This window comes from Balaenoptera borealis (genome assembly GCF_965194805.1).
Source record: "Balaenoptera borealis genome assembly, chromosome: 5".
NCBI classification, from domain to species: Eukaryota; Metazoa; Chordata; class Mammalia; order Artiodactyla; family Balaenopteridae; genus Balaenoptera; species Balaenoptera borealis.
The window spans coordinates 108,490,441-108,562,529 of record NC_138862.1 but is presented as its reverse complement, the minus strand read 5'-3'; the positions used below and the strand labels follow the sequence as shown (position 1 = coordinate 108,562,529).

General features: G+C 40.9%; 1 protein-coding gene and 1 pseudogene across 3 annotated transcripts; one reads left to right on the top strand and one right to left on the bottom strand.

Annotated features, from left to right (window-relative positions):
* Positions 1–27,292: 27,292 nt before the first annotated feature.
* MFSD1 (major facilitator superfamily domain containing 1) lies at positions 27,293–50,190 on the top strand (the record flags this gene model as incomplete). Of its 2 annotated transcripts, XM_082394395.1 has the most annotated exons (16): positions 27,293–27,576; positions 29,728–29,780; positions 30,723–30,835; positions 32,621–32,663; positions 32,976–33,043; positions 34,525–34,633; positions 38,674–38,776; positions 40,921–41,019; positions 41,540–41,651; positions 42,574–42,630; positions 42,979–43,135; positions 44,423–44,520; positions 45,145–45,257; positions 46,952–46,999; positions 48,274–48,331; positions 49,484–50,190. In XM_082394395.1, the coding sequence occupies exons 1-16, from the start codon at positions 27,300–27,302 to the stop codon at positions 49,485–49,487; spliced, it is 1,512 nt and encodes a 503-aa protein (XP_082250521.1). In that variant the 5' UTR covers positions 27,293–27,299. The 2 variants fall into 2 exon arrangements, with proteins under 2 accessions (XP_082250521.1, XP_082250522.1); XM_082394396.1 differs by lacking the exon at positions 49,484–50,190 and having other exon boundaries at positions 48,274–48,335.
* Positions 50,191–59,860: 9,670 nt separating this feature from the next.
* Positions 59,861–61,048, bottom strand: LOC309629525 (P2Y purinoceptor 3 pseudogene; annotated as a pseudogene). Its single transcript has one exon. The product of its transcript is annotated as a P2Y purinoceptor 3 pseudogene (transcript).
* Between the last annotated feature and the right edge of the window lie 11,041 nt (positions 61,049–72,089).

Here is a 72,089-nt window from a genome sequence, read left to right as displayed (position 1 = left end):
AAAAAAAGATTCTATTCCCAAATATAGTCACACTCTGAAGTACTGGGGGTTAAGACTTCCACATATGAATTTGGAATGGGGGACACAATTCAACTCAAAGCATCTGCTCTGCTGCTAAATCCAACATACACTTTTCCGCCCTTGTTTTGCTTAATCCTTCAGCATCACTGGACAAAGATATCCACCTCCCCCTACAACTCTCTCCTCTCTTGCTTCCCTGACTCCATACTCCTGGTTTTCCTCCCATCTCTCTGGCTGCTTCCCCTCAGTCTCCGCCACAGACTCCTCTTCGTTTGTCTTGCCTTTAAATGTTGGGGCTCCTCGAGGTTTTGTCCTTGTTTTCTCTTCTTCTCTGACACACTCTCATCCACTTCCACGGCTTTCCTTACCATCTTTGTGCTGATGCTATCCAAGTCCCTGTTTTCAGCCCAGCTTCTCTGCTGAGCTCTAGACCCAAATACACAGTGTCCATCTAATGGACATTTATCTATGCTTGGATTTCCTACAGGTAACTCAAATTCAACAGGTTAAAACTGAATCAGTTGTCTTCCCACCTTCTCCAAACCTGCTCTTCCTCTGTGAGCTCTAGCTCAGGGAATGGCACCTCATTCACCCGCTTGCTTGTTTTAGAACCCTGCAGCTTCATCTTGACTTCTCCTCCTCTGTCATCCCCCATATCCTTTTCCCTCCCACATATAAATTCTCTCTCCTAAAAGGTTCTTAAAATTCTGCTGCTTCTCTTCATCTCCATTGTCACTCTGCTTGTTCAAATCACCATCTGATATTTCTAAAATGCAAATGTGATTATGCCCCCCTCGCCCTGCACTTAAGATACTTCAGTGACTTCCCATTTCTCTCAGGGTAAAGCCCAAACCTCCTAATATGATGCCTCTGTGATCTTCCCCCTGCTTCCCTCACCCTCCCTCATCTGCAGCTTCTTGCACTCTGTGCATTCTCTGTTCCAGGTTTAGCCCAAACACATCACAGCATCTCTCACCTATGGGCTGTTCCCCTGCTGGGAACTCTCCTTGCCCACCTGCTCTGGCCTGGTTTCAGCTCTTAGAGATCACTCTCTGGGTGTCTGGGCCATGCGTCCCTTTATGTAGCCCTATAAGACTCTACAACTTCCAGCTCCTCCACTAGACTTCGAGTTCCCTGAAAGCAGAAATGTGTCTGTCTTGTTTACCACTGACACATAGTAGGTGCTCAGCACCCACAAGAGAATCATTAAATGGAGCATGGCCTGGACACAGCTTATGCGGACCTTCTTCCTATGACTTCTAAGGGGAGACCTGCTTTCTGTCCACACAGATTTTCCTATACCATAAACCACTCTAGATAGCCTGTGTAATTCATGGAAAATGGCAGCTTGAGCCCCAGCCTCCAGGAGCTGGATTCACAAAGGAGATTATTTGAAAAGAGCCAGGAGAGAGGCCTTTTCCTCTACATTTGAGCCATAGAACCACTAGATTAATCAGCATACATGGGCTTCCAGGCCAGCCTCAAACAAAATAGGTAGAGTCTATGTAAGCTCACAGGATGGACAAGTGGATTTGAAAAGAACACAAAATAGAACTCTCTGACACTCTCTTGTGTGGTAGAAAAAGCTTACGGCTATCAGATGCAATGTTTTTATTTTTCATTCACCTAAAAATCTTTATGGAGGGACTTCTCTAAGCAAGGCTCTGCTCTGGACACACAGGGCTAGAACTGAGCACTCCAACACACACATACAAGGAACCAGGTCCCTAGAAGTGAACAACCTATAGAGATCAAGAGCCTTTTAAGATTGTACGCCTGTTGTAGTTATCTTATTTCCCAAAGTCAGGGATGTTTAAATGTCAAGGGCATGCCTTTTGCTAAAAAGGAATATTTACAAAACTGAGAGTATTGCTCCTCCAGATATTTTTACAGGAGTAAATAAAAGCAAAGTAACTGGAGCTAAAGAAATAAAGACACTATACTTGGAAGTCTGAACAAGTGGAATGTGAAACCAAGAATTCTCCACTGGGACATTCCTCCTAGAATGTGGAAGGGGCTGTTCTGATGTGAACTGGTGTGTCTGGCATTGTACCCAGTAAATTCCTGAGGACACAGAAGTGGAGACATAGAATTGCAGAATTAGAAAACACCAAAAGTAGGGGCCTAGACCAGTGAAAGTTCTCTTAGCTACTCCTGGATAATGGTTTAATGCTTGTTCCAGTGGGAAGAAATACACAAACGGAGGAAATCAATTGATATCTGGAGCCAAGGAGTGAGCAGAGCAGGCAGCTGGCTAGCACTCCTCCCACTGCCCTCCTGGCAGGAAGGAAAGACTGGTGAGATTTCATCACCAGAGAAACTTATTTCTCTGACTTAGAGTGAAAGCCTTAAGGTAAACATGAGAATGCTTGCGGGAAGCCAACCAAATTTGCACTTTGTTGACTTTAGTCTTCCCTTCTTTCCATCCTCAGTGTGAACAAAATACTTGGGAAATAATAGAGGGACTCTGCAGCCAGTGTCGGGAAAGTCAGTCCTCCCTGCGCCACGCCCTCACTCAGCTTATGGGTTCAAGTCCCATGGTAACTTCTTCCTTTGCACCCACCGCTCAACTGCCCACGGCCATAAGCTTAAATTTTCCTTTGTTCACATTTTGCCTCCCCAAACAGATAGTAATATATTTGAAGGCAGGAGTGTCCCTTGCACATTAGAGATGCACACTTCATATACATCAAAACACACAATAGGCCAGTAAATCTCTGAGCGAGTCAGAAAGAAGCGCTAGAGGCAAACAGTGTTGGTCCTAAAATTTGTTAAGCGTTCACGATGTATGAAAAATAGTGGGGTTTTCTTTTGCTTTCATTCATTCATTCTTTCATTCATTCAAACCTGTACTGAGTGCCTGTAAGTTGGGTGAAGACACTCATGGGTCTCATGTTGACAAGAGGCTCAGGGAATAGAGCCTCTGCACAGACACTCCCAGCTATCCGTGTGGCTCTGGCGCCTTCCCTATTTGTTATGACGCTTTTGGCTTAGAAAAAAAAGGATGAAAACAAAGTTCAAATGAAGTTCATTGTGTGTGTTTGTATGTTTCCTTAGAGCTTACACTTGGCCATCCTCAAGGGAGAACTTTGGCTGAACCCAGTGAACTAGGGGGAAAGAATTACAAAAGTCTGGAACTAGTTGACCAGAAAATTCCCTGTGGTCTGACAGATTACCATTTCCCACATGTTCCTCTTCATCAGAGAAATGAAAGTCTCACTTTCAACTGGCTCTGCTGCTTCTTCTGGATATTTCGTCCATGTGTCTAAATCATATGCTTCTGTATTGATTTTTCAGATTTAGATATAAACTCTTGACTTCCTGCTGTGAAAGATGAGGATGTGGCACTCTTGTTCTGCCCATTCTTCCAATGTAACTGTCTCATAATTGTTTTATTAAATCCATAGTCAAGGTTAACACTGTGGTGATTATTGTAAATATTTTCCCCAGCTAAGGCGAACTGATAATGTTTCCTTTGTAATGCAACATTTTTTTTTCTCCCTGGAGTTCAAAATTATCTTGTGATTTATAACTATTCCGGATGTTCTTTCAACTCTTTGCCAGAATTGTTAATCTCCTCTTAATAGTCAAAGGTGTCAGGTAATCTGTTGATGTTTTACTTTTAACACAGCCCCTCTGGAGCCCACTGGCCTCCTGCTCTGATGTGTCATCCAACTCTCCTGTGTTGAATCCCTGTTTCTTGAATCCTATGTCTTCTCTTTCCCTGGTTTACTCCCTCGTTTGGGTGGAACACAGCCTCCAGTAGCTTCCCAATAAAGCCTGCTTCGATTCTATTGAATTTTTTTTCTGTCTTTATATTTTTTAAAACTGAGAACTCATTTTTATTCTATAAGTAGTATTTTTTCATTGGTGCAATTATCTTCCATTACCTCTCCGAAGATATTAATTAAGATTTTCCTGAAAGTTTATGCTGTTCTTTAGGCTGCCTTAATTTCCTCTGAATTTCTATGTTTGATTAGGATTCCCAATAATCATGGTCTATAAATCTTTTCTTTGAGCTCAGTTACCCTAAAGAAGAACATTCCAACCTGCTGCCTCAGATGTCCAAGCTGGGCCACCAGAATTCTCAGATGCAATGGAAAAAAAGTTGCTGGTGGTTCTCACCATTCATTCAGCATGCCAACTTGCCTTTAAGCTCCTTCTCCAGTATGTTTTCTGTTGGATGAAGTAGATGCCTCACTGGTGGGGTGGAGAAGTGATCTAGGGGTCCCCCTGCATTTAGTGCAGCCTCTTAACCCACACCGCACCTCCTGAGAGGTTCCTGGTGCCTCCAATCCCGTGCCTTTCAGGGTCTCTATGGGGCCAATCTGTTAGCTTCCTGCCCCCTATCTGCAACTCATGCCTGGTCTCTAAGTCACTTCTTACTTGCTATCTGCTTTCCAGTTTCCAACATTTTGTTCACATCTCTCTCTCCATTCTTATTGCCTTTTCTTTTAGCTTTGTCCTTGAGGATTTTGTTGCCTTTAACAAAATCTTTATATCGTAATGAGGTTTTGAGACAGAATGGAGGCAAAAGAGGGTGTTTAATCCATCATGTTTACTTGGAAGTTTACCCTATCTTTCAATGGAAAAAAAAGTACTTAAAATAGATTCTATGACAAGTTCACCTAGTTTGAGAAAGTTGTTAAATCATCACATCTATAGGTCTAGTTCATGACCCACACTGAGCTGTCTGCCATGTAAAAGGTGAGCAGTTACTGCTGGTTGACTATTTGAATGAATAAATGAATCAGGTGTTTACTGGTAGTGCTGTTGGCTCCTTTGGAAGCTAAAGGACTCTGGAAACTCAGAAGGGGGGAGAGCACAGTAGGTTCAGTGAGCTCAGGAACAGTGGCTCCACATCTGGTTGGATCACTTGGGAAGCTTCTAGAATTACAGATCCCCACATAATTACAGGTTATTCCAGAACTAATTGAATCTGGTTGTCAGGAACTGGGTCCTGAAATGCAGTTGCATTTCAGTGAAGCAACTGCCCACCTCTAGCCTTCTTGTTACATTAGAAAAAGAGGGGCTTCCCTGGTGGCGCAGTGGTTGAGAATCTGCCTGCCAATGCAGGGGACACGGGTTCGAGCCCTGGTCTGGGAGGATCCCACATGCCACGGAGCGACTAGGCCCGTGAGCCACAACTACTGAGCCTGGGCGTCTGGAGCCTGTGCTCCGCAACAAGAGAGGCCGAGATAGTGAGAGGCCCACGCACCGCGATGAAGAGTGGCCCTCACTTGCCGCAACTAGAGAAAGCCCTCGCACAGAAATGAAGACCCAACACAGCCATAAATAAATAAATAAAATTAAAAAAAAAAAGAAAAAGAAAAAGAAACCTCTGGTGCCTAAGGCACTGCAAATCATATACTTTTTTTGTTGTTTGCAACTGAAAGCATTCCTAACAGATACATGGGGCTTGTGAGAGTCCTGAAACGTGGAAGTGGGGAGGGTGTCCAATCAGAGGAGTGTGGAAAGGGCTTAGCAAACATCTCCAGGGGTGTGCAGCCACCAAAAGCCTCCCAGGAGGAAGGGTGCTGATGGGGAGCCCTCTCAGGGGCTCTCCAGGTTCCCGATGCTGACCTGTTCCTCTCCATGTGCTCTTCCCTGCTCCTCCCCTTGCCCAGCCCAGCAGACCTACTCTGGCCTCCCTGGGAGGCACTGGGGTGCAGTTGTCTGGCAATTCCTCTAGTCTCTCTCCTTGTTCTATGTTTCTCTACACGCTTCATGCCCTAAGCCTCACTTTTTGCTTTTCTAAAGCTGTTTTGGAGTCACAGATCTCAACATTAACTATTTCTGGCTCTTTTCAATCACTTTCTATCAACTTTACTCTTCCATGAGGTCACTTGGTCACTGTATAAGGAAGCAGGGAAAGAAAAATCCACAGACTAATATCTCAAGGTAACATCTCGCCACGCTTGTTAATAATAACCTACTCATTGTTGAATTCACCCCTCCAGCCATACCCTCAGCAAGAGAGGCTGGGTTTACTTCCTGAACTGCTGGAGGTGGATTATGTGGGATCCTGCAGAGATGGCAGAAATACAGGGAGTTCTGGGGAGAAGGCAGTGGCTGGAATCTCAGGGAGTTCTCCCAGCACTAAAGAAGAGTAAGGGGGTCTTTTTTCCTGGAGGAAGAGGAAGTGGGTGAACTCTAGGGCCAAAGCCCTATGTCAGGGAGAGGGGACACCTCAAAAGAATGGTGCAAGTTCTTTGATGGTTAAATGTGGTAGAGTAATATCCTGTTCCTAGAGAAAGGGATTCTAATGCAGAGATTGTGACCTCTGACCTGAGACTGTGCCCTGAGTAGGCAGTGTGTGTTACGGTGGCAAGCACCAGGGGACTCTGCAGACTCGATGGAGAGAGTTAAATGATCCTCATGTAACAATAGCTCTTGGGGCAGAAATTAGTGATGACATAGGGAACCGAACGATGAGCTCCTTGCTGGGGAGGAAACCAGCATTTTAAAATCCTCTACATATTTACCATCCTTTGGACCGTATTCCTGGAGCGCTTCACTGTTCTAAGTGTCTGAGGAGGACTCCTGAGGGACCAGGTACCTGGTCCTTTGACAACAAGACTAGGAGCTAGAGGATCCCAAGGCAGGACAGGGCCCTGGTGATCTGCTGACATTGATTAGAATTCATTTAGAAAAATGCAGATGGAATGCAACAGTCTCACTTAATGATGTAATAAACACATAGTGTTTTACTTGAAGTGCCCGGAGATGTTTCCTAGGGGTCTCACGCAGCAAGAGATCTAGTGGGATGGATGCAGCTCACTGTCCAGCCACTGCCCCTTCCTGACTGTCCCTGAGGCAACTTCAAGGCCAGTGGTGCTCAAGAAAGTCAGGTGGTTTGCAATAATGAGTTCAGAGTTAGAAGTGACTCACTCTTCACATCAGTTTTGAACTTGATCGTTGACTTCCCTCAGTGGATGTCAGATCTGTCAATTTTTTACTTTTTGTACTTTTAAGTTAAAGCTAAGTTATTGTGTGTGTAAGCATTTGAGATTATGCTATTTTTCTGGTGGATTGACCTCTGGTCATTATGAAGTGTCCCGCTTCCTGTTGGGTGATGCTTCTTGCCTCACAATTTACTGTCTGATGTTAGGACAGCTACCCCAGCTCCTTGTGGTAAACATTTGCACGATAACTCATCCTCTCAATTTCAATCTTTCTGTGTTCCTATATTTCAAATGTGTCTATTTTTTTAATACAGTATTACAGTTTTAGCTTTTTACTTGGATTAGTTAATTTATATTAGTTCTTGATATAGTTGGGTTTATAGTGACTATCTTACTATTTGTTTTCTAATTAACCCGCCTGCTTTATGCTCCATTTAAATTTTTTCCCTTCCTTCTTTTGAATGACTGAAACATTTTTTTATCATTCCATATTACCCCTTCATTAACATGTCATAGATTTCTTTACTTAGTGTTTTCATGTCTTCAGTGCTGATCTCTGGCTACATACTAAGGCGTTACTTTCAGTTCCAGGTTTCATAGGTTGAAGAGGAAAAGTAGCAAACTTTCTGAGTGCTAAGAGGTGAGCAATAGATGGTTTAAGCTTAGAAATTAATGGCTGGATGGATAAATAAAAATGGAAGGCTGAACTAGGTAATTCTTTGAAGGAATCCATGAGATACATGGTTTTACATGGAAGGGACTACATTTGCAACAAAGGAAAACACCATCAGTGGTGTTTACAACAGTTAACTCCTTTTAATTTGCCTTCTGGTTTTGATCCAATCACCAATTGCTATTGGAAATTTATACTGGATTACCCATGAGTATCTCAAATTCAGTGTATCCTCCCCCTCTGCCCTGGCTCACTTCTCTGTACTCTATCTCAGCAATAGCACCACCATCCACCAGGTTGCCAAGCCTAGAACCTGGGCATCATCTTTGACTTCCCCCTCTTTCTCATCTCTTTTTAATCACCAAATCTGACTGCCTCTATATTTTAAAGGTCCCTCACATCCATCCACATCCTCCAAACTCTTTCTTACTGCCTCTACCCAGTATTTTCTATTGCTAAACCACAGAACAGTGCTTAATGCCTCAATTTGCTAAATGAATGCTCACAGAAACAAACATTTTAAGCCAAACAAGACTACCCTCTTGCCATATCAATTAGCCTCTTTTCAGATACTAAAGGCCCGCAAGGGGTTGGGGGTAGGGGAGACCTGATACAACAGGAAGGACTAGTAACAAATAGCATTACAAAGGATACAATGATTTAACACTCAGTGGGTCCTACACTAGCCTCTGCTTCTCTCCTCATGTTAGGAAACATAAAATGCTCTCCTTGGAGGTCATAATAACCGAAGTGAGTAAAACTCTGAAAGCCAATTTTCAGTTCCCAAGTGTACTGGCTATCTGGAATTTTCAGTGGACCTGATGGATCAAAGTAATGCAAAAAAGCGGGACCTCCAGCCCCAGGGTTTTATAGCATCTATAAAACGTGTTTTACAGTTTCTGCTCAATTTTATGCTGTTAAGCTAAACATTTGATATCATATGGCACTTTAAGCACATTAATTTATGGTAAGTCAGCAATTGCATCTGTAATAAAAAGCCCAAAGTACGGGTATTTAAAGTAATCTACTGTATTTATTATTGACATAAACGGTTACCTGCAGTCCATTTGAACATCATCTTAGATTTAACTCATGTATTAAAGATATTATGTTTCCCAATCAGCAAGGTCATCACCAAGGTGAAAACTATATATGGTTGGAAATGAAAAAGATTAAATGTGTAATGATAAATATTTTTCAAATAAATGATATATAGGATTTCATCTTTCTACATTTCTGATTAATAATCATATTCTGTTTATTTTTTACACCCGCCTACTTCGCCCAGTCCCCAACTCCGGCAGCCACTAATCTGTTCTTCATTTCTATAATTTTTTTATTTCAAGAATGCTGTATAAATGAAATCAGTTTGTAAACTTTTGAGATTGGTTTTTATTTTTTCCATTCAAATATAATTCCCTTGAGGTCTGTTTAGTTTTATGTGGATTGTCTCATGCTTATTTTGCCAGCATGGATACAACTACGCTGGCATAATTAAATTAATTTAAGAACTACTTCAATACAAACCAAAGTAAAGAGAGTCTAAATTCAAAGTAATTTCATAACAGGGAAACATTATTTATAATTGAGTCCATTTTAATGAGAGAAAAATGTTTATTTTTAGACAGTGTTAAAACAAGTTTAGACAAAAATGCATTTAGTTCATCTAAGAGGTGGTTGGCAGAATAATTAAAAAAACACCCAATATCCCTAATGCTAATTTAAGAGATGTTTTAAACATTTGAAAGAAATTATGAAAAATTTGGAGAAGATTCCATTTTCATTTGCAGAATGCATATTTTTAGTATGTAAGCATTTATTGAGTTCAGGCTATGTGTATACAGTAAGGCTAAAAGTAAGGGAAAAAGAAAATTTGCATGGGCCGAAGGCACAGATTTGTATTGCTTTCCTTTGACTAGCTTGTGTGTTCCTTGCTATTGTTCTTAAGATATTGAATGTGGGCTTATTTTTGTTTTCATAAATAAATTGAAAGTTTGATAAAGGCTCTTTCTTTTCAAATGCTTCAACAAAGGGAGGTGTACAATTTCATTTCAGGGAGTGTTAGCAGGCCATGTCATGAGGTCCCCAGGTTTAATGATTTTCTAGGAGGACTCACAGGACACAAGATAAGTTGTAGTCGTGATTTATTATAGAGAAAAGACACAAAGCAAAATCAGCAAAAGGAAAAGGTGGATGAGGTGAAGTCTGGCATAAGCTTCTAAGAGTTCTCTCCCAGAGGAGTCACAGAGGACACTCTGAATTCCCCCAGCAGCAAGTTGTGACAATACATATGGAATGCTGCCAACCAGGGAAGTCCATTAGAGATGCAGTGCCTAGAGGTTTCCTTGGAGACTGATCACACAGCACTCTATCTAGCACATATCCCAATTCCAGGCTCCCGAAAGGAAAGGACATGTTTACCATAAACTACACTATTTGTACAAACGGTTTGGCACAGTGAGCCTCATTTATCAGTTAATGGGTGGGAACCCTCCTGAAATCTAAGTTCCCAGATGCCAGCCAACGGCCAACCTTGCAAGCGTTTTCAAGTTAAGCAGCGTAGGCATGCTATGTTAACTCTTCTCTGTACATAAGGCCATTTAGTGTAACACCTATCAATTTGATCTCCATCTCTCTGACTACTGTGTCTTGGAACACACATGGGTAACAGATAAGGGTTATTTGTTGACTCTCAGCTACATAACAAGGCAGGAACAAATGAAGAAGAAAGTGACTAGCAGACATGCCTCTTTCTCCTAGCAGGAGAAAAAAGAAAACAGAGCTACAACAAACTTAACAATAAAAATCAACACATAAAACTTTAAGATTAAAAATACTATAAAAAATGGATTCACATTCACTATCCTTATTGACAAAGTCTATATTGTGGCTTGAGATAGTGATAATGATATATAGAGCATCCCAGTTAACAAAATATCTAAAATATTATTTCATTTTAAAATCTCATCTTTTAAAAGTTGTGTGTGTGTGTGTTCATTACTATAAGGTACTAGTACTGTGATACATGCATACATTTTGAAACTAAATAAATATGCATATGTGAGGGTTGTGCACTCAAACTGTTTTACTAACAGGCGGTTAGCAACTACAGTCGTCCCTCAGTATCCATAGGGGATTGGTTCCAGGACTGGCCATGAATACCAAAATCCATGGATGCTCAAGACCTGCAGTTGGCCCTTCATACCTGTGGATGTGGAACCCGCAGATATGCAGGGCTGACTGTACTGCCTTTGGGTCATAAAATTTTAAAACTGGAAAAAATCACATAGACTCAGCTAAATTTCCTCATTTTATATTGCAGCATTATTCACAGTAGGAAGATATGGAAACAACACAAGTGTTGACAGATGAATGGACAAGAAAATGTGAGGTATATAAAATGGAATATTATTCAGCCATAAAAAGAAGGAAATCCTGCCATTTGCAACAACATGGATAAGGCTGGAAGACGTTATGTTAAGTGAAATAGCCAGACACAGAAAGACAAATGTCACATGATCTCACTTATATGTGGAATTTTTTAAAAAGTGGAACTTATAGTAGCAGAGAATAGAAAGGTGGTTGGGTACCAGAGGCAGGGGTGGGAGTGGAAGAAAATGGATATTGACCAAAGGGGATAAACTTTCAGTTACAAGATGAATAATTTCTGAAGACCTAATGTACAGCATAGTGACTACAGTTAATAACAAAGTACTAACAGAAATCTGCTAGAAAGGTAGATCTCAAGTGCTTTAACAACACACACACAAAATGATAACTATGTGAGTTGATGGATATAATAATTAGCTTGATTGTAGTAATAATTTCACAGTGGATACATATATCAAAACATCACATTGTATACCTTAAATAAATACAATTTAAATTTGTCAATCATATCACTATTAAGCTGGGGCGGGGGGAATAGGAAAATTGAAGCCCAGGGAGGTGAAGTGGACTTGTCCAAGGTGATAGAGAAGTTAGTGGTAGGGCCAGGCTAGAACCTGGATCATCCTTGAGCCAAGCAGGAATGTTTGACAAGATCCAGGATCTTTCGGAGGAAGGAATGAACGAGCTACCTTTCTCCTTGTCCCTGTTTCCCCTGTGTCATCTTGCCTTGGCATCTTCTTTTCCATATTATTCTTTCTCAGGGGGACTGGGCTGCCACAGCTTGCCTCATCTGGAGAGAGGGGAGGGGGATTTATGCCCAGTTCCTTCTCTGATAGGTGACTTCACCTTAGAGTATACATGAGACATTGCTGGTTAGACATTGGCCAGGATTACAATTGCTCAGAACTGTGCCATTAGTACATTATTAGACATTATTTTACTCCTTTCCCAGTTAGTTGGCTGGAATTGGTGAGAACTTAAGTTAGCCTTGGACCATCAGTAGTAATAATCCCTTATGTTTTCACAAGGCTTCCCCAGCTATAAAGTATTTTCCTCCACGTATTATCAATTGGTTATTGCTTAAACCACTAAATTTTGGGTAGGCTATATAACCAGAAAAGAATGTATAGAACTATTCATTCTGTCCAATAATAAAAAGACAATCCAATTAAAAATGGGCAAAGGATCTGAATAGATACTTCTCTAGAGAAGATCTATGAAGTCTAATCAGCACATGAGAAGATTCCCAATATCATTAGCCATCAGGAAATGCAAAGCAAAGAAATATGACTTCACAACCACTAGGATGGCTATAATAAAAAAGACAAGACAATAACATGCATTGACAAGGATGTGGAGAAGCTGAAACCCTTATACATTACTAGTGAGAATTGAAACATATATCCACAAAAACTTGTGTAAGAATGTTCATAGCAGCTTCATTCAATATAGCCAAAAAGTGGAAACAATTCAAATGTCCGTCAAGTGGTGAACGGATAAAGAAAATGTTGTATAGTCACACAATGGACTAATATTTGGCAGTTACAAGGAATGAAGTACTGATATATGCTACAACACAGGTGAAACTTGAAAACATTTTATAAAATGAAAGGAGCTAATCATAATATACCACATGTATGACTCCATTTGTATGAAATGTTCCAAATAGACAGATCTATAGAGACAGAAAACAGATTAGTGGTTCCTGAGGCCTGGGTGTGTAGGGGACAGTAAGGGGAAATGGAGAGTGAATGCTAATGGGTAAAGGGTTTCCTTCTGGAGTGTGGAAATGTTATAAAATTAGATTGTGGTGATGGCTGCACAACTCTGTAGGGATACTAAAATCGATTGAATTGCACACATTAAATGGTTGAATTGTATGGTATGTTAGTGGTATCTCAATAAAGTTATTTTAAAAGACCTCATTAAGAAAATAAAAATGCAAGCCACAGACTGGGAAACATTATTCACAAAATATAATCTGATTAGAGAACTTACATCCCAAATATATAAAAAAACTTTTACAACTAAATATTGGGAACACAACTGAATTTTTAAAAAATGGGGGAGAGATTTGAATAGACAATTCACCAAAGAAGATCTATAAATGCTAAATAAACACATGAAAAGTTGTTCAATCAACATCATTAGTCATCAGGGAAATATAAAGTAAAACTACCAAGAGCTATTACTACATATCCTTTAGAATGGCTAAAATCAAAGAAAAAACCTTACAATACATAGTGTGCAGGAGCATGTGGTGTTACTGGATCTCTCATACATTTCCGTTGGGGATGCTAAAAGGCACACCCAGTTTGCACAGTAGTTTGGCAGTTTCTTAAAAACTTAAGTATACGCTTACCATTCAACTGACCAATCCTACTCACAGATATTCACTCAAGAGAAATAAAAACCTACGTTTTTACAAAGACTTATGCATGAGTGTCCTTAGCAATTTTATTCATAATAGCTTAAACTGGAAGGAACTCAAGATTTCATCAAAGGTGGTTGGATAGACAAACCATTCTATATCCCTTCAAAGGAATAAAAGGAATAAACTACTGGTGCACACAACAATATGGATGAGTCGCAAACAGCTTATGTTAAGTGAAAGAAGACAGACAATGACGACTACATATTCTGTGATTCTGCTTATATAAAAATCTAGAAAAGGCAAACTGTAATGAAGGGAACCAGATCAGTGGATGTATAGGGACAGGTGTAGAGGAAAGAATCAACTGTAATGGGCCATGAAGGACTTTTGGGGGGTGATGTTTTGATGTGGGTGGTGGTTACATAATGGAATACATTTGTCATGAGTCATTGACTTGTACAGTGACAAGGTATACATTTTACTGAATGTAAATTATACCTTAATAAAAGTGATTAAAAATTTTAGACAAAAATCAAAGAAATGTGGGGTTTATGGAGGTAGTGAATTACTACAGACTGAAGGTTTGTTTTCCCTCTAAAATTCAATGTTAAAATCTAATCCCCAACGTGATGGTATTAGAAGGCGGTGCCTTTGGGAGGTGGGATTAGTGCTTTTATAACAAAGAAGACAGAGAGCTTCCTTGCCCCTTCTGCCATGTAAGCATGCAGTGAAAAGAACCAGGAAGCAGACTCTCACCAGATACTGTCCCTGCCGGCACCCTGATCCTGAACTTGCCAGCCTCCAGTACTGTGAGAAATAAATTTCTGCCATTTATAAGCTACTCAGTCTATGGCATTCTGTTTTATTCAATAGTAGCCTGAATGGACTAAAACAGGAATTAACAAGGGATTATTGGTGGTAACAAACTGCAGTTCACCAATGTGAGCCAGTCCTTATGTGAGGTGCATAAGGATGACAAAGTAAGAGCCCTAACTCCCAGAGCAGGGGTCTGGCCACTATACCACATATTCAGTTCTTTTTGGTTTGTATAGTATCACTTAATACAAATCCAAAGCATTGTGAAAACGAGTGAAACATGAAGGAGTTTTAAAAGCAAATATGTTATGACACAGTTACTGGACAGTACCCTCAGAGGCGGGGCATGCTCCAGGATTAGCCTGGGTTAAGTGAACCCTGAGACAGGGACCTGAGAGGTGGAGAAAAGCATTAACATGCAGGCCTGAGACTGCTATCCTGAGGCCCTTGGAGGTCATCTGAGAACTTGGATTTGGGGAATGATCCCAAAACGCTTGTAAGAATGGTTCACCGTGCCTAAACTGTGCAAATAATGTGGTTTGTGCTAAACACACGCTTTCCTTTTGGGAGCCTGGGATTTGGGCACAGGCCAGGCAGAGGGTGTCTATGTGACCACCTCTCATGAAAGACATTGGACAGTGAGCTTCTCAAGAGCTTCCCTGGCAGACAGCATTTCACACATGCTGTCACAACTTGTTGCCGGGGGAATGAAGCACATCCTGTGTGATTTACTGGGAGAGAAGTCTTGGAAGCTTGTTCCTGGTCCTCTGGACTTCACCCCATGCACCTTTTCCCTTTGCTGAGTTTGCTGTGTGTCCTCTAGCTGTAATCTATCAAAACCACGAGTACGAACATATTCTGAGTTGTGTGAGTCCTTCTACAGAATCATTGAACCTAGGGGTGATCTTGGAGACCTCAACACAGGAGGTGATCCCAGGAGACACTAAGAAGGGAAGGGATGATGGCCTTAAAGGGATATATTGTCAAATAAGTTACCAGAGTGGGCGAATGGGACAAAATTCTTCTGGGGAATTTGGAACGATTGTAGAACATGCACTTATGTGGCAAGGGGGGATGTAATATTTATCCACCAACTCCTGAGTTGGTATTAATTATCTGGAACTTCCAGCCTACCCTGTGCATGGGCCCAGTGGGCTCTGGTGGCCACAGCCAGCCCTGAAGCCAAGAGCTGCAGCTGGAAGCTGGGCTTGCACGCGTAGAAATGCTATGTGCCTGTGGAGGATATGGTGGGGCACTTCTGCTACAGCCCCTAAAAGGCATGAAATCAAACATGAAGTAGGACCATTGCCCAGGCTTTCCCAAGGTGCTCATCACTCTGCCTTAGCAACACAGGGAGGATGGATTACTTGTGCTTCATTCCCACCAGCGAGCCCCTGCTTCCCAGGAGAGGACGCTATAAGCTGCAGCCTCGCCCGGGGCACCATGAGCACAAGGGAGAGGTTGCCTTATCTATTCGAGACAGAGATGTGGTCCTTCTTCTTCCCTCTCTACCCTCAAGTCCTGGGCACAGGAAGCCCTGCTTTGGTTTACTGTTTCTTGTTTCACCTCTTTACTAGCTCAGTCTAATGAGTAGGTCAATGGGATGCTTCCTCTCCCACAGAAGGGGCACCTAGGCGGACGGAGCCCCCTGCATCAGGCTACACACTGAGGGATAGTCTCCCTGTCTGGGTGTTGTGCGGGTCCACTGGGGCTGATCTACCTTGTCTGCTCTTGGTAGAGTTCCCACACCCCCCAGAGCTCTCTGGCTTACTTACAGTTTCCTCATTCTGCCTTTTCCTACTTACGTAGCTAGAAATTCATCATCCATCACATGGGAATATTAAGAGTATCTACCTCAGAGAGTTGCCACGAGGATTATGTCAGATAATACAAGTCAAGTGCCTAAAACAGTGCTTGGTACACAGTAAGCACTCAGTAGAGTTAATTATTATTATTAGATATTTATAACTAGTTGGCAGATGTGTATTTATTAGAAGAAATAGAATGCCCAGATTGCTTCAACTTGCTCCTTGCAATGCATCAGCAGACTAGCGTGGCAATGGATTCTTCAAGAACTCTCAGTCAATTTCCAATTTCAGCTTTTTCAAAATTGTCAGAAGTTCTAGGTAAAATACTATTCCTCTCAAACAGCTGTGAGTGATTTACATGTTCAACTCCTAAAATCAAGGTTGCTAGGCAGACTTAGTGAAATTCTTGCTCAAGGAATGGAAGGTAATAAAGTGGTAACTCTGCTAAGTTCACTGTCACCCTCTACTATCCATACAGTTTAATCTTCTCTTTTTTAAAAAAATGTCCAATATTTACAGAACAGATTTGAAAACTCCTCCCCCTCCATAACCACCTGTGGGGAGAACAGAGAGGCCACGGCCAAAAAATTCAGAATGCTCAAATGAGAAACACACAGAAGCCACAGGGCCTCATGGGCACAGTGAGACAGCCAGTCCTGTGGTCACACGTGATGAACAACGAACGCTCAGCGAGCACAGCCGAAGGAAGAGGATGCTCCTGAGAACTCCCTTGTGAAGATTGCGCTTCAGGTGATCTTGGAACAAGAGCACAAGCAAGAACCTCAGGCGGCCTGGCAACTGCAACAAATGTCCAAACAGGACTGAGCCAGCAGGTGACAATGTGTGGCAGGACTTCCCCAGTGTGGAGGGAGAGATTCAGAATGGAGATGACCTCTCGGCCACACCTGGCTGAGGGCTGTCATCCGGAGGGATTTACCTGTTGATATCAGAACTCAGTGTGTATCACTGTTGTCGGTTTTACTAATCATGGTTATGTTTACTGAATATTGAGCTTATACCAGAATGGGGAGTTGGGCTATCCCAACTAATGTTTTGTGGTCTTTAAGATCCTTAGAACCTTTTTTGATGTATCCTAATTTGAATATGCCATCATCTTTCTGCTGGGAGTCTCCTGATAAAATATCTATTTAAAAATAACAACTATATTTAATTAATGTTGATAACAAATATGCCGGATTGATGACAAATAACACAGCTCTAATCCCTGAATTTAACCTTTTCTTTCTCTCGGATTTGAAAATGACCTGCTTTTTGAAGTAAACAATAATGAATCCTAAAGAGCAACAATAATGAATATTTAACTGCCCTAGACTGGCTAAGATTTCTCTTTCCCTTTAATGCACAAAGTAACTAACTCAAGGATTTCCCAGCTTTTAAGATCGACTTTGCCAGTTTTTAAAAAATGTATAAGTGCTTCAGGAATTCATTTAAAGATCAATTTTACGAAGGTAGTGTTAGGAGAGGGACTGCAAGAGCTAAGCTAAAAGATGTGCATTTCGTGTTTGTATACTGTCCTAAGTGAAAAAGCCATTGCCCTCGGCTGGAGAGGGGTCTGCAGAAGTGCAGGTAAACCCTCTTCATCTAGTTCTCTGAACCTGTACAGGACATTTCATCAAGGACAAAAATGCCAAGCTCTTAATATTTACATACATCAAAGAGCCACATGATCATGGTTTAGTTCTCACTGCTCATGAAGTTTGTTCTTAATTTAGCTGATTTTAGGTATCAGCTCAAACCTACTACACAGCTTAAATCAGAACACGCTGAATTTAGCCCTTCAAAAAGCTCCCTCCTGTTAAGCATAATAGTCTTGGGCTTTTCAAAAAAAAAAAAAAAGAAACTCTTGCCTAGTTTATCTAATGAACACATGGGGTGGATTTTAAAAGAGAGTTATTGTCCTAAAATATATGAACTGAGAGAGTTGTACCAGAATCTATCCCTTAAAGTAGCACAAGAGTGACATCCACTGGCCAAACAGCTTTCGTGACTATGGGGGAGAAAGCTTACCTCTGAGGAGTGACAAAGAAAGAGAACATTCGAAGACAGATGCTCTACACAGCTGAATACATCTATCCAAAAGCAAATGATTTCTACCTTTAAAAATTTATATCCACTATTGCATACACTTCTTCACATTATTTTTACAAATCTATGCGGCATATGCCAATCCATATTGGCAAAAATTCAAAGGCTTGACAATATACTCTCTTGGTCAGGCTGTGGGAAAACAGGTATTTTCACAACACAAAATGTTACAACCCCTCTAAAGGGAAATTTTGTAATATCCAGCAAAACCACATATGCATTTATTCTTTGACCCAGCAATTGCACTTTAGCCTGAGAAAATTCCGACAATATAAAAATACATATGCACAAAATTATTTTTTGTAACTTGATTTATAATTGCAAAATATTGAAAACTTAATAAATGCCTCAGTATAGGAAAGTGGTTGAATAAACTATGGTACATACATACAATACAGTACTATGCAGGTAAGAGAAAGAAAAGAAAGAGTAAGATCTATATGAACTGATATGGAGGGCTTTTCAGGATAGATCATTAGGCAGAGAGAAACCACTTTTAATGACTGACATTGGTAACAATACTTTTTTTTTTTTTTTTTTTTTACCTAATCCAGGAGATAATTTAAATTTTTAGTGCTAGAAATTTGTGGTGAATCAGGCATGGTAAAGATGGATGAGAAAAGCATTTCAAGCCAGGTATGATACCTGTGATACCTGTCTTTGTCTTTCATGGGCCAGCCCTCTTGATACACTCACTAATGCAATCTATCAGGGGTAGTCATTCTATAGATAGATAGATAGATAGATAGATAGATACATACATACATAAATAGGTAGATAGATACATACATACCTACATACGTAGATATATCTGCTTCAGATAGATATCTGAAGATATCTGAAGCAGATAATAAAAATGTCTGGGTTTAGGTATATGAATTGAATCACACATTGACTCTGCCATTTGCAGTATTTACAGACAAATCACACTTGAACAGATGACAGCAGGTGGACCAGAGTCTAGTAAGATTGTTTACTTCAAGATTTTACACTGATCTGTTTGACATGGGTGTGTGTTGACTCAAATTTCAAGCTTAGAGTAGGGAAGACATTACTGCTTCCCAGACTGTAAAATCTGCCATGCTTCTGTAGAGGTATGCTCATATTTCCCTTTCTATCATTGTTCTTCCAGCAGGCTGGCCATTTAAATTAAATTATATTTAATTTAATCTAATTTAATGTAATTTTTTTCTCATCCTTTTTTCTCACTTAGAATTTCAGAGGTATCTTTATTGTATAGTTTTGTAACAGTACTAATTTTATAGTACTATATTTCTTTCTTCTATTAAGCTGTGGTTTTCTTAATATTTTCCCTTAAAAAAAAAAAAAAACACCTGTGCTGCAGGAACTGGGTGCTGGTGAGCCTGTGCCCTCAGAAGCCCAAGAACGAGCACAGGAGAGCTGGGGGCAAAACCCTTTCCGTCTGAGATGTCTCTCCTGCGCCATCTACTGACAAATCTCAACTGGTGCCAGTTGGCAAAGGAAGCATATTTAAATTATCGCAGAATAGGTGAAAAGGATAAACTGGAGCTCAGACAGTAAAACCATAACCTTCATAAGCAGTGTCCATATATACTTCCTATGGCGGTTCCTCTAACAGCTTAATTCTTTCTTAAAATATTTGCTCATCCTTTGTCTTTCTCTTCCTCAATATGTAATTCATAAGCATGTACACATTTTTTTATTGCTTATATTCATATATACACATACATATGTATATGTGCATATATTTTTTTATTTTACCAAGAGGGAGAGTTCCTTTAGATTTTTCCCATTAGAAAGTGTAACATTACCTATTCTTTCCTGACTCCCTTCACCTGTTATGAAGGAGGAAAAATATGGTGAGTTTATTTTTGCAATTAGACTGTAAAACAGACTTCCACAACTATAGTAGACAAATAGGCAGATAAATGTATAGGCATATGAATGAATGCATAGCTGGACACATACAGAAAGAAGAAAACAGAAATAGTTTGAAAGAAGAATGCATATATAGATAACGCTAATAGTAAGAGAGATATAACTTTATTAAAAATTGAAGTCTGTAGGACATAAATTTAATCATTGGTGTTAGAAATTTGGGGCAATTTTGGATGGCATTTTATCCTAGGCATTGTACCTATCTTTGTGCCCCATAAGCCAGACTTTTCTCCTCTTCATCCTGACATATTCACCAACTTAGTATCTTTGGGAGCAGGTCCCGTAGTTTTTAATTAGTTTTCAAAACAGATAATAATGTGCCCGTCTGTATGAATGGAAACACATGTATGTATTTACTCTTAGACTCCACACTGATGTACTTACAGCTCTAACAGTTATGCTGGCATCTGAGGGTCAGAGGCTCTGAGCCCTGAGGTGTAAGAATTTTCCCCTTCCCAATTTTTATTCTTCCCAGTGGGAACCCTCATATGCTGCTGTACCAGCATACTCATATTTACTTTCTAAGGCTGCTTTTACAAGGGGCTGGTTTTGGTGTTAATTTTTTCTTATCTTTTCTTCTTCATTTTGTAATTCTGTATTACGTATCTCTTTATTATTGTTTGGTCATATTTCTTCACATATTTCCAATACTTCCATAGATTTTTGCATTTTTAATGAATTTTTTCATTCAGTGGAATAGTCATATATATATAAATAAATAATGTAATATCTTTTGCAATCCCTTTCCTTCTTTTAACCAGTGGTTTGAAGTAAGTTATACAGTACTTTACTTTTAATCTTCATTCACTCACTAATTTGAATTGCAACAAATTCTATTCCTTCAGGACTCGAGTTTGCCATAAACAAATGAGGAAAACAGAATTATTCCATGGGAAGTGTATAAAATAGATCTAAATGATTCTTATGTATTTTGCTATATAATAAAAAGCATTATTTACTGAGCATGCAAACATTCTTTCAGACCTTTAAAAAAAAAGTTTCGCTGCAGAGGGTGTGATCCATAAAGACTGCTCTTTGGCTTTAATTATTTTAGATTCAAGACTTTGTACCCAAAAGATATTAAGATTAGTATTTATTGTTCATATTTTTCCATATGAGGACATGGACATGCTTAAAAATTCCACTATCACTTTGGCATCCCAGTGAATTATGCAGGTCATAAATATGATTTTACTGATAGGAAAATTAAAATCTGAAATGAGCCCAAATCATATAGTGAATATCTTTTTTTATTGAAAAAAGCACTTCTATTTCAAGCAACTTTTAAAATTATGCTTTATGAGGACATCATTTCAATTTTATGTTATGCTATTGTTCCTTATAAAGACTGAATTATCTATTCTGGACAAAGGAAGTAGATATTCAGAGTGGACTTCCTTGCAAATGTATTGCTGAGAGAAATGTTAATGAATGAACAGGAACATTACCTGAGTCCCAGAGCTGAGAGGTGAAGGAAGAGCTTTCTCCATACCAGGGACAGTCAAAGGCAAGTTAACAGGCAAAATGTGTGAAAGACACAGGTTCTCAGGTCACGGATGGTAATGCCAAAAAAGAAAAGAAAAGAAAACGAAGGCAGTTAAAGAATGATTAGTAGGTGAATTAGCTAAGGCTCCCCAGACCTCCTAGTGGATACCTTTTCATGATCTGGTCCATGAGTTTTGCCAATTAAACTCTAAAATATAAAGGCAATCTTATACTACTAAAGCACATATTTTTCTTTTAAAAATTGGTACCTCATTCAAATAAGAATCTACAAAATTTTCATTCTGATTGTATAAACTTGACCAGAGACCTATAAAATATTTGTTATGAGTTGATAAATAGAAAAACCAGACTTAAATTCTAGTTCCAGGACTTAAATCAACCTAAAAATTATTTATATTATATCCAAAGCTTTCCTTGGCACATATTCCACATAGAACTGAATAAAGCTGATATGTCAGTTGATGTGCTTTTTTTTTTTTTTTTTAAAGTATTTGTTTTATTTATTTATTTTATTTATGGCTGTGTTGGGTCTTCGTTTCTGTACGAGGGCTTTCTCTAGTTGTGGCAAGCGGGGGCCACTCTTCATCGCGGTGCGCGGGCCTCTCACTATCGCGGCCTCTCTTGTTGCGGAGCACAGGCTCCAGACGCACAGGCTCAGTAATTGTGGCTCACGGGCCTAGTCGCTCCGCGGCATGTGGGACCTTCCCAGACCAGGGCTCGAACCCGTGTCCCCTGCATTGGCAGGCAGATTCTCAACCACTGCGCCGCCAGGGAAGCCCAGTTGATGTGCTTTTGAATCTCTTTCTAAGCCTTTGCATACGATGTCGCTTTTGCCTGAAATACCTTCAATCTCCTCCTCCTCCTCCCTCAATCTTCTCTGTTCTTTGAGATCAAGCTCACTTATTACTGCTTCTGGGCTCCCAAGCAGAGCTCGACACTCCTCTCTCTTGTCCCGTGTTAGAAACTCACACTGCTGGTGGGGAGAGGTGGGTTTGGGGCAGACCCAGGAGGGAAAGAAGACACTGACGAGGACTATGTGGTTTCCAGCTTGGCTTCCGAATAGGATGGGTTTAGGGGAATGTTTTGACCCACACAGCCCTCAGGATTAGTGGTAGGAAGCAAAGGCAGGTGAAGGCTGAATCTAGAACTTAGATTTTTGAGAGAACCCTACCTTCTTCTCTGCCTGTGGGGCTAACTTTGCTCCAGAGGCTACAGCCATCCCCACACCAATGAAACCAGCTGGTCAATCTAATGGGCTTGTGTCCTGGCCAGATGATAAAATCTACCCCTACACCCTCATTCCTATTTTTCCATCACTCGGTAATTTTAAGTGTGATTTGCTTGACTCATAAAAGGTCGATGCAGGTAGAATAAGCATGCTTATTGTATAGGCAGGAATGGGCTTTTCCATGGCAGTATGCTTTCCTTATTACACCATGAGCTGGTGCAACTCTCCCTGGATTTAAGGGCCTCATCCATCCACTTCAGCATTTTTTCAAGCTGGGTCCTGTGCAAGGTGTTTGAGATACAAAGATGCACAAGGCTCTCATGAGGTTAAAGTCTGGTGGACATAATTTCAGACCTACATAAAAGTTGTAAGACTAGTACAAAGAATTCCCATATATCCTGAACCCAGATCCTTAAATGTTAACATTTTACCACATTTGATTTCTTTCCCTCCCTCTGCATACATATAAACATATACATACATGTATGCATACACACACATTTTTTGGAACTGTTTGAAAGTAAGCTTCAGGTAAGTTGGTACTAAATATCTCAGTGGGCGTTTTCTATAAGGAAGTATTCTCTCTTTCATAACCACAGTGTGATAGTCAAAATAAGGAAATGACATTGATAGAGTATAAATTATCTAATCATAGGCCTTATTCGGAATTTGTCAACTGACCCAATAATGCTTCTTACAACTAAAGAAATTCTGGATCACGTGTTGTGGTCAGTGGTCATGACCCTTTAGCCTGCTTTAATCAGGAACAGTTCCTTAGTCTTTTATGACATTGACTTTTTTAAGGAGTACAGGGCAGTTATTTTGCAGAATGACCCTCAATTTGGGTTTGTCTGATGTTTCCTCATGAGTAGATTTAGGCATGAACTTTTGGTAGGTCTACTACAGAGTGCTGTATCCATTTCAGTGCATAATATCAGGAGGCACATGATGTCAGTTTATCCCAGTACTGGTCATATTAACTTTGATCACCTGGTTCAGGTGGTGTGTGCCAGGTTTTTCCATTATTTTTTTCTTTTTATAATTAATAAGTGTCTTGTGAAGAGATATTTTGAGACTATATATGTATCTTACCCCTCCTCAAAATTTCACTTACTAATTTCAGCAAACATTGATGATTCTTGCCTGAATCAGTACTATGATGGTTGCTAAATTGTGATGTTTTACCTCCATTGTTCCTTCTACATTTGTTAGTTGGGTCTCCACTGTAAGGAAGAGCTTTCCCTTCTCCCCCTTTTTTGTTTGTTTGTTTAGTATTGACCCAGGTTCAAGGTAAGAATGTGCACTAGTTCCACTGCTATCTAATGCTGAACTGAAGGTATTAGCCAGTGCAGTTAGACTAATGATGCCCAACCCTTTGCCTCCTAAATGTACCTGTCTCTGAACTCTGTACTTCCCGTAAGTCCTATACAGGATCCACAGCCTGCTCTGCTTGGTGAGACTGTGCATACCCACACAGCTCTCCCTTACAAGAGTATGCAGTAACTCCAGTTTTGCCTTTTTTAGTTCACATATTGGATGGTTGTCTCATTATCCTTTGACAAACCAAACCCCAAAACTAACCGAAAAGATCATTCTGATTTGCTGTGTGGGCAACATATCATAGAAATGCAACAGTGGAAGTAGGAAACCCAATTAAGGCTGCTGAAAATCTTGTGTGGGAAGCAAATCCCTGGAGTTCTGAAAAAAAACCCCCAACATTTACACTAAAAAACTATATGGAAAAATATACCATAAACATAGTCAAAAGAAATTATCTCACATCACTGACAAAGCCAATTTCATCAGTAAGAGAAAGCAAACGACTCATCTGAAAACAGAAGCAAAGGATATGAAGAGAATTCCTAGAAAATAAAAGTGGCTATTAATCATATAAAGAGGTTCAACCTGCACTCTAACAGAAATGCAAATTGAGACAATACTACAATAGTCATTTTTCACTTATTAGATTTGCAAAGACCAAAAATCTGATAACAAGCTTGATTAGGGATGGTGTGGGAAATAGGCTCTTCCCAGCATTGCTGGTGGGAGTGTAAACTGGTATGACTTTTAATGAGAACAATTTGACACTATGTAACAACATTTTAAAAGTATACCTATTTGACCTGGCAATTCTACTTTTAAGAATTTATCCTACAGGTAAATGTGAAATGAGTATTGTCCAGGCAATTCACTGCAGGACTGTGTACAGTAGTTTGGAAACAACTTCAATGTCCATCAACACGGGACTTGCTACGTAAAGTATAACACATCCATACAACAGAATCCTTTGTGTCTGTTACAAAAAATGAAGCCAATCTCTGTTACATTGTTGGGTTGAGAGAAGAAAAAAAAACTGTGTGGGATATCTCTGGTAAGATACAAAGGAATCTAATAAAGGTGACTGCTTCCCAAGAGAACTGGCAGAAAAGACTTGCCTTGAGCTCTGCTCTCTTTGGTACTGTTTGAATGTCATACTAAGTGTTTGCATTTCTCCTTAAAAATAGGCAAAATAAAAAAATTTAAATGTCTGTTGCAGTTGTGCAGGTGATATCAGTCTTTTAAGAACAGTAGTGGTGGAGATCATGCACGGATTCAGGATATGTTTTGGAGGAAAGCTGACAACTCCAAAGGTGGAGTAGTTGTGGGTGATGAGGTAAGTAAGCCGTCAAGGATGACCGCTAGGCTCATGGCTGGCAACTGGTGGAGAGACGTGCCATTTACTTTCCTGGGGAGCAATTAGGGAGGAACAGGTATAACATGTGAGAGAGCTCAAGGATTCTGTTTTGGATATGTAAGCCTTGAGGTGCCTATTAGTCATCCATGTATTGCTGTTAAATAGGCAGTTGGAATAGGAGTGTTACTGCTTAAGAAAGGAGTCTGGAATGGAGGTATTTAGGAGCCATCAGCATATAAATCTACACCAATAAATATAAATATAATGTAAGCCACACACGTAATTTAAAGTTTTCTAGCAGCCACATTAAAAAGTAAAAGCAGGTGAAATTAATTTTAATATATTCTATTTGCCCCAATATGTGTAAATATTATCATTTTAACACTTAATCAATATAAAAATTAATGAGATTTTTTCTCTTTTGGGCCGCGCTGAGCGGCATGCGAGATCTTAGTTCCCCAACCAGGGATCGAACCCGTGTCCCCTGCAGTGGAAGCTGGGGGTCCTAACGGTTGGACCGCCAGGGAATTCCCAATGAGAAATTCTATACACTTTTTCATACTAAGTCTTTGAAATCTGGTGTGCATTTTACACTTACAGCACACCTCAAATAGGACTAGCCACATTTCAAGTGTCAACTTGTCACATGTGGTGATGGCTACCTATTGGACAGTACAGAACAGTGATGATATTGAAAGCTATGGGGCTGGATGGGTGGAAGAGAGCCCAGGACTGGATTTTGGAGCACTTGAACATTTAGAGTTCAGGTAGAAGAGGAGGAGCTGACAAATGAGACAGCAAATGAGAGCCCAGTAAACTAGGAATAAAACAAGGCAAGTGTAGTGTCAAGGAGGCCATGAGAAGGGGGCTGTGAACTGCATCAACTGACGCTGAGAAGTGGAGTAAGATGAGGACAGAGAAGTGACCACTGTGATTGGGAAGATGGAGTTGTTAGTCATCGAACAAAAGTCAGCTTTATTAGACCGAGGGCTCCTCCTTTGGAGCTGAAGAGACCATGGGAGGTGGAAAGTGGAGTCCTCTTGTGCAGACATCTCAAAGGCAACACATTCCAAACTGATCTATCTTCTCTGGCATCCTCCTCCACTCTCTTCTCTTCCTATATTCTGATCTCCATTGGGGAGCCCACGCTAGAAATCTGGGAGACGTTCTCAAAACCTGCCTTTCTCTCAGACCTCATAAGCTATTACTCACAACGTCATCCATTTCACCTGCGAAATACTTAATCTGTTTCCACTCCTCACCCCCTCCGCCGCCACGTTACCCCCAAAGCTAAACTGTACACTTACTCTCCCTTTCCCAAACGCCTTTCCCAGGCATTCCTATAGAATTCAGTGCTCATTTCAGCCGCTGTTCTCACTACATTCATCTATTCACCAAACTGGTCTTTAAAGTATCAGTTTCTGTCGATCTCTCCAACTAAACCGTGAACTCTTTGAGGTCCAAGAGCTTGTCACACTCCATTTTGTATTCCCAGTACCTGGCACGTAACTTGATACATCATAAGGTGCTCAGTCAACTGTGTGTTATTAAGAGTAGCCAAACAGGCTGCGGAGAGCAATGCTGCGAGAAGGGCGGCGCGCGTTTTCGCCTTTTTCGCGCAGGTGGGATCACGCCTGGCGTCGGGCCCGAGGGGAGGTCCTCACTTACTCCGAAGGAGCGGCGCGAGGGCTGCAACGAGAGCAGGGCAAGAAATGAGAGGACACCGCGGTCGACGGTGGAAGGCTGGGGTTCCACGCCTACACAGCTTGTGATGAAAATGAACATCGCCGCCTCCCCTGTTTCCCTGCCGGCCCTGCCCACCACGTGATCACGCCCACTCACGTGAGCGTAACCCTGCTAGACCTGCCGCGGCGTCACATGAGCAACTGCGGTCACGTGAGCACTGTTTTCGCTGGGCTCGGGCGGCTGCTTCTTCCCGGAGTTGAAGTCGCAGTCGTCTCTCGGTCTCCCGTCGGCCCGATGGAGGAGGAGGAGGAGGAGGAAGCGAGGGCGCTGCTGCCTGGCGGCCCCAACGAGGCCGGCAGAGGCGCTCCCGTTACACCCCATGCCCCCGGGGCGCTGCCGGCCCTCTGCGACCCCAGTCGCCTGGCGCACCGGCTTTTGGTGCTGTTTCTGATGTGCTTCCTTGGTTTCGGTGAGCCGGCCGGCCTGGTGGGGTGGGGTTGATAATAAGGAATTCCCGATTTTCTCTCGGAGCTGCGCTGAGCTCCTAGGTGCCACGCGGCCTCAGGGAAGCTACTTGCTTCAGCTCCTGGGCTTCCCTTCTTTTCCTTTCGCGACCGCATCCAAGCCTGTGGACGTTGCTAGCTATTCAGCGTCCCGAAGGTGGGGCTCAGGGGACTGAGCTGGGCGAGTTTTGTCCCACTCCTTTGCTCTCCAAGAAGTCCCAAAGGCTAGCAACTTGGCCCCTGGGGCCACAGATACGAAGGAATTCCTAGATCGTCAAGGTTACTCTCATGACACTTTTCTTTTAATCCTTTTTAAAAAATTTTTTTATTGGAGTGTAGCTGCTTTACAATGTTGTATTAGTTTCTGCCGTACAGAGAAGTGAATGTTATACGTATGCATATATCCACTCTTTTTAAGATTTCCTTCCCATTTAGGTCACGACAGATCATTGAGTAGAGTTCCCTGTGCTATACAGTACGTTCTCATCTTTTTTATTCATAGTAGTGTATATGTGTCAGTCCTAATCTCCCAGTTCGTCCCACTCCCCCCTTCCACCCTTGGTAACCCTCTCATGACACTTTGTTCAGAAGGAATTCAGAAAGATTTAACTGGCCCCCTCCCCCCAAAGAAACCCCACACATACTTTAAAATTTTTGATTGAATAATTCGTTGGCAGTTATTTATATGTTTCTCGCCCTCTTTGGTAAAACGTATGAGTGTGTCTTGATAGCTTCAGTGAGTAGATGTGTTCTTGTACTCTTCCGCTCTGCCAATGTGAAGCAGTCATAACTGGATTGGACTGGTGTTTGGTTTCAGTCATGAAATTTGGTGACTCTGACAGCAGTTAGTTTCTGGAGATAATTTTTAAAATATCTGCCTATTATATTCCAGCAACTAATTTATTCAGCAACATTCTAATGTCGATATCAGTTTGGTATGAAAGTAGTAATGTGTTTTTCATGGGCTGGCTGGAATCGGTGGAATCAACAGATTTAGGAACATGATGGTGGATTACTTTATGCTACTGCTGGAATATATAACTAGGCATGGAGGATGCTTTGCGCTTTAGTTTCTTTGCATCTCTTTTTGTTCCCCCTCTTCTCACTTTGTGGAAAGATGGTGCCCATTCATTTGCTTTAAAACCTGAGATTGGTATCCCTGACAGTGATTAAAGCAGGAATCATAAATTGCTGAGTTTAGGAACAAAAAACAAGAACAACACGAAACACTTAAAATACCACGTACTTAAGCAATTTATTTTTAGTAAATTATGGTTACCTGGGTGGGTTTCAGAAGCCAGAGTCATACCTTTCTAATGACAGTTTTATTTCTTTTGAACTGGTGGCTTCTAATGTATACTTCTAGACAGAGTTCGTGGAGAAATGGAGGCGGCATTATCCTGTGCCTATAAAAAAAATCTGTCGATTTTATTACTGTAAAAATAAATCTGAGTGCATGAATGTCCAGTCTCTCTCCAGTTCTCTTTCTTACCCTCCAAAAGACGTTATTAGTATGTTTTAATTTAACCCTTTAGAACTCTGTTTTATTTTTCTTCATTCCTGGCACTATATTTGCTAAATTATTTGATCTTGGGCATGCTGTTTGTAGAATTAGAGTTCTTGTTTTAAAAACAGGTTTAGTCAGAGTAGTTAAACTCCATTCCTCTGCTCTCAAGGTAAGTGGTGGCTTTAGGTAACATTACTAGGAAACTGCTGAGGATGTTTCTGAAATTTTTAGTGTATGTGTGTTTTGGTAGCTTTAAGGAAAATACAGCTGTTTCATGAAGGTGCTAATAAAACAATACACGTACAAAACATGATGAAAGTAAGGTGGAAGAACAATTAGTTGTTGATTAACTTCTTAATCCAGGTTCCCAGTATTTGCTGTGTATGCAGGCTCATAATTTGTAAATAACTTGGCATGTTTTCTGTGGATTATTTGGCTGCAATTTAGAGAATATTGGTGGACAAGGAAGTGGTCCAAAAAAGGTTCCAGTGTCAGTCTTCGAGCCCCTAGTATAGACATTTAGAATCAGCACTTGAGTAGTAATTGCAGCTTGAAACTTTTATTTGGAGAGTATTATTACTTAAAAGAAAATTGCTTTTCCTTTTTCTAGGCAGCTACTTTTGCTATGATAATCCTGCTGCCCTTCAGACTCAGGTTAAACGGGTAAGTTGACTTTTCACCTTTGTTTCTTTTGTTGGCTCTGGAACAGGTATACTGTTGAGGCATCATCAGCTCTCAGGTTGCCGGGTCGGAAACATTGTCTAATGGATCCATTTTAACATCCATTGTCACCAAATTTGTGTGGGCAAGGAGTATTCTTGAGTTGGAATGAATGGCCACAAAAAATTCATTCATAGCACTTGTGACTTGATATCGTTTCACATCTTAGATAAGTAATTGCTATTTCTACAGTATTGCCAAAAAGTATTTTGGCAGATTTTTGTTTGCATTTCTCTCATTGTGTAATCATTGGAATGACAAATGATTTGGTAGGATAGCATTTTGCTTTCTTAAATATGTTTTTGTTGTTATTTCATTTTTAAAATGCGGCTACTGATTCCAGAGGATTGTCCGTGTCAGTATTTTTAGTCTGACTTTATAAAAATATATTTGATATTTACAGTTTCTTGTGTATTTAGATAGTTTTTTTTTTCCTTTGTAAGTTTTTTCACCTTTGGATAGGAAGAAATACATAGATTGGCCCTTTACATTCTAGAATGAAAGGGAAGGAAGATAGGAATTAGTGGAGAGGAGGGAAGGGATAAGCTAAGATCGCCCTTTTTCATGTGGGTGTAGAACCCCACAGCAGGTTGTACATGGGGAATAAAATGTAGAAGATACAGGCAGATGCAGACAGAAGTGGTCCCAGTAGTGGAAGAGCTGATTGATCCTGAACTCCATGAAGCCTCTGAAATGACTGCACACTCAGGAAGTTCCTCGGTGTGACCATTTTTTTGGGGTAGCGGCCATAGCTGTCATGAGAGTCTCAAAGCACTTAGCAACTGCAAATGATTAAGAAACGCCTGCCCTTCCAGAAAGAATGTTTTGATTTGTTAGTTGCTAAACTTAACTGGAAAAAAATAGTTTTGTTTTCTTTCCGTATAGGATATGCAAGTGAATACCACGAAATTCATGCTGCTGTATGCCTGGTATTCTTGGCCCAATGTAGTTTTGTGTTTCTTTGGTGGCTTTTTGGTAGACCGCGTATTTGGAATACGGTAAGCTTGGGAAAAATCTCACTTACGGGTAAATACGATTATTAAGAAAACACAGAACTAGATTAAGTATTTCTAGAAAGAACTGAATAAACTTGTGTATTGACTGTGATAATCTGCATTAGTTTTTGTGTGTGTGTGATTTTTATATCTCCGGAATTTTTTTTTTAATAAATTTATTTATTTTTGGCTGCATTGGGTCTTTGTTGCTGTGCAGGCTTTCTCTAGTTGCGGCGAGCGGGGGCTGCGCTTCGTTGTGGTGTGTGGGCTTCTCATTGCGGTGGCTTCTCTTGTTGCTGAGCACGGGCTCTAGGCACGTGGGCTTCAGTAGTTGTAGCGCACGGGCTTAGTTGCTCTGCGGCATGTGGGATCTTCCCCGACCATGGATCAAACCCACGTTCCCTGCATTGGCAGGCGGATTCTTAACCACTGCGCCACCAGGGAAGCCCCTGGAATTGGTTTTCGAAACTTGGTTGGTATTTCAGTTAAGGTAAATGCTGCTCAGGGAATACGGTAGCTCAGTTATCTAAAGGTAAATTATGTCCTCACTTGGAATCAGCAAAGCAGGGTCTGAATCCTTTTGCTGCCACTTGCTCAACTTCCTAGCTCCTTTGAGCTGTTCCTAGCTTCCTGATCTTCAGTTTCCTCATTGGTAAAATATGGATAGTAATTCCTGCCTTGCAAGGTGGTTATAAGGATTGAGAGAGATGGAAGGACAGTATTTGGCACGTAGTTAGTGTTTACCTCTCCCAGCCCCAGTGAGATTTTCTCTTTTGCCTTTCTTTAGGCATCAAACTTTTTGTGACCACTCCTCTTAGCTGAGGAAGGCATACATTATAAGCTCTGTCAGTTTTCATCCTAATGATTGATTGTGTGTGTGCTGTTAGTGGGGACTTTAGGAGGGATGTAGTCTGGGAATATTTTCGGAAGGCAGAGGGCAAAATGACGAGGGGTTTTCCAACCATGTTTGGTGGAAAAGAATTGAAGAAACTATAAGTGTTTAAATTTGGGGACTAACTTTTAAACATTTTGAAGAGTGTATAAAGGAGGACTTAAATTTACTTTGCTTGGTCTAAAGGGGTAGAATAAGTTTGAAATTCAGGGAGCCAGATTCCACTTAGTATGATGGAAACTTTGCTTGATCAGGGTGACAGGTGGGGCTGTGAGTTGCCTTGGGACCACAGTGAGTTTTCCAGTGCTAGAGAACATTCAGGAGACTCTGGTATGACCATTTCACAAGGATCTTTGGAGGGATTTGAGTTTCAGAAGAATGATTTACTCATAGGATCTTTAAGAACTCTCCTAATACTGGTATTTTATTACTCTGGGGAAACATTAATGAGCTATTCAGAGTGTGGGATACTAGAGTAGGCAGATTTATAAGTGTATTTGCATGATTGCTATTTTTCCTTTTAAATGTAGTTTTCAGTTATCAAGAATTATAACCACTTAAAATTACTTAATCTAGAATTCCTTGGAGTCAGTCCTAAAATCAATAAAAATTTTATAAAGAATGTCCATTTTTAAATGGGAACCCTGGGAACTTCTTGAAGATTATTTAATAAGTTGTGTTTAAGATATGATAATGGCTTAAACAAGCATATGCCATCACTAAAGCCTCTGGAATCCCCTTGGAGGTCAGGACTTCTGTAGGTCACCATGCAGCCTAGGAAGGCTGCTGACTTCAGAGGCCGACCCCTTTCTCTGGAGGGAATGCAGAGGGATCAGAGAAACCCAAGAAGGACTCGGTGATATACTCTTCCTTCATTGTCTCTCTTTCTCTAACAGGTGGGGCACCATTATTTTTAGTTGCTTTGTTTGCGTTGGACAGGTAAGAAAAGACAAAACGTTCATTGATTCATTGTGACAGTGACTCTTGAATTCTTGTCTCATTCCACCAGCAAAGATGTGTTTAGTGAATGCCTGACTTAATTAAGCAGGGCTCACAAATTCCCGTGTAATGTAATGCATAGTCCATTTTAAGCCTTGAGACAGATGAACCTTGATACTTAAATTTCACAGATTTACTAAGAAAGAATATTAAAATCATTGTAGAGGTTGTGTTTCATCATAAGTCACTTATTTCTCTTAGATTCCTTGAATTTACTTTTTCTTTGATCTTACGTTATATTCTACATTACAGGTTGTTTTTGCTCTGGGTGGAATATTTCGTGCTTTTTGGCTGATGGAATTTGGAAGGTTTGTGTTTGGGTAAGTTATGCATGATTTCACTTATCCCAACATATTACTGTTTTAGTGTTCATCTGTCAATTTATTAAAGATTTACAAAAAAATATATTATTGTATCTTCTGGAGAATTACTTCAAATCCTTGAAATCTAGCTATATTTGTAAGATTGTTCAATGGTTGTCTTAATTTTCCTTTAAAGTAAGCAACAATTTTGAGGGGTCATAGTTAACTCTGTGTAGGGTTTGAATATTAAATAGTTCTCCAGAAATGATAATTTTCTTAAGTGTTTTGCTTTTCTGTTGTATTGAAGACTGTGATTTAAACCTCATGTAGAAAAACATAGACAATCATTTTCTAGGTTGGTGATTAATGGACATTTTGCTGCTTCTTAGCGGGTATGTGTAGGTCCTTTTGAACCATGTTGAAGAGGCTTGAAGGAGTAAATTACCAGAAGACTAACTGCTCTTAATGAATTTCAGTGTCTATTCAGTAAGCCCATTCTGAGTTCAGCCTTGGGCTTCCTGCCCAGAGGGATGCAGATGACATAACTTATGCTTTTTACAGGTACCAGGGACATGTAGACATAGGTGACACACCCACAAAAGTGCTCTAAGTGAGAGAGAAGGAAAAAAAATGTATATAAACATATGAAAGGGATTCAGAGATGGAAATGTGGTCAGAAATGGCCTCGTGGATGAAGTGGGCCTTGACATCAGTATAGGATTTGGATTAGTAGAAGAGGGGAAATACTTTTGGACGAGGACAGTGATGAGGAGGGCTCAGTGTTAGGTTGCAGGGGAGAGGAAGCGCCTACGTAAAGGTCAATGTGTAGAACTTACAGAAGGAAAATTAAAATCCGGGAAGTAGGAGAATGTCGAATATGGAAGATACTGGCCTGAAAAGTGTGAATTTTTGTGTTTTCACAAGTACGGACCGCTCTCCCCACATGAACATTTTATATAGCATAGATGGTGATGTGGTAGCTCAAACTCCTTTTATTGCTGATCGTGGTTGTCATTGCAGTATATTAAATTACCCACACTTAGCAGTATAAAACAACCCTTACATTGTGGGCTTTGTGGGTCAGGAATTTGGACAGGGTACAGTGTGCACAGTGTGTCTGTGCACCTGATGTCTGGAGCCTGAGCTGGGATGACTTGAAGGCTGGCACTGCTGGCTGGAGCACCTAAACAGGGCCTCTCTTGGCTTTCTCATAGTGTGGCGAACTCAGGGTAGTTGGACTTCTTACAAGGTGGCTCAGGGTTCTAAGTGTGAATGCTTGAATGGAAAGGCACATCTCACCTTTTATAACCCAGCCTTGGGATCACACAACCCTGCCTCCACCACATTCTACTGGTTGAAGCAGTCACAAGCCCACTTAGATTCATGGGAGGGGACATAGACCCAACCTCTTGACGGGAGGGGTGTCAAAATTTTACACCTGCTGCTTTGCCAACTGGGGTATTTCTTTAAAAGCTGTGACTTTTCTTTCCTTATTTTAGGATTGGTGGGGAGTCCTTAGCAGTTGCCCAGAATACATATGCTGTGAGTTGGTTTAAAGGCAAAGAATTAAACTTGGTGTTTGGACTCCAGCTTAGCATGGCTAGAATTGTAAGTACGACACAGATAATGAAGCCAAATGGGAAGCAAAAGATTGAATGTTGTAGTTATCTCTTAAAGATTACAGGATGAAATGTGTTTGTGTATAAGTTAGGTATTGATTTTTTATATATTTTTCTAGACCATAGTATACCATTTACCTGACTTTAATTAAGGCATTTCTAACCTTATTTCACTTAGGAAACAGTCTAAAATGGCTAATTGAGCATTCGTTAGTTCAGAGAACCTGAGCATTGGGATGGATCATATAGATTTTGTTGTCTAATTTCTTTACCCATTTTCGGCGTTCCTGCAATGAAAGTCTTTACATATGGTCATCCACGTTCTGCTCACACATTTCTAGTGATTAGAAGCTCACTCTGTGATGGGACCGCTCGTCTACTACAATTAACTCTGTGAAGCTCAGTCTCCCATAGAGATGAGATCTGCCTGTACAAGTAGCTTTTAGTGATTGTTCCAACTTTTGCCCTCTAGTGAGTGTTCATTTTCTCTGCTGTTCAGCAGCACTTGGCTTATGAAGACAACTCTGAAGGTCTTGGTCAGACATGCTCATTTCCTGTGCTTGTCTAAGCCACATGACATGGGTTTCAGCTCTCTGACTGTGGTGCTCCCGCCTCTCTGGACTTCATCACAGGTGGTCAGTACTCCTTAGCAGCATTTGGAACCTGGAAGTGATCATGGTGTTTCATGATAGGGGATCTGGTAGAGGGTACCCAGGGGAACAACATTATGCTATTATAAATGCAACCTGGAAGGTGTTTTGGCCATCCCAAACCCTGTTAGGTTTTTTCCTTTATGAACTCCTGTGAATAGAGTTTTTTAAAAAGATCCTTGCCATTAAAAATCAAGGTTTTAAAGACTGAATGGCATGAAAATGCTTGGAACATAGTCTTAAGGGAAGAAATCCAATACAAAAAAATCCAGTACAAATGAAATATTTTTAATGTAATATTTCATCTTATGAAATATATAACACATACATATGTCATACATATATAACATTTCTATATTTTTGTGCATGTAGGCTCTTTCTAATTTTCCAGTATTATAAATAGAGCTGTTGTGCAACACTCCAAAACTTGTCTGCATCTCTGATTATTTCCTGAGGCTAGGTTGCTAGGAATGGAATTATCACTGAGTCAGAGGGTTTGTTAGGGTTTCTTAGGGCTGTTGAGACATATTTCCACCTTTTCCTCTCAGAGATGTTTGCATCTCCATCTGTGGGATATGAGAGGATCCTTTTTATTGTAGCTTTGATAGTACTTTAAAAAAGTCATTTTATCAATTTGATAGGAAACACCTAAACATTATTTTAATTTGTAATTCTTTGATAACTAGTGTGGTTTTCCACATTTTCTAAATTTTATCCACAAGGACATTCCTGGTCCTTCCTTATGTATCTTGTGCAAGTCAAGACACGTCTGTGGCAGCTGGTGGATCTCATCATCTAATAACTTCTAAAAGAAGGAAATAGGAGCAGTTGAGCAAGACTCATTCTCAGGGATGCCATTGTGGTTACTAGTGATCTTCACGTTCTTTTCTGTGTGGTCACAAACTAGTTATAATCCATTCACCTGCATCCCAAGGAGCCCTAAGTTTCTAGAAAGGAATCTCAGGGGCTTCTAGGATGTGGGGTGGAGGTTATGGGAATGGTGGGGGGACCTGAGGAGGAGGTGGAGGGAGCCAGATCTCAGGCAGCCACCTCTCCGTCAGCCAGGGTGGCTCGGCTCTGATCTGGTTGGTGTATTTAGGGTCCTTGTGAGATGCACGCAGGAGACCAAAGGACTCCATTACAGAGTTGCTGGGGTAGATAGAGGTTCAGTCTTTTTTGTGCTTCTCTTGGCCCTGCACATACTCAGAATGATCATAGAGGTTCCGGCTTTACCTCGCCGTGATTTTTTTGTTGGCTGAGCTGTGAGTTTGTCTGATTTTAGACCCTTGGACTGTTATCATTCAGGCAGTGGACTTTTCACTTTTCTTATTATTCATGTCTTAGCTGGGGGTTGGAAGTCCAGCACTCTTTTGATTTTCCTCTGTAATTTGTTACTTTTAAAAACTCCTTATTTCAACAAATATTTATTGAGTACTTGCTAAGCCAGGTCATGTTAGGCATTTTAGAATTAAAGGGTTGTTAAGACAATATGTTTTTGAGGGGCTTGTATTTTTGCTGATATTGAGGAAAGTTTCCAGTAGGTCTCCATTTATACCTTATTCAGATGAGCATCTGAATAATACCACTGGCTAACATTTTGTGAGAAATAGCCATGTGCGATTTGCTGCTGTATTTGCTGTGGGAATATGGTTGAGGACATGTTCATTTCTCAGTCTCCTTATCAGTAGCGTTTAGCACAGTTGACACTCCCCTTTCCTTGATTTCTTCTCTTGGGTTCTAGGGCTCTACAGTCTTATAGTTTTCCTCTTGCCCTTCTGTCTGCTCCTTCTACCTCTTTTGCTGGTTCCACCTCAGTCTTCTCAACCTGTAAATGTGGGTTTGGTCATTGGACACCCTCTCATTTCTTTTGACACTCACTTCCTTGGTAATCTTATCTAGTTTTGAAGTTTTAAATAGCGTGTCTTTGCTCCTGAAGTTACATTGTCCAGGCCTTTCTGCTGAATTCCACACCCGTATGTGCAGCTTCCTCCTTGACATTTCCACTTGGATGTCTAGTAGGCGTATCAAACTCAACACAGCCAAAGCCCAGCTCTTAATGTTTCACCTACCGTCCTCCAAACCAGCTCATGCTGAAGTTTTCTCATCTTCAGTTATGAGCAACTCTGTTCTTCCAGGTGCTCAGGCAAAAACTTTGATGTCACCCTGGGCCACTCCTTACCCCCATCCCTAACCCCACACTCTCCACGTATTTTCCATTGGCAAATCCTGTTAGCTCTACCATCAGAATATGTCTGTATTCCGACCACTTCCCACTGTGCCCACTGCCAGTGTCCCCAGTCCAAGACCTATCGTTTCTGTTCTGCATTATTGCAGCCGCCCCCAGCTGATGTCCTTGCTTCTGCACCGTCCTCACTTATAGTCTGCTTTGGATATAGCAGCCAGAGTGAGTCTCTTAAAACGTAAGGGATTGTGCCCCTTCTCTGCTCAGAACCCCAATGGCTTCCCATCTCACGCAGAGTAAAAGCCAGAAGTTCTTATTACCAATAGCTCGCCTTCCCACCAGTTCCTCTCTGGGGACCTCGTCTCATCCTCTCCCTTCTTCATTGACACTGTTCTAGTCTCTACACTCCTTGCCTTGAGCACGCCGGACAGCCTCCCTCTCGGGGCCTGTGCACTGGCTCTTCCTTCTGCCTGGAGTGCTGTGCTGTTCTTCCGGTAGCCTCCCAGCTTCCTTCAAGTTATTAACCCAGAGTCACATTCTCAGCAAGGTCTCTACCCCTTTTTAGTCTCCTTCTAGGCTTTATTTTTTTTTCCTTATTTTTTAGAAGCACTCATTGCTGTTTCATATACTGTATATTTTACCTCTTCTACCCCACTAAAATGGGGTTGCTCTCTATGAGAGCTGGAAATTTTTCTGTTTTGTTCTTTATTTTATTCCCAGTAACTAGAACAGTGACAGGCATGTAATCAGGGTTCAATAACTGCTAAATGAAAGAATAAATGAATGAGGGTAGTACTATTACTGTCTTCTAAAGGACGATCAGAGGATGAATTTTTTTTGTCAGATGTCAGGATCAGGAAAAGCTGTGCTTTTTCTGAGCCAAAGTTTATTTTTGTCTTGGGTACCCTGTGAATTTTATCATTTGTGTTTCATTTTTGTTTAGGCTACTAGGAAGATCTAGATGTACTGTGCTGTTTTGAATGCTAGCATTTTCTATAAATTGGCATTTTTGTGTGGTAATCTTATCTGTGACTTTATCCTAGGTTGTTAGCTCTTTCCTTGTAGTGTTTTTTAAAAAAATTATCTGTTGTTTAATCTGAACCCTATTATACCTATTTCTCTAAGCTGACATCCTTTTTTTCTGAGCAAGACAGATAGAAATGAAAATTATGTTGTTTTTTTTTCCTTCTCTTTCAGGGAAGTACAGTAAACATGAACCTCATGGGATGGCTGTATTCTAAGGTTGAAGCTTCATTGGGTTCTCCTGGTCACACAACCCTTGGGGTCGCACTTATGATCGGTTAGTGAATCCTGAAGTCCCACCTTTTATCTGTCCTGAAAGCTTGTCATAGGAAATGGTATGACAGAGAGGAAAGAACACGGGAATTGCGCTTAGACCACTTGGTTATAGTTTTGCCCGTACAGTTCACTAGTTCTTGGACCTAATTAGACACAGTGAACATAGTGGCAATCATTCACCCCATTTGTGTTTTTATTTCCACTTTCTTAAAATAAGGATCTTATACCGCCATGTGTGCTTCAGGGTTTTTTTTTTTTTTTCTTTTTAAAATAAGGATAGATTTTTAAAAATATTTATTTATTTATTTATTTTATTTTTGGCTGCATCGGGTCTTAGTTGTGGTGCGCTCCAGAGCGTGCAAGCTCAGTAGTTGCGGCACATGGGCTCTCTAGTCACGGCACGTGGGTTCCAGAGCGCGTGGGCTCTGTAGTTGTGGCGCGTGGGCTCCAAAGTGTGTGGGCTCTTTAGTTGTGGCACACGGGCTCAGTAGTTGCTGGGCACGGGCTTAGTTGCCCCACCAGGGGTTGAACTTGCGTCCCTTGCATTGGAAAGTGGATTCTTAACCACCGGACCACCAGGGAAGTCCCTGTGCTTCGGTATTGTTGTGATGAGCAAATGAGAGTGTATGTGAGAACTCTGAAAACAGTCAGGGAGTTTGTACCTCTAAGGTGTTCATTAATAGTCTGTAGCAGAAGGGAGAATTGTTTCCTTTTGATCAAATTCATTTCATGTGTTTATGGAGCTTAGATTTTATAGAAGTCAGAGGTGATAGGATGTGATGGGAAATCCACTAAGTTGGGAGCCGGGAGTCTAGGTTCTGGTCCTGGCTCATTTTGGACAGGAAGTTAACCTCTGTGTCTCAGTTTTCTTCTCTGTAAAATTGTGGGTGTTGGACTAAAACTGTATAGGCCCCTTCTGACCCTAAGTTCTGTTGGCTAAGGCTGGGTTCTGCCGGTTGCTGGGTGGGTCACTGAGAAGTGGATGATGCTCTCTAGATTTACCACCTGTGCTTCTTCTCTGAGCAGTGAATTTGTCTAACTGAGCCCCACAGGATGTGGAGAGCTGCTTGCAGAGCCCTAGGGAGACCTGTGGGTGCTGGGTTGAAGGTTCTGTGCCGTCTTTTATTCTTTATATTCCTTGGTACAGGCTGGTAAAGGGAGGACAGTGAGAGGTAATCCTAGATGGGCAACTTGTGTCTAGAGACTCCTTCTTTCTCCCCCTCCCTATCAAATCCTATGCCACTTAAAACCTCTTTCTTACTTTCAAATTCTCTTAAGTATTCCTTCTAGTTCTCTCCACAGTGGAGAATTTGAGAATTTTAGAGCCAGAAAAGATCTGGGCCATCAGATCAAAGCCTCTGATTTTACACTTGGGAAAATTGAAGCCCAGAGAGGTTAAATTCCTTGCCCAAGATCAATCAGCTTGTTACTGCCAGAAGTAGAACCCACGTCTACCGACTCTTTGCAGTTTTTCATATTATGTCATATTATGTCAGCCAATTAAAGATTTCATTTACTTTACTAAGCTTCTTTTTATTAAAAATTTTGAGAAGTGTACACTTTATTCACTGTTTATCCTGATTCGCTTTAATGATACGAGGTCAGCATTAGTGAGTAATGCCGAATACCTGAAGGAGAGTGAGCGGGCTGTGCTGTGGGAGGATTGGGGCCCTTGGGGCTGCCACAGGGTAGGAGCAAGAGTTAGACTTGGGAAGGAATCAGAAGGAACATGAGGTGATCACAGAATCAGACTTTGCTTTTACAGTTTGTTCCCCCTGGCATCCATCAATAATTGGTGCTTAGACTGAATTAAGAAATTAGGACTAATTTGCTAGCTGGTCATCAGCTTTCTTCAATCTATATTCTGATTATAAGACTAGACTAGTTTGTTCTAGTCTTTCGCCTCTAATCTCCAACCTTCTACCGGGAAATAATATACAATAGTAATAGCGACTGCTGTTCGTTGAGTGCTTCCCAATGCACTTCCTTTCCTTCTGTCCTGATTTAGTAATTGTAGGCTTTTCATATATGTGTCTAGATGCCATCCCTTTAAGTTGCTAAGTATTTTGCTGTTAATGTAATGTGCTGCCTTTTAGGAACCTTCATTTTGGTTCTCTTTTAAAAATCTCTTTTTTTTTATTATAGGGGGTATAACATGTATTCTTTCACTAGTCTGTGCCTTGGCCCTTGCTTACTTGGATCAGAGAGCAGAACGAATCCTTCATAAAGAACAAGGGAAAACAGGTTAGTCTAAATGCAAGAAAAAGTTAGGCTTTTAGGAATTATGGCCTTTTTGAGATAATTTACAATGAGGTAAATTCCTAATGTAGTGTTGTAAACCCAGTGAGGCTTAATACATGTTTATTAAATCTCTTTTTTTCCACTTTAAAAAAATTTTTAATTTTATATGGGCGTATAGTTTATTTAAATCTTTTATTTCCAAATCTATTTCCACTTGTCTAAATTTTTGGATACTTTTTTTTTTCCCCTTAAGCGGTTTTGGCAGAATTTACATTCTTGATTGTACTTTGTATATTTGCAAAGTGATGAGTGTTTCTGGAAGAGAGAAAGAAGGTAGATACTAATTTTAGATTTTGCATTTTCTGTTGTCTTTTTAGGTTATCCGAGAAACTATATTCTAGTGATTTACTGAGAAAAGTATTTTTTAACTGAATTGCCAAGGTTAATCACATGATAAAAGAAAAATAATCTTGACTTAGAAATGCAGAATTACACTGACAGCATCTTCCCTTTATTCTGTAAGGTGAAGTTATCAAGTTAACTGATGTGAAGGACTTCTCCTTCCCCCTGTGGCTCATATTTATCATCTGTGTCGGCTATTATGTTGCTGTGTTCCCTTTCATTGGACTTGGAAAGTGAGTATTCTCTAGCATTCCGTTTTTGTTGGCTAAATTATAATGAGAATTCAATCACATAAATGTAATTTTTTTAAGATATAAATTTTGCTTCTCTGTTATGGTTTATATTTTCACAGGAATTGTTTTACATCCTGGGACATAACTGATTTTCTTAGCTTAAGGTTTAGTGTTGGTTTAATACTTGTTTTAGGTTTTTGAAGAAATACCTAAAACAGTTTTTGATACATAATATTGATTTACTTTAATGCTTGATTTTGGATTTGTATTCTTTTTTATTTCCTCTTTATTTCTTTGTTAGGAAGCCTCTTACTGAGAAAGGAGACAGTGCATTAGCTCATAGTGACAGGGCATATCTCCATTTGTTAGGACTGCATTTCTGCCAGACTCAAATTCAGGGTTTAAATCAAATTCTTCTTTGCTTTATCTTCTACCTTCTCTCCGTTTTCATGGGCAGCTACTTAAACAGAGCAGTGTGTGAGTGTGAGTGTATTTGTTGAGATGCATCTTTGTAATTATAACCTTTAAATTCAGGCTGTCATTTTACAGTTTGAGACAAGAACCTTATGCATTATTTAGCAAAGAACCCGTCCAGTATTGCTTTTAAGGAAAAGAAGCCATCTTAATTCCTTGTAGTAATACATTTGGGTTTCTGAAAATTTGTGTGTATTGTTTGCTGTACACGTAAAAGAGGAAGAAATAGGTATTGATATATTTTATTTAGTTGGTGAAGTACTTACGTAAATACTAAACCTTTAGCCAGTTGCTCGAAGATGGATATCAAATAAGGTGGGAAAACAGTATAAAGAAGGGAAAGTTGACTAAACTTATTTTTATTCAGTGTTATTTTGCCTTTATTTTTAAAAAACAGAATAGTTCTTTCTAAAGTGTCTGGTTTTTTTCCTCTCTCTTTTTATTTTAGAGTTTTCTTTACAGAGAAATTTGGATTTTCCTCCCAGGCAGCGAGTGCTATTAACAGGTATTCCATTAATTCTGTAAGTGCTTAGTGTGGGTCTTTAATTATAACCCGATGTTATAAGAAACAGAAAAGACATATGTGAACTAACATCTACAGTGTGAAACAAAGGCTGTCTTGGGTCTTGATTCTGAATGGCCATCTTTGCATTAAGGGAAAACCAAAGAAGTCTTGGACCACTGTTTATATCTTTATATTTCTGTTTACTGCTGACCATTTTAGAAGGATGTTAAATTAAATGAGCTAGGGTTTGCTTTACCTAATCATTTTAGGATTTAGGACTTTCTGTATTTTTAATTTTTTTTTTCCTGTGATATATTTTATTAAATATCTTTTATATTTTCTGGGCAGTATTGTATATGTAATATCAGCTCCCATGTCCCCAGTATTTGGGCTTCTGGTGGATAAAACAGGAAAGAACATCATCTGGGTTCTGTGTGCAGTGGTGACCACTCTTGCTTCCCATGTGATGCTGGCCTTCACTCTGTGGAACCCTTGGATTGCTATGGTAAAGTCGCTGCGAACACCTGGGGGGCTCAGGGCTTCAGGGAGGACTCTGTACAGCACGTATCAGAAGCCAGCGCTCCGCTCTTCTGATAGTAGTGCTTGTGACAGTGGGAAAAACAATGACAATTTCAGTTTCTGCAGAATAGCTATTTTTAAAGTATATAAATATTAATCATTGACGCATAAGATGTTTTTGATTTCATTTGGCCTATACAATAGTACCCTCAATGCTGCTGTAGAATTTGAAATAAAATAGTCTTATAAAAGCCAAATGCTTATTAGTTCCGTTTATTTTTCAGTACTTCATTAAAAGAAGTCATTCCATCATAGGTGGCAAAAACATCTGTCAACCCAGTATCCATGATTTTGCGTTCTTTTGTCTTTGACTCTTAGTAGGTCAAAAAGTAATAATGAATTCATCAAGTGTTTGTAATTGTTCTTCAGAATGTCATTTTTAAGACCACAGGCCAAAGTGCTGGCATTTCTTACCTGTTAATAAAAGAATATCTTGAACATACATATTTGTGCACTTCGTTAGAATTCTCGAGGACAGATTCCTAGAAGTAGAAATGCTAGAGCGGAGGCTTTGCACAGTTAACATTTTGATAGATACTGTGAAACCTCTCCTCTAATAACTTTCTACCCATTTATAGCTTTACCAATAATACATGAATGTGTTTGTTTTTTAGTATCCTTGCCATTGTTAGACGTTGGCATTATTTTAATTGTTGCCAATCTGATAAATGATCTTATTTTAACTTAAATCATAAGGTTTCTTCTTTAATTGAAGAAAAAGTTAGCATTAGGTGATGTTTATCAAGCGGTGGTTGTTGTTGGTCCTCTGCTTGGCTCTCCAGTTGGGTGGTGATGACCCAGAAGTAAGATAATGGACTATTGGCGTGATGTTACCTTGATTGCTTAATTTGTAATTCTTAATGAATACTGGGAAACTAGCTTGCCTGAAACATTGGTACTGACTTTTTGCAAATTAGCTTTATTTTCTTGTTTGGTCTTTGACTGCACCCTGGGCCCAGCCAATTATGTATTCATATAATATAAAATGGTTAAGACAGTATTGTGTGTATCTTGTCCCTAGAGGGATACTGTTAGAGAGGCCCAAGACCGTTTTGTGTTGAATATGAGTTTTTAGCCTAATTATTTTGCAACACAATTTGCATGGATATTCATATATTAGCTATTATGTCACTCTTGCTAATCTGCATCAAAAGAAAATCACCTTTTGGTAAATATAAGACTTCTTTACTCTTTTCCATATTGCTTTCTATAGTGTCTCCTGGGACTCTCCTACTCATTGCTTGCCTGTGCATTGTGGCCAATGGTGGCGTTTGTAGTTCCCGAACATCAGCTGGGAACTGCATATGGCTTGTAAGTGTTTGCACTATGGATCATATAATGTCTCTCTCTGCTGTGTCAATTTAATTATCTTATAAAACTCCAGGTCTCCTGAATCTAGTCGTCTTCAGGCTTTTGGGACAGCTCTGAACCTGGAAATAACCAGAAAATCAGTTAATCTATTTGTATTATTATTGTGGCAAAAAAAATGCTCCGAGCCTCCAGCAAGAGAGCTGGAGATAAGCTACCCCATGAATGAGAGGTCATTGCTGACATGACCATCCCACTGCCCGTTTATCTGAGGGCTTCTCAGTGAGAAGTTGAGTTCCCATCTCTAGCACAAAAGGCCGAACAGGGAACCCACATCTCTGGTTGGTATTCACTTAGCCCTTAGATTCATTCAGTGGGAAGGTGTTGAGTTCAGACTGTACTTGCTAAGGCAAACTCCCTTGCCTTTGAGCCTAAAGTTTAGTAGTGGAAACAGTCATGGGATTAAAGAAACAAATCTAATCAAGTCATTCCTGGTTGAAAACCCTCTTAACACTAATAGTAATGTGGTTTATAGATACTAATATTTATAGTGAATTGGTACTGTGTGTGTGAAGACTTTAGAATTGAAATGTTTGTTTGTTTTTTTTAAAATTTCTTTAATTGTAGCATGCAGTCCATTCAGAATCTTGGGTTGGCAGTCATTTCCATCATTGCTGGCATGATACTGGATACTTGGGGATATCTGTTTTTAGAAGTTTTCTTCATTGCCTGTGTTTCTTGTAAGTGCGCCACCTGGCAACATTTAGTTTCTTTTAATATGCAGCAGAATGTTCTCATTTATACTTTTAGGTTTTTGTTGTTATTGTTCTTTATTCCATTTTTTTAAACCAAATCCCTAAGATGTATCATTCAGGTTTGCCTAATTCTCAGCCTGTGCATCAGTTTCTCAGCTGGTGACTTTTTAGTTTTCTGAAGATTCACAGGAATTTTTCAGGAGATTCCTGTTCTTAAAGGCAGCAATGGAATCTGCTCTATATTCTGTTTTAAATATTTACGTTTTTTTTTAAAATGGTAAATGTCATGTTATGTATTTTTAATTATAATGGAAAAAAGAATGTAGTATGGATACATGTTACAATATCAGTGAACATTAAAAACATCCTTAGTGAAAAAAGCCATACAGAACAGGCCACCCAGATCCCATACTCATCTTGTCTGTTTTATAAATATTTATGGTTGTTAAAAACCACTTTCCTCTTTAGAGTGGAACCATTTGAAGGGTCCTGAGTATGTCCCTGGTGTGAATGTGTGGACATTAGTGTGGCTTAGGTGTGAGTGCTCATTGTTTATTCATTAGTCTATTTTGAATTGTTTTTATACTTAGTCCTGTTATTTAATTTTTACCTGTAATGATTCATTGGTTAAAAATAGGAAGCATTAGGAAACTGCTGAAAACTACAAAAATAAATCAGTATTTTTTCACTGTGTTCGCCTTACACATCAATTGTGTTCATCTGAAAAAAAATGTTCACATAACATATCAGATGTCTTTTATACTTCGATAAATTGTGTTTAAAATGGCAAGCCCGAGTGATGATTTTATCCGACTTCATTTTCATTTACAGGAATAAAAACTGTCTATAATTGAAATGTGGTATTTGCAGATGATTGCTTATGAATAATAGCCTGAATGCATTTTATTATCTCATAATTTTAGAAGTTAGCATATCAAATTTTAAAAATATATTCTTAAATAGTGGGCCATATACGAATTCATAGTACTAGGTTGTGAAAGTGTTTTTGTCTATTTTTGATGCCGCAACGTGTGGTTTAATTTCAGTCAACGGTTCCTTATAAATTTGGTTCTCAAACCAAACACCACTCCATTTAAAAAGGTTTTTGTTGACGTATTAAAGTAAGTTAAGTGTGCCACACTCGTTAAAGTGAAAAGCCAAGTACCTGACTTTCTGAGGCCTTTACTGGCTCTGGGTTTCTGGGAGTTTAATGACCACATTTTAATATTTGGTTAATTTGTAAAATGAACATGGTGTTTTCAGACCTAAAACCCCCAAAGGATTACTTCTGTTTGGCTCTCTGTAAAAACATAAACAGTCTAGCAGCTGGCAGGGTTTTGGGGAAGTGCTGGGAACTACCAGCATTACAAAGGGAGAGGAAAGAGGAATGATCCGTGGGGGGGTTGGCCCCTTCTCCTGGGGGCAGATGGGTCTCAGTTTCTCTTTTTCTGTCCCTGGCATCCCTGGGCTCAGGTTTTAAAAATACATTTCTCATGGAGAAAATGGTGTGTAACTTATTTTTAGTGCTTTTTGGAAAATAATGTGAAGAGTGTTTTCATTTTTAAATGCTAGTTAATAAAGATTTGATTTTCTAAGCTTTACTTTGTAATTATGATTACATAGGAATCATTGGGAAAAAGTACATGTTTTTAAGGACCTTATGTTTTTTTCATTTCCAGTCTCACTTTTATCTGTGGTCTTACTCTACTTGGTGAATCGTGCCCAAGGTAAGTAGAAGTTCAGGTATTTTCTTCTTAAACCACAGTGGATCATCGTTTTTTTTTTTTTTAATTTAATTTAATTTTATTTGTTTTATTTTTGGCTGCGTTGGGTCTTTGCTGCTGCACGCAGGCTTTCTCTAGTTGCGGCGAGCGGGGGCTACTCTTTGTTGCCGTGTGCGGGCTTCTCATTGTGGTGGCTTCTCTTGTTGTGGAGCACGGACTCTAGGCGTGCAGGCTTCAGTAGTTGCAGCACACGGGCTCAGTAGTTGTGGCTCGCGGGCTCTAGAGTGCAGGCTCAGTAGTTGTGGCACACGGGCTTAGTTGCTCCGTGGCATGTGGGATCTTCCCAGACCAGGGCTCAAACCCGTGTCCCCTGCATTGGCAGGCAGATTCTTAATGACTGCGCCACCAGGGAAGCCCACAGTGGATCATCTTGTGGGGCTCCTGGATTGTCTCCATCCAGGAGAGGCTTTATTTCATCTAATGACATTCTGTTCATAGTGATGAAACACATTTTACTTCATAGCATATAATTATGTATTTTGGACCTTCCCATTTATTAAAATCGTTGTCATGTTCTTTCTGGCCAGTTCAATTTAAGTTTTGTAATATAAAATTTTAGATGTTCTTTTTATATTAGCAGAAAGGTCATATTAGTATGACTTCTAAAAAAATAACCTAAGGCCCTTCCTATGTTATTGTCTTATATTTTTTAAAAATGAGAAGTAAACACATTTATAGCTGCAGTTTGCATTTTAAGGTTGAAAGTGTTTAATACAGAATGAGAAATTATAGATTTTTTTTATTTGCTCATATCTACTACATTTATTTTTGCTTTTTTTGTTATTTGTAAGATTTTGATATTACCTTTATTAATTTTTCTAAACTGGCTTGCCCCTAAGCGTTGTCATGTATTTAGAAGAATGAATACATAGGCTGTTTAAATAATTTTAGGTCATTTACTTGAATGCCTCTTAATTTTCACTATTATTGAATATTGATACAGTGTCCCAAAGAACAAAACCTCGAGCAATACATAAGTCCAAATTTTTTAAAAAAATGCTAACATTAAGGAGTGATTATTTGTATCATATAAGGATTCTTAAAAAACATTTTTTCCCCCTTGGGAAGTTTCCAGGAGATAAACTATTTCTTTCTCACCTTCCATAGCCTTTTTTGTTACTTGAAAGCATTTGTATGTGTGCGTGTGCGCATGTGCATGTTTGAATTCTACTTACGATAGTTGTGTTGAAAAGATTCTATGCTTATTTGTATTTTAGGTGGGAACCTAAATTATTCTGCAAGACAAAGGGAAGAAATAAAACTTTCTCATGCAGAGTAAGTATTGAAAGAAAGAAAATTTGTCTTTATTATGGAAATCTTAAAACAGCATTTTATTTCAAGATATTGGGTTTAGACATTTAAGAAATTAGTCTTTTTCTTAAGTTTTGAGAGCCAACGATTATCTCTGGAACTACTGTAACATAATTTTTCTTTGTGTTAGAAAAATTTTAAAGGGTGGATATCAAAGGTTAAAATGAAGGTGATAAAGAACAAATTGGGCTTTAACTTGCCTTCTGAGAGGAGAGAGAGAGAGACCTGCAGTATTTGTAATTTATTGGAGGAAAGGTCTTTGTCCTGACTTCCTGTGCTGGGCTCACCCTTCCATTCTTTCTCGTATTTTCTTTTTCTTAACTAGTTGAGATAATCTTTTATTTTCTCCTGGTACTAACATGCCATTATGTGTTTTCTGACTCACTTGGAACAGATTAAAGTACATAGTGTGGGGTTTAAGTTAAATTAATTTTTTCCATGAGTGCATGCTAAAGCATAGTAGTGATTCTATTTCTTGTTGTTATTTCTAGTTTTTTAGACATTGTATTTTTTATGATTTAAAAAATTTATTTGTAAATATATGCCACGTGACTGTAAGTTTTATGAATTTTGAGTAGGTTAAAATCCGGTAGAACAAGGCTGTGTTTTCTGGGTCTTGATTCTTGGCCATCTCAAATTCCCTTTTCACATAGTAATTCTTCTATAAACAAATGTTGTTAAAATCATGTTTTAGAAGGATTTTTGAAGTCAGAGATACTCAACATGCCATGTGTTAAGTAAACAAAAGGTAAAAATGCAAATATAATATCCTAATTTTATTCAAGAAAAAGTTTGTAGGCATGTGTATTTCTTAAATCCATTACTTACATATAATAGAAAAAATGCTGAAAGAAAAATCCCCAATATTAACAATTCCATTTGAATGGTAGGGTTAGAAGAGGTTTTTTCTTGGCGTTTCTATATTTTCCAAATTTTCTACGTTGATCCTCTATTACTTTTATGATCAAGAGGAGTGAAAAGATTATCCAGCAAAATGTGTAACTTAATATTTGGCACTGCATGTTTTATAGTGGTTATGGTTTTCATTTTGTAATAATGGGGTTTCATGTTTTTTTTCCTCCCTTTTTTGATAATGTATTGCACTGTGTTTTGCAGGTGAGAAGTTTAAGTGACTGTGTCATGAGAATGGGCTGCACATATCATTGGTTTGAAAACCTCCAATCTTTTTTTTTTTTTCTTTAGAGTTTAGTCGTTAGGAAAAATAATGGTCTGGAGAATTATTATATTTATATTTTGAATATATCTATTTTAAAGTATAAATGTGAGGACTGTTTTAGCCTGTGTCTTTTGTATTGCTGAAGAATTCTGCTTTGGAATAGGCTCATCAATGATGAAGTTTAGAAAATTGCATCTGGTACATGCAGGTGATTTTGAGTAAGGACACTAAATAATGGAAATCTTTGGATCTTGTATTGAGATAATTTTCACAAAGTGTATCTTAGGGATATGGCCTTTATCTTAAAGCAAAAAAAAAAAAGCTTTTAAGGGAGTAGAAAGGATATTTTATATAGAATAAACAGTGGCATTTGTTGTTTAAGCTTTTCCTTCTAAGCTTACCTCTGCTTATAATGAAGAATTTGGGATGAGGTGTGTGGGGTCTCTGTCTCTTCCTTTAGGTTGTAAGCCCCATGAGGGCAGGGACTGTGTCTGTCATGTTGATAATGATTGTGTTGATAGAGCCTAGCGCAAATTAGGCACAAAATAAATATTTTTTGAATGATGGATAAATAAAATGGAGAGTAATTTGGAATAACCTTTTTGGAGGGTAAATTGGCAATATGAATAAAAAGACCTAAAAAGCAGGATGGTGGTGGGCCGCATGTCTTTTGACTTAGCACTTCCATTTCTAATAATTTAAGGAAACCATCAGACAAATATACACATAAATATATTTTAAGAAAGTATCTTCGTTGCAAGGTTGTTCATAACAGCCTAAGATAGGAAACAACCATTTGTTAGGTATGTTGTATGATTTGCTTAAAGTGGAAGATTGAGCAGTCTTTACATGGTTTCATAAGAGAGCATATTGACGTGGAATGGTGGCATTATGTGGAAGATTCAGAGTGCTGTTGTTTTTGTAAAAACAGACACAAACATGTCTGAAGGATATGTACCTAAATGTCTCTGGGTGCTGACTTTTTTTTGGTTATTTGTATTTTCTAATTTTTCAACAGTAAATACTTACTGTATAATAAGAGTTTAAAAAAACCCACAAAGAACCAAATACAACAGAAATTTAAGTGCTACTGTTTGAAGAAAGTGGTAGTTAGGGTTCAGAAGGGATGGAGGTAACAGGTAGCGTTTTCCAAAGAAGTTTCGGAATGTAGGTGGGAGTTAAACAGGCCCTGAGTGAGAAACAATTTGCATTGACAGGAAGGAAATTGAATGTGAAGGGAACCACAGGTGAAAAAAACGATAGAAAATAGGGGGTAAAGGCACTTATATTTTGGTCCCAGTGTAGCAGAGAGCAGCTTCAAGTTGTCTGCAAGCTGTCCGTGATTTCTGGAATGACTCAGCCTCAGCCTCAGCCCCCTTGACTTCTGCCATTTGCAGGTTCTTGGAGCTCTGAGCAGAGATTTGCTGCCTTGAGGGCAATGGGGAAAACTTTGGTGTTTTGTAAGAAATACTGAAAAGTTTTTGACATCATACAGGCAGGACAGACAGCCAAACTTACTACAGAATCATTAGTACTTATACCCTTGAGGTGTTCTTATATATGGTCATGCACTCAAGTGAATGTGTCCTCTTCTTGGTGGATCTTTATCAGTCCCAGTTCTTGGCAGCTACCCTGCCCAACTTACTCTGCTCCCTGGACTGATTTTTTTCCCGCATAGGTTTGACTGCAAATCAGTTGTGTAATGAAAATCAGTGGACTTATGAGGCATTCCATTTGGGATTTGCATCTACTTCTTAGGAGTTTGTCTTTTTTGTTTTTTTGAAGAGGATTGCTTTCGGTGCTGTCTCTTAAGATTTAGTAGGGTAGTAGCTTTCTGTGCTTCCATTTACTGATTAGCAAAATGGAATATCACTAGAGTTCCTTCTACCACTCATGTTCTTAATTTATGAAACATATAAGTATGGTTAATTGCCATATGTTAGATATGTATTCACTGATGGATGACCTAAAACATTGTCTAGAGAAATAGCTATCCATTCCTTGCATTCAGTTGATGGCTTGGACAGGATGGGCCCTCTTAGGATGGCGTTCAGATTCCTTTGGGCCTTGGCAAGCAAATGAAGCATGCTCGGACATTTCTAGGATAGAGTGGGTTGTTCAGAAACAGCCAAAAGTGTGAGATGGTGAGAGTTTCAAGCTTCTTGCCAGGCTCATTCCAACCCCCTCCCCCCTGCTCCTCCCCGAATATTGAGGCTGGTTCAGTTTCCCAAGGAAAATCTGATTATTTCCAGGGTCTGTGTCTTATCACTTTCAGGTAGTTTTTAGCCATTCAAAGCAGACCCTATCTGCCTGAGTAAATAAAAGTATCAGGACAAAAGGCGAATCCCTCTCCCCCTTCCCCACCCCAGTGGAGCCCAGATTTTGCAGGCTACAGTGGACAAGAGGTGGTCAAACGGTTGATGGAGTGAAGTGGGAGGAAGATGAGAGGGAGAGGAGAGAGGGTGGGTTTGAGCTGGCAGCAACAGGGCTGGGAGAGCTGGGATGAGAGAATCAGCTGCAAGGGGAACAGGGCCTATATGAGCAGCAGGAAGCCTGGCCTGGGACTTGGAGGTGGTGGGGAGGTGGGCCTGGAGACGGGCCATCAATGGAGAAAAGACAGCGTCTTCAGTAAGTGGTGCTGGGAAAACTGGACAGCTACATGGAAAAGAATGAAACTAGAACACTCCCTAACACCATACACAAAAATAAACTCAAAATGGATTAGAGACCTAACTGTAAGGCCAGACACTATAAAACTCTTAGAGGAAAACATAGGAAGAACACTCTATGACATAAATCACAGCAAGATCCTTTTTGACCCACCTTCTAGAGAAAGGGAAATAAAAAAAATAAACAAATGGGACCTAATGAAACTTCAAAGCTTTTGCACAGCAAAGGAAACCATAAACAAGATGAAAAGACAACCCTCAGAATGGGAGAAAATATTTGCAAATGAAGCAACTGACAAAGGATTAATCTCCAAAATATACAAGCAGATCATGCAGCTCAATATCTAGAAAACAACCCACCAAAAATGGGCAGAAGACCTAAATAGACATTTCTCCCAAGAAGATATACAGATTTCCAACAAACACATGAAAGGATGCTTAACATCATTAATCATTAGAGAAATGCAAATCAAAACTACAATGAGGTATCACTTCACACCGGTCAGAATGGCCATCATCAAAAAATCTACAAACAATAAATGCTGGAGGGGTGTGGAGAAAAGGAAACCCTCTTGCATTGTTGATGGGAATGTAAATTGATACAGCCACTGTGGAGAACAGTATGGAGGTTCCTTAAAAAACTAAAAATAGAACTACCATATGACCCAGCAATCCCACTACTGGGCATATACCCTGAGAAAACCATAATACAAAAAGAGTCATGTACCACAATGTTCATTGCAGCACTATTTACAATAGCCAGGACATGGACGCGACCTAAGTGTCCATCAACAGATGAATGGATAAAGAAGATGTGGCACATATATACAATGGAATATTACTCAGCCATAAAAAGAAACAATATTGAATTATTTGTAGTGAGGTGGATGGACCTAGAGTCTGTCACACAGAGTGAAGTAAGTCAGAAAGAGGAAAACAAATACTGTATGCTAACACATATATATGGAATCTAAAAAAAAGTTCTGAAAAACCTAGGGACAGGACAGGAATAAAGACGCAGACGTAGAGAATGGACTTGAGGATACGGGGAGGGGGAAGGGTAAGCTGGGACAAAGTGAGAGAGTGGCATGGACACATATACACTACCAAATGTAAAATAGATAGCTAGTGGGAAGCAGCAGCATAGCACAGGGAGATCAACTCGGTGCTTTGTGACCATCTAGAGGGTTGGGATAGGGAGGGTGGGAGGGAGACATAAGAGGGAGGAGATATGGGGATATATGTATACGTATAGCTGATTCACTTTGTTGTACAGCAGAAACTAACACAACAATGTAAAGCAATTATACTCCAATAAAGATGTTGAAAAAAAAGAAATCAGGTTTGGGAGGAAGGTGATTTCAGTTTTGGCTTTGTGGAACTTTCAGTGCCCAAGGGACTGCTGTATGGACAGAAGCATGGGTTTGAAATGCAAGAGGATTTCCCTGGAGAGAGGTTTGGGAGTCATCAGTGGGTCCATCAGGGAGTCAGTGAGATCGCCCAGGAGGAGCGTGAGGATAGAGTAGAGAGTGCCAAGGACAGAGCTCTGGGCCCACCCAACCACACTTAACGGGGCTGGAGTAGGAAGAGGTGTGAAGAGAAGCAGGAGAGAGTGCATTCTATGGAAGCAAGAGTTTAAGAAGGGAGTGGGTGACAGTGACAAATGCCATGGAAGCTCAAGCAGGATAAGGCCTGACCATTCAATTTGTAACTGGAAAGCCATTGGTGTGTTGTCGAGAGCAATTTCAATGGAGTGAGATGGTGGGGTGGGCAGCAGCCGGCTCATAATGATTTGGCATATGAATTCAAGGTAGAAATTGCAGTAAAAACTGTAGCCTATTCTCACAAGAAACTAGGCTATAAAAGAAGAGAGAACAAAAAGAGTGTTCAGCGGCTGTGTCTTTGATTGTTGGGTTAATGCTTTCTAAAGGTCTTGTGGCTAATGTGTTTTTCTACTTGCAGAATGGAACATTCTCAGACTCTGATTCTTTAATTTTCTAAGTGGCACTTTTTGCTTTTTGTTTATGATTTAACCGCTATAAAAATGCCCAGCTACAGCTTGCTGCAGGAACATAAGTTCTGCTTCTTATCATGGAATTGTTCTTGAGGCGGTTACCTTTGAAGTTGTTTGGTACATTAAAAACAAACAAACAAAAAACCTCAACAAAACAAAAAGTTGAGAAATTGCAAGAGATTTGGCTTGTTTACAAGAAAGTAAAAGACAATGGGAATACATAACTTTATAAGCTTAGGTTATGTTTAATTGCAAACGACTTTGTGAAAAATTTCCCATCTTTACTGTCCTTGAAATATGGGCTAAAAAGTGAGAATGCTTACAGGTGTTGTGTGTTCTGGAATTGCTTTGAATTGCAATTGGTGAGTGTGAGAAAGAATAAATCCCAAATGATTTGTGATTTAGTTTTATAGGCACACATTCATAAACTGGGTTCAGGCAGTAATTCCAGAAAAGCATACGCAGGAGTACAGGAGTACTCCACAAAAATTTAGCGAGTACCCATATATTCAAGCCTCTGTTAGATCCTGTAGGAGGGGAAATAAGGGGACTTAAATAATGCTGCTCATACTTGGTAGAAGGGAGATGTGCCTTAATAGATGTGGACGAAGGGTCAGAGAAGGGAAAGAGCCTTCTGATGGGTGATCAGGGTAGGCTTCTTGGAAGAGGTGGCATTTGAGCTGTTTGCTGAGAGAAAGCTGTTCATTCTCTTCGACTAGTCTGTTTCATGTGATACCCTTGACTACTCTCTTTCTTAAAACTGTGCCCTCGTTTGATTTTCCAACGCTCTGTTATCCAGCACCACCTCCTGTCCCTGTGTTGCCTGGAAGGATTTTTTTTTATGGTTCTTGTATCTCCTAGGTCCTCTGTTCTTTCTCTTCCTTTCTTCCTCAGAGATGTAATTTCCATCTGCAGCTTTGAATAGTTGCCTGGACAGATAACTCTAAACCCAGAACTTGAGCCTAAGCTGTCTCTGAACCTCCATCCTACATTTCCAACTTGAGGCCTCACTAGCAGCTCACGTTTAACTTGCCTGAACTCTCCCTCATGATACATAGGCTCGTCACCTCCCTCCTTCCCTTCCTTCCTTTTTCTTTCCCCAGTAACTGTTGAGTGCCCACCATGTGCTAGGTGCTAGTTGATCATTCTTTTGATTCCTCAGGCTTGGAGTCTCAGAGCCATTTTTGTTCTGTCTCCCTTACCACCCATGTCTCAATAATTTATTTCATTTCTCTTCATTCTTTGTTTCTATGACCAAATTTTATTTTATTTTATTTTTAATTTTTATTGGAGTATAGTTGCTTTACACTGTTGTGTTAGTTTCTACTGTACAGCAAAGTGAATCAGCTATACGTATACATATATCCCCTCTTTTTTGGATTTCCTTCCCATTTAGGTCATCTTCATTCTTTCCAATATGTTTTAAAATCTTTTTAGTTCTACTCATGCCCGTTATCTGTACACTTGCATCACTGCAGTGGTCCTGTGAATGGTGATCACCTTCCTCTTCCTCCTCTTCATCGTCAGCATCACCATTGCTTACTGAGTGTCCACCATGTTCAGAATGTTGCTAGGATGCCATAGTCTATAGACTGATAAATGGAGTAGAAGGGGAGATAAAACAGACCTGAATGATAAAGGAGCCCATTATCAACTCCAAGGTGATAGGCCCAGTGGGTGAGTCAGCAGTGCACTGTGAGATCAGAGGAAGTAGACCCCAAGATCTGGGAAAGATGAGTCCCTAGGCATGTGGAGAAGGTTTGGGGGAGGGTGTTGAGTGGTAAATGGTGGCCCCATGGTGAACATGTGAGAGGTGGAAATCCACATGGTATGGTGGGAGACCTGTGAGTTGAAAGTTTAGCTGGAACTGGACTGTGATGGATCTGGTAGACCAGCATGAGAAATCTAGGCTTTATCCCATTAGAAGTAAGGATATAGGGAGAGGGAATGGACAGAAATAGGGAGAGTATGATCTATGAAAAATGTCCTTTAAAAGAAAATCTGGAGGTGGTGTGTAGGCTGGCTTTGAAGGGAAGGAAGGCCAATTAGGAGATCTCACAGAAGCCTGCTGTGACATTTTGTTTCTCTTCTCTAAACACAATGGCTGCCAGATTAAGTTCCTAAGTCACAGCTTTGATCCTGTCACCCTCCTGCCCAAATGCCCTTGGTGGGTCCCCGTGCCTCGAGGAGCGGTTCTTTTGCTGGCTTTGGGACGGCGCTTCGTAATCACACTTCAGCCCGCCTTCCAGCATTGTCTCCACCTCCTACCCGTCAGGAACCAACCACTGGTCCCCACACAAATTTTCCATTCTCTCCAATGCTTGGGAAATTCTAATAATGGCAGTTTCACCCAGCCTTCAGCATACTCATGACGCCGTTCATGGTCCCCACACCCTCTGCCCGCTGCCGAAACTTCCCTCATACTGATGGTGTGGTTTGTTTCTGATTAATCAACAACTGACATGATTTTTTTCTGTAGCTGCTGAAGTTGTTAATTAGTGCTCATACTGTTGTTTGTATGTTTTGGTTTTGTTTCTCCAACAGTCTGTAACCTCCTCACGGGCTGGCACTGTGCTTGACACTTGTAGGTGGATACAGCCATCATATTTGCATCCAGTACTGCCCCAGTCGTGGTATCTCGAACATGATATTTGCTGACCTTCTATTTTGTTTTAACCTGTCCAAGCAGCCAGGCAGATTATGCAAGATGCTCGGGGCCCAGGGTGACAACACATTTGAGGATGCTGGCTTTCACCAGGGTGGTGGGCATTGAATGGGGAGATTCAGGAAGAACCTTTGTTTCTTAAAGTCTCCTTGTCCCCTTGTGTAGATAGGTTTTTGATAACCACAGGGGAGTCAGGAGTATCCCCTTGACTTTTGTTGGGCAGTGAGTTCCCAGCTCCCCTTTCAATAAGGCCCTTTCTCCAAAGGGAATAGTCTGCTTTGATTCTTGTCTCTTGAGATAGCTATCCCTGAAAACCAGGATACGATGACAACTAAGTTAAACTTTTTTGATACCAACTAGCAAGAAATAAGTTAAAAGTGGATGCTTATACTTTGCTGTTAAGTAGGTCAAAATATTCTGCAGAAGCAAAATGAGCATTATATGGATCAGAGAAATAATTGCCAGCACATAGGTTAACAAGGACTAAAGGCTGGAAAACTTTGGCCAAGGGTATAAAGCGTTTGCTTTTTACATAAAGGCGATGCATCCTGAAGAGTCTAGATTAATTTTCTTTCCATTTCTAGGGTCGGCAGGCTGGTGGGCATTAGAGGTAATGGCTAAGTGGCACGTGGAATGGCTTTCAGCTTTTACTGGGGAGCCTATGTACCAGGTCTCCAGGAATGTTAAACCTTGCTCACTTGTAAGGGGTGATAGGACTGTAGGTCAGCTGAATCTTCCCTGTGTGTTGATGAGAAGAAAGGGACAAAAATTAATAATATAAGACAACTGAGACAACTGAGAGAATATTCAAAAGAGCAAACAGTTTTAAGCTCTCTCAGCTACTATAGTAGCACTTACTTATGTAGAAACAGCTGACCTGCTAATTAGAAAACATCCTTGCCTATTCATTAAACTAATTATCCTAAGGAATTCTGCTAGGCAACACTTAGTTTACTTCTAATTATTGTGTGCCCTTGAAAGCAATAAACTGCACTTTTAGAATAAAATTTTATAATTTAGATATGTACGTGGTTTACTAAGACAGTTCCTGTAAATAGAGTGGGGTGGTAATGAGGGGTTTCACTTTGGTTTTTACGAAAAAGGCTTATGTACCTCTTCATAGGGAGATTATAATGAATTATTAAATAACGTATGTTTAGATCTGAGAACTCCTTGGAGATCATTATTGTTTAAATATGAGAGTTTTTTTTAAGGGTTTTTTTGGGGATTACCTTGGATTTTTCTTTTTTAAGAGGATGAACATTACATTATGACTTAAGACAGTGGTAAAACTTTTCTGTCACAAACTGAGACATTATGTTCAAATAAGAATAAGGTGGACCATTATTCACACAGCCACTTTACCCTGCAGAGCTTTTTCTGACCTTAGCCAGAACACTGGTTAAGAAGTGTAGGAAGAGAGCGCTCACTGCATACCCAGTGGTCTGCTGGTAACAGCAGTTATGTAAACAAGTGAGCTGGTGCTGTCAAGGAAAACTCAGCCAGCTCTTTTTTTTAAATTCTATTTTTTTACATCTTCATTGGAGTATAATTGCTTTACAATGGTGTGTTAGTTTCTGCTGTACAACAAAGTGAATCAGCTATACGTATACATATATCCCCATATCTCCTCCCTCTTACGTCTCCCTCCCACCCTCCCTATCCCAACCCTCTAGGTGGTCACAAAGCACCGAGTTGATCTCCCTGTGCTATGCAGCTGCTTCCCACTAGCCATCTATTTTACATTTGGGAGTGTATATATGTCCATGCCACTCTCTCACTTCATCCCAGCTTGCCTTTCCCCCTCCCCATGTCCTCAAGTCCATTCTCTACGTCTGCGTCTTTATTCCTGTCCTGCCCCTAGGTTCTTCAGAACCATTTTGTTTTGTTTTGTTTAGATTCCATATATATGTGTTAGCATACGGTATTTGTTTTCCTCTTTCTGACTTACTTCACTCTGTGTGACAGACTCTAGGTCCATCCACCTCACTACAGATAACTCAATATCATTTCTTTCTATGGCTGAGTAATATTCCATTGTATACGTGTGCCACGTCTTCTTTATCCATTCATCTGTCGATGGACACTTAGGTTGTTTCCATGTCCTGGCTATTGTAAATAAAGCTGCAGTGAACATTGTGGTACATGACTCTTTTTGAATTATGGTTTTCTCGGGGTATATGCCCAGTAGTGGGATTGCTGGATCATATGGTAGTTCTATTTTTAGTTTTTTAAGGAACCTCCATACTGTTCTCCATAGTGCCAGCCAGCTCGTGATCAGTGTTTGGATTGGGCCATCTGCTTCAATCTTAGGGGTATGTGCTTCAGAGCCAGTGCTTGGGTTCAAAGCTTCCATCCAACACTATGATCTGAGCATTCTCCAGCTAGGTGACCTTGGATAAGCTACTTAAAGCTTTGTGCTTCAGTTTCCTGATCTGTAAATGGGGCTAACAGTAGCTCCTGTATCCAAGGGCTGTTGTGAGGATTAAATGAGTTACTTCTCATAAAGTGCTCTTACATATCGAGGGCTCCATCCATGCATCCATCCACCCACTCATTCAGCCCCTACCTGTTGTGCACTCACCATGTGCTGGGCCCTGCTGTGGAGGCTGGTGTTAGGGGTACAGCACTCAGACAGAAGAGGTCCCTGTCCTATTGGAGCCTACAGTTTAGGGGGAAGAGACCATAAAAAAACAAACAAATGAACAAGTCTAGGTACTAATAAGTGTTACAAAGACAATAAATAGGGAAATAGAGAGTGACTGGGTTAAGGGGAGAGAGGTCGACATTGGCTAGGGTGGCAGGAGTGGATTTGGAGGAGGTGATGTTTGAGCTGAGATCTGAATGACCAGAGATAAATGTCAGCTCTCATTAAATTAAGAAAGTTTTCCTTTGTGTTGGTGACTCTTTCAAACATTCTTATTTAAAAATCTCTTATCAATATAAAATCCTTTCTAGCAGGACACCACTAGGAGATCTTGAGCCCCTCTCCCACTAGCACATGCCTGTGTTCAAACAGGTCATTGTCAACATCTTGGAGCTTTTCCCCTGAACCTCTTCTTGACAGCACCCAGCTGTGCCCACCCCTGGGTCTCTCTCCCTTGGCTCCAGCTGGGTGCTCACCCACCTTGTCATGCCTCAGTTCCTGGAAGAGCCTGACTCTGTTGTGCCCACCTGACAGAAAGTACAGGACTGGGTTGCGGCAGCTGCTCAGGCTCACCAGAGGCCTCCATATCTTGTAGGCCAGGCTGGCCACCATCGAGAGCTGGCAGTTCGGTGAAGGTAGGAAGCGGAGCGTGAGGTAGAGGGAGCGTGTTATGTGGAAGGGCACAAAACAGAGGGTGAAGAGGCCGCACACCAGCAGGGTGGTCCGGAGGGACTTGGCTTGGGCCACGCTGCCCACCATCATGAGAGTCTCCCCTGTCTTGGTCAGGCTCCTGACCATCAGCGAGTAGCACGCCAAGATGACCAAGGAGGGAAAGACAAAGCAGGACAACATCAGGACCACGCCGTAGGCGGAAAACTCATCAAAATGCTCTGGGCTGGTCATGTCGTGGCAGACCATCTGGCCGTTGATGTAGTCCATTTGGGAGAAGACCAGCGTGGGCAGCAGCTGGGGGACCACCAGGGCCCACGTGGCGGCAGTGCCCAGCAGGGCATGCCGGCGGGTCCGGTAGGGCAGCGAACGCAGCGGGTGGCACACGCGCAGGAAGCGGTGCACGGAGATGCAGGTCAGCAGCAGGATGCTGCTGTAGAGGTTGGTGTAGAACAGGAAGCACACCAGCTTGCAGAGCAGCTCCCCGAAGGGCCATCTGTCACCCAGGGAGTAGGTGATGATGAGGAAGGGCAATGTCAGCACATAAAGCAGGTCGGCTACCATCAGGTTCACCAGATTGATGGTGGCACAGCTCCAGCGCTTGGTTTGGTGCCAGGAGAGCCACAGAACAGTGCCATTCAGGGGGAGGCCTAGCATGAAGATGATACTGTAGGTCAGGGGAAGGTAGATTTGTTTGTAGTCCTCCGAGAAATAGCAGAATCTTTCTTCCTTTGAGATGTTGGTATCCAGCTTCTCTATCTCCTGGGAGGCTCCCTCTGGGAGCACAGCTGTTCCTGCTTCTCCTTCCCCTGGGGAGAAGCAAAATGGATGGCAGAGCATCATGACCTCAGCTGGGTGTTAGTGTCTGCCTTGATTTGGCATGCAACTCCCAAAGTCTGGTCAGAGTCCTTGTCTGAGAGAGACCAGCTCCAGAAAAAAAAGAGTTAACCCCAAGGGCAAAGCAGTCTTCAAAAGCAGGGCTTCTAGACTTACCAGGTCCACAGGGCTGCCCTTACCCTGACTTGTATGCTCTTGGCTCCAGGCTGGGTTGGTAGGAAGCTCAGATATAAATGGTGGCAGGAAGTTGCTGCTGTCATTTGAACAGGACACACCACCTCCAGCGCTGTGACTTGTTCTCACCCCACATGCCATGGTGGAGTAGAAAGTGATCCTTGGGGGTTAGGGAGGATTAGGGAAAGCACACGTTTTGCCTGCAGGCTCTGTGGGAGGATTTTGATTTGTATCTCTTTCAGGATTTATTAACTGCATATTTGAATTCTGAGGCCGATTTGCTTATTAACCATCTCAGCATCCCGGACATCCAAGAAAACAGATCTGAGCCATGAAGCCAGGTGCATCTTCTTTCCTACCCCTGTCCCTGCTGACAAAACAGATCCAACAGGCAGACCAACAGAGCTGAGGCAACTGTGTGTGGAGCCTGCAGTTTCTGGTGCATTGAGAAATCAGTGGGCCAGTCAGCATGGAGCCTACAGGGGTGGAATGAAGTTGATTTCTAGGGGTTAACCTTCAGAAAGATGAGTTAATACGGGGCAAGAGAGAAAAGTTTAAGTTGGGTAATTTTGGGGTACATTGAGTGTTGGCTGTAAACTGTACCATATAGATGTTTACTCACAACAGAAGGAACAGAGACCTCATGCATTCTATCAGTCAACAAACACTTACGGAGCATCTATTGGTCAGGCACTAGGGATAAAAGGTGAATAAAGCACGGTCCTCGCTCTCCAGGCTCTCACAGTCCGGTGGGGAAGACAAGCAGATACATTGCCTTGCAATGTGGGAAATGGTCAACCAAATGCTGGGAAAACCAGCAGGGTGCTGAGGGAGTCGAGTGAAGGCTTCTTAGACTAGTGCCATGGGAGCTGCTTGGGGGAACAAAGAGGAGCTTGCTGGGAAAGAAGGGTGAGGGGCATTTGGGGCAGGGTTGGGGGCACAGCACATGCAAGGAGACAGAGCCGAAGGGTCCTGGGATGGCAGGATTACCAGTGTGGAGGGTGAAAACTGAGGAGGCATAAGGAGGACGATGGATGTGCTTAAGCAGGACAGTGACGGGATGAGGCTGTGTGGCAGGAAGACACCCGGCAGCAGCACGGAACCAAGGCTGGAACAGTCAGACTGTAAGGGCGCCAGAGCAGTGCATGCAGGTGGGAGATGCTCGGGACCCCAAGTGAGGCCATACAGGGTTGATGAGGAGAGAGGACTTGACTCCAGAGGCACTGCTGAGGCAGGAGCAACAGGACAGATTGGATGTGGGACGTGAGCCAGAGGAGGTGTTGAGGGTGTCCCTGAGACCGGGCAGGCGGTGAGGCCAGTGCCTGAGCTGAAGCCTGAAGCCTGGGACTGATGCTCCGAGGTGGTGGGGACGTGCTGCAGCCTGCCAAGGGGCTCGCCACCTCGTCACCTGACTTGAAGATCTGCCTGACTGGGAGAGCAAAGCTTTTTGGCTGGGTGAGTAAAAAGAATGTCGTTTTCATTCATTTTGTCCCATCACCTTCCACGTGGAGGGCTGGCAAATGCTTAGTTATTTCCAGCGAAGCTGCCTTCCCAGCTCGGTGTGGGCGCTCAGAGGGAGGCTGAGGAGGGGAACCAGGCTTGTCCAATGCAGACTCGGGTCTGCCAGTTCACACCGTGATTTTGCTTAGTCCTCAAAACAACCGTGTGGATGAAGCATAGCTCCATTTTACTGTGAGGAAATCGCGGGTCAGAGAAGACACCCTGGTGGGGCTCGCTAAGCCCTCCAGTCTGGTGGGTTTGCTCCTGATGGGGGCTGTGGGCTTCTGCCCCCTCACAGCTGTGGTGAAAAGCACTGAAATCCCAGCTCTGCCAGGGACCATGAGTACAGTCTGAAGAAGCAAGTTACCTTATCTCTCTGAGTGACAGCCTCCCCAGTTGTAACATGGGACAGTGTCTCTGGTGAGGTTGCTGTGAGAATTAGCTGGAAGAAAGGCACACTCACAAGGGAGTGACCCAACACGTTTTGGTTCTCTTCCCTCCCCTCTTCCCTCTTCTGCTAGAGACCATGGTGCCCTGGAAGCCTGAGCTCTTTGGTTTATGTGGAAGGATGGGAGGACGAGTGTGACTTTACCACCTCATAACTGACAAGGTCACTTTTCTTCCTGGCTATGACCTTTTGCTGTGGTCTGAATTGTGTCACCTACAAATTCATGTATTGAACCCCTAACCTGTAGTGTGACTACATTTGGAGTAAGGAAGTAATTAAAGTCAAATAAGGTCATAACAATGGGGGCCTACATATACCTGGAGAAAACCATAATTCAAAAAGAGTCACGCACCACAATGTTCATTGCAGCACTATTTACAATAGCCAGGACATGGAAGCAACCTCGGTGTCCATCCACAGATGCATGGATAAAGAAGATGTGGCACATATATACACTGGAATATTACTCAGCCATAAAAAGGAATGAAATTGAGTTATTTGTAGTGAGGTGGATGGACCTAGAGTCTGTCATACAGAGTGAAGTAAGTCAGAAAGAGGAAAACAAATACCATATGCTAACACATATATATGGAATCTAAAAAAAAAAAAGGGTTCTGAAGAACCTAGGGGCAGGACAGGAATAAAGACTCAGACGTAGAGAATGGACTTGAGGACACTGGGAGGGGGAAGGGTAAGCTGGGACGAAGTGAGAGAGTGGCATGGACATATATACACTACCAAATGTAAAATAGCTAGTGGGAAGCAGCCACATAGCACAGGGAGATCAGCTCGGTCTTTGTGACCACCTAGAGGGATAGGGAGGGTGGGAGGGAAACACAAGAGGGAGGGGATATGGGAATATATGTATATGTATAGCTGATTCACTTTGTTATACAGCAGAAACTAACACACCATTGTAAAGCAATTATACTCCAATAAAGATGTTAAAAAAAAAAGAGTGAGGCCCTAATCCAGTAGGATTAGTGTCTTAATAATAAAGGACAGCAGAGAGCTTTCTCTCTCTTGTGAGGACGTAGCAAGAAGGTGGACTGTAAGCCAGGACGAGAGCCCTCATCAGGAACCAAACCCTGCAGTTCTTGAGATTTTGGACTTCCCAGTTTCCATAACTGTGAGAAATACATTTCTGTTGTTTTAAACCACCCAGTCTGTGGCATTTTGTTCCAGCAGTTTGAGAAGACTAAGATATCTTCCATGCATTTCCAGGCCTACCCAGTCTGGAGGGACAGCTTTTGGTGAGAGATTGACCATCCTTAGTCGAGACATTGTGTAAGAGAACTACACAGTGTTTGGACCAGTGCATTATTGAGGCTGCTATTATGGAGAAAGGAAGAGGGAGAAAAACTCAGGCCATAAAGGGTTAATTCACTTGCCAAAAGCTGTGGTGAGGTTGACCACCTCCTCCTTGAAGCCTCTTTTCTAGCCTCTGCAATCCCCTGACTTTTCTCCTGTCTCCCTAGAACTCCTAGCTTCCTCCATTCATTGGGATGCAGCATTGAGGGGCTATTAGCTATTCACAGAACAAAGGAAAAGACTCAGTGGAAGAGAAGCAGGCTGGAATTTTACAATAGAGAGAAGAGAAGTTGGGGGACGGTTGCTGTGATGAATGGAATTCTCAGGAGAGAGATGTCCTCACTTCTAGAAAGTGAGTGTATGTTGTAACATGTAGTTTTCCCTCTTTGTCAGCATTTCTTCACAAGCTTTCAAAAAGACTGACATGGTTTAGAGTTGGAATTTGTTTCACTGTTGGACTCAGTGGGGATTTGGGCCTTGAGAAAATAATGAAGTGAGAATCCTGAATGTGGGTTAAATGGGTACCATGACTTCTGATCTTCAGCCTAGAGTTCTTCCCACTGTGGGTCTCCAAGAGCCTGGGCCTGTTTCTGGCTCCCTGCTAAACAGGGGTCTCAGCTAGTCATCCCCGGAGCAGCAATGACCTCTGAGTACCATGGTGGACATCTTCCCAAGGGGACAGGGAAGTCTTTATCATTTTCATGGTTTGAAATAGTTATTACTACCCAGAGGAATGACTCAGCTAAGATGAAGAAAGAGGTATTCTCTCTCCTTTAATAAGTATTTGTAAGATACATATTTCAAGAGTTCAGAAAAGGGAAAAGTTATGAATAAATTTGAGTAGCAACGAAATGTTAACTGCCTTTCAGTTGTGGAGGAGTGGTTGTTGAATTGAGAAAATAAGATCCCCTTTAAAAAAGATTTTGGGTCAAAGGAGTAGGCATTGCTTATTTTCATTTTTAAAATGCCACTATTGTATTATAAATGTGTTTAAATCTATAAATTGATTTTAATATTTAATATTTTACTTGTATCTAGAGACCTTTCTTAGAGAAATGGAGCTATTTAATGGAGTCTCATAAATGCCTTCAGACAGTAAATTTGTTTTTACAAGTTATTCCTTAAAACTGTTGATAAATATATGCATTTCTTTAAAATTTTTACTTTTACCTTTAATTTTTAATACACATTTTAAAGGTTACACTCCATTAACAGTTATTACAAAATATTGGCTATATTCCCCGTGTTGTATAATACATCCCTGAGCCTCTCTTACACCCAATAGCTTGTACCTCCCACTCCCCACCCCTATATGCCCCGCCCACAGTGGTGTGGAAAACAGTATGGAGGTTTCTCAAAAAGCCACTGTAATATATGCATTTCTTAATTTCCAAAGATGAATTAGAAATTTATTATTCATACTCATATTCACAACATAATTTTTTTATTTTTCAATAAGTTTTAAAAAATAGAGCCCCAAGGTACATTTAATTAGGTGGTGGATTACAATAGTCAGTGGTTTACTTTGAATTACTTTTCCTATGTGTTTCAAATCCACTAGATAGTTTGGTGTTATTTGGCCAATAGACCACTGGGTGGCGATGAAGACTGACAGACAGGTTACAATTTTTTCCTCCAGGAGGAAGCAGAAATTGGGACTGGGCTCAGGTCCAGCCATAGCAGCTGTGGATAAGATATAATTCATTGAGGACATACAGAAAATCACAGCAACCAAACCACCTCCTATTGGTCTTTTGTCCAAAGTTACTATGTTAGGTTCACACAATGAAATGGTGTTGCAATCAGCTGAAAGCAGCCTTGCTGGGATTGATTTTTAAAAAGATCTTGTGAGATAGGCATGGCCAGCATTATTTCCCCCATTATACAGCTGAGCAAACTGAGGTTCAGTGGAAGTCTTATCTGCAAAGATTTGGGAAAAGCCTGGGCTTCTTTTACAAAGCAGAGACTCAGCAAATTTCCAGATTTCCAGGGAATGTTTTTTTTTTTTTTTTTTTAGCTACCTTCCCCCTTCTCACCCCCCTAACCACATAACAAAGAAAGAAGACAAGGAAATAAAAGAGCAGGTCATCCCTGAAGTCACTAGATGTAGTGCCTTTGTTATAGATAACTGAACCCTAGCTCAAAAAGCATGGTCTAGAGATAATGGTAAAGAGAAAGAGGACAAAACGGAGTTTTAAAAAACTGTCAAGAACGAGATCTACCTAGCAACCCAGTTTTTTTTTTAAATTAATTTATTTATTTATGGCTGCGTTGGGTCTTCATTGCTGCACGTGGGCTTTCTCTAGTTGCGGTGAGCGGGGGCTACTCTTTGTTGTGGTGCGTGGGCTTCTCATTGCGGTGGCTTCTCGTTGCGGAGCACGGGCTCTAGGCGCGCGGGCTTTGGTAGTTGCGGTGCGCGGGCTCAGTAGTTGTGGCTCACGGCCTTAGTTGCTCCGCGGCATGTGGGATTTTCCCAGACGAGGGCTCAAACCCGTGCCCCCTGCATTGGCAGGCAGATTCTTAACCACTGTGCCACCAGGGAAGTCCAGCAACCCCGTTTTAAAGTGTACCTTGAGTCTTAAGATAAAAGGCACTCGTTAGCCTTTTAATGATTTTGTATTATATTTTTCCAGTGTGGGCTTACGCCTGCTGTGTACCTAGATCCCTCTTCCATGTGTGAATTGTCTCCAAACCTAAGAGCCCAAGGGCTTTTATTTTTCACAAGGAAAAGCAAATTGGATCCTTTAAATAATTTAGAAGACTGTCGAGAGACAGTGAGTGCTTAATTTCAATAATTAATTTAGCAGCTTGCACATTTTTGTTTTCTGTTGACAAGGATCTGACATAATTGGCAGCTTCAAATTAGTGTAAACACAGGGAGGGATTGGGAAACATCACTCTGACATTGTATTGTCACAACAGAGAAGGTGGCTGCCCTGAAACTGACGTTACTCTGTCTGGAAAAATAATCACTACTGAAAAAATAATCTTTTTACTTCATCTATACAAATGTGTAATACCACCCCTCCACTGACTTTGAAATCAGAATTTTTAGCATTAATGGTGCAGTAAAAATAATCTTGGCTACAACATCCTGTGGCTCTGGAAGTCCATCATTGCCTCTGGGCTCACGACCCTGAAAGGAGATCTTTATGAAACTTTTTCCTTTTCCTTTCATTTGGCATCAAAGATATTTAAACGCGTCACGACTGAGTCTTTGCCTGTGTGCTCTGTGCAGAAATGTAGAAAGCTGGTTTGGTTTGGGGCAAGAGAGGAGATCAGTGGTCGAGTCTGGGGCTTGAGGACTAATGGTAAAGTTGCCCAAGGCATCTGCAGAGTAGAGGGCTTGTATTTTAAGACCCTATCTTCATCCACTCTTCCCCTTAGGCATCAGGTTCCGCCCACAGCTTCCCTAAAGTGCCCTTTACAGCAGTAACACGCTGATGGATGTGCGGTCCACTGTCAAGAGTCTTTCCTGTTGCTAGGGTGTTGCTAGGGTAGGGGAGAGGAATCCACGATGGCTTTGGACATTCAGCACAGGGGGTGAGAGGCAGGAGGGTGTGCTACCATCATGTTTGGGAGTGCAATCCCAGGGAGCAGGGTGAGGGGCACCGGGAGTGACCGGCGAAGGAGGGACCCTGCCTTCATCCACTCTTACCCTCAGGCATCAGGTTTTCTCACCAAACCCCAGTTTTTTTTGCCCTGTGAGGTGTTCCCCCTTCCTCCCCACACACTTCTGTGCTGCTTCTACGTGGGAGATGAGGGGCTCCTGCTGTACCTGGACTGGAATCCTTTTGTATGAAGTGATTCTTCTAGTTTCTTCTTGCTCATTTTTTCTATTGAGTTGTCTGTCTTTTTGTTATTGAGTTTTAGGAGATCTTTACGTATTTTCAATAAAAATATTTTCTGTTACTCATGTTACAACTATTTGTTTTCCTACTCTGGCTTTCCCTGACTTAACTGCATATATATATATATATATATATATATATATATATATATATAGTTTAGTTTTTTTTAAGGAATGAAGTTTTTAATTTTAACATAGTTGAAATGATCAATATTCCTTTTGTTTGTGCTTTTTGTATCTGGTTTAAGACTCTTTCTCTACCCTGAGGTCATAAGGATATTCTTCTGGATTAGCATATGAAAGACTTTCCCATTTAGATCTATTTGATTTTTCCTACTAAAGGGTTTAATGTGTGTGTGTGTGTGTGTGTGTGTGTGTGTGTGTGTGTGTGTGTGTATCTAAGAAACACAGAGAAAGATGATTAGATTAAATGCTGTGTGGAGAGCAGGGAGTATTGGAAACAGGTGAGGGAGCATTTCCTCTAGTCTAGAAGGGACATCATGGTAGCTTTGACCTGAGTGGTGAGGGTGGGAACAGAGAGAAATGGGTGTATTCAGTGGACATTTAGGAGGGAAATGAGTGTGACTTGGTGTGAATTACATATGGGGGAGGGGCTGAGGACTACCCCTAGTGAACCCTTTTTCTGCTGCTCTAACCAATGCACTCACCCTTTTCTTTTTTTCTCGATTTCATTGCTTCTCCATTCAGTTTGTGCTTCCTCCTTGCTTCTCCTGACTTGGCTTTCCCTCTGGGCTTCCTTCGACTTCTAGTACTGTTGCAGATGGCTAACTCTGCCCACAGAGCCATAGAAAATTTCCCAAGAGGCTCTGATTGACCCAGGTATTCACCATTATTCCTGTTTGGATAGGACTGCCACAGCCAGGCCTCTGGCATGCTGTGGGTCTGCACAGACATGGGCTGCCTGGGTGGCCCCTTCATTATGGCCAGGGGCTGCTGTGATGGGATCACAGAGTTAGGAGCAGGGCCACACTTGATGGATGAGCACTAAGGGTTGCTTTTTCTGTGGAGGTTTTGAGAAAGACAGTTCCCCTCAGAGGAGGGCTGTGAGCAGCTGGCACTTGGTGTGTTTTCTCTGAGTACAGAAGAGCATTAGAAAGAGAAGATACACCTAAGAGAATGGATTTTCTTTTTCACTAAACCCGATTTTTCTTTAATGATGTCTAAATTATGAACTTGCTTGCTAAAACACATACTTATATTAGAAACTTCTCATGACTCTTAAAGCGATTGTAGATAGCAAACATAATATTTGAAGATGGTCTCCAACACAGAGTTTCATTTATTAATAGTATACCAGTCAGAGTTTTGACTCTGAGATATTTTGTTCATGCATAAACCATACATTTGAATTGACAGTCCTATTAATGAAGGAATGCTGTTATGTATGCTTATGGTAAAAGAACCAACTGGATATTTTTTGAACCTCATTATATGCAAGACATATTAAAAACAGGAGTTGTAGAGAGTGAAAATAGGCCTTGATGTCATGTTCAGTAAAACACGTCAGAGGTGAAGTCTCAGAAAACACTACAGTGAAATACGAGGGGAAGGTGTGGAGTTGCATTTAAACACAAGCCTCATGTATTAATATCTTCATTGATATATTTTTATGCCAATATGTTCTGACATAAATATGGTGATCTATAATGTATCGACCATAAAAGTCAACATTATTTTTAAAGCTGACTCAGGGAAATAAAACCTCATTGTTAGTCCTGATATATACGGTATGTTACTCTGTGGAAAAATTAACCTCTCCTGTCCTGTTCCCGACTGAGCTAAGTAAGAGGGATTCATTTTAATAGCCACTGACCTTTGGTGCATGTTTTGCTTCCCGGCCAATGTCCAGTTTGCGATGGGATTGGCCCATGGTGTGAAGTGAAGAGCAGGGCATATTCAACATTCCAGAAAAGACTCTGCCAAGCACAGAAGCCAATCAGCAAATATCTTTTCATTTTAGAAGGTCAGAAGGACTGTGAAACTCTCCTGGACAGATATTGTGGAGCCATAACTTGTGTCTTCTGTATGAGAGCAACAGTGAGAGCAGAAGCGGCATGGAGACCCCAAAACAGAGAGAACATGTGGGGACAGTGTCAGCCTTGGATGGTCACAGAGAAGAGACTCTGTCTGGAATGCCAGAGGCAGGGAGCACACTCCAGTGCTGTGCTCAAGCCAATCACATCAGTGATGTGGACTTCAGTGAAATGATTCTATGAAATGAAAACCAAGCCAAGGAGAATTTAATTTAGCAGCATAGTAGAGAACGCTAATGGGGCTGGGGCCAATTTGGATGACTTCCACTAAGTTTCAGAACAGAACAAGTTTGCTGAAAATAACAAAATACTGAGAATTTTAAAGCTAGAGGGCCCCCGGGTGCAAGGCAGGGGTAATCACTTGATAGATGAGGCAGCTGTAAAACCCCAAGAGATTAAGTGAGCAGTTTGCCCAAGGAGACACAGCTGGTTAGTGGCTGCACTGTATCTGAGGTCCAGATCTCCCAGTTCTCTATGCAGGGCTCTTTCTGCTCCATTTTATCAATTAGGAACCATGACTGATAACACACATGCTTGGAGGATATTCCACAGAACCACCTGAATCTGGTTGCAAACCTACCAGTGCACTGAACTGGTCTTTTCAAGGTTCCCTATGGTCCCCATGCTGCCAAATTCTCTGCATACTTTTCTGACTCAATTTAAACTTCTAATCAGCATACTGCAGTTGAGCACTCCTTGAAGCATCTCTTCTCTTGCTTTCTCCATTAGTTAAGATTCGTTGCTGGTGAGAGAAACCCATGCCAAAAGTGACAAAACTAAACGATAATTGATTCGCTCATGTAATCACTGTCCTGGGGAGGCTGGCTTTAGGCACGGTCTGATGCAGGAGCTCAGATAGGGTTACTAAGACTGCTTTCTTTATATATATTTCTTGGTTGCATTTTCTCCAAATTGGCTCCATTCTCATACATACTCTCCCCTCATAGTGACAAGACGGCTGCCATGAACTCCACTCTTCCATTTAATTATATGCAAATCTGGCAGGAAAAATTATGCCTCAACCAGAAAGTCCTGGGATTAGCAATGATTGGTCCTGTTGTCTTGTCCTAAGCTCAGTGTCCATCCCTGAACCAACCACTATGGCCAGGGTATGGGATGCACTGATTGGCCCAGGCCTTGGTTAAGTGTTCCACCCCTAGGACCTAAGGGAGAATTGGCTTCACCCAAATCACATGTATTAGAGTGAGGAAAGGGTGGTTCCCCTAAAGCATATTTGGGGTCCTGTTACCACAAGAAAGGGACTGAATACTAGACAGCAAAAATAACAAATGCCCAGAGCAATTTCTCTGATACCACACTTTCCTAATATGCCTCCTACTTCTCTCTTTTCAGTCTCACTCATTGTGTCATCCACTTCAACTTGATCTCTCATGTTGGATATCCCCAGGGCCCAGCTCCAGAGCTTCTAACCTTCCATGGCTATACTTGTTCTCAAGGCGATTTCATTCAGTCCATTGTGAAAGAAGATGGACATAGCCCAAGGCACTTTGAGTCAACCTTGGCTCACATGGTAGTTGAGACTGTAGGCCATGGAATTTAATGAGAAACAGTATTTAAATGGGAAATCTTAAGAGGAAGGAAGACTGTTGACACAAGTGTACCTGAGAAAGCAAAGCACTGAGCTACTCCTTATCCTTTGCTCCAAAGATAAGGGATAAGGTTGGGGAATATTTACAAGTAGTTACC